The 72089-nt window shown below is 36.5% G+C and overlaps 1 pseudogene; it reads left to right on the forward strand.

The window, feature by feature from the left end:
• Nucleotides 1–3230: 3230 nt before the first annotated feature.
• LOC110586412 lies at nt 3231–54966 on the forward strand (annotated as a pseudogene).
• Nucleotides 54967–72089: the final 17123 nt, after the last annotated feature.

Genomic DNA, 72089 nt, shown 5'->3' on the forward strand with positions numbered 1-72089 from the left:
GTATGTCTTCTCTGGACAAAGTGTCTATGCATGTCCTCTGCCCATTTTTAATCAGATTATAGGGGTGTTTTGCTATTGTATGAGTTCTTGAATGTATGTTTTGTACATTAACTCCTCATTAGATACTATCATTTGCAAATATTTTCTCATATCCAGTTAATGCCATTTTTGTTTTGTTGATGGTTTCTTTCAATGTTCAAAAGCTTTGTATTTTGATGTAATCCCAATAGTTTATTTTTGCTTTTTTTTTCCCTTGCCTAGGAGATATATCTAGAAAAATGTTGCTAAGGTCAAGGTCCAAGAGATTACTGCCTATGTTTTCTATGAGGTGTTTTATGGGTTCAGGCATGTCTTTAAACCATTTTGAGTTTATGTTTGTGAATAAAGAAAGTGGTCCAGTGTCATTCTGTCCAGTTATTGAAGAGATGTCTTTTTCTCACTGTAAATTCTTGCCTCCCTTGTCATAGATCAGTTGACCATATAGGTTTATTTCTGGGCTCTCTGTTCCATTGATCTATGTATCTGTTTTTGTGTCAGTACCATACTCTTTTGATTACTATTCCCTTGTAGTAGTGTTTGAACCTGGGATTGTGATACCTCCAGCTTTATTCTTCTTAAGATTGTTTTGGCTGTTCAGGTCTTCTGTGGTTCCATACAAATTTAGGTTTATTTGTTCTAGTTCTGTGAAGAGTACTATTGCTATTTGGTAGGAATTGCATTGAATCTATAAAATGCTTTGGGTAGTATGGACATTTTAATGATACTAACTTTTCCAATCTATGAGCATGGTATATCCTTCCATTTGGTTTTTTCATCTTCAGTTTCTTTCATCAATGTCTTATAGTTTTCAGAGTATAGGTCTTTCACCTCCTTGGCTAAATTTATCCCTCGCTATTTTATTCTATTTTTATTATTATTATTCTGATGCATTTATAAATAGGATTGTTTTGATTTCTTTTTTGGCTACTTTATTATTAGTTTATGAAAATACAAGAGATTTCTGTATTTAATTTTGTATCCTGAAACTTTACTTAGTTCTTATAGTTTTTTGGTGCAGTCTTTAGGGTTTTCTCTATATAATATCTTGTCATCTGCAAATAGTGACAGTTTTACTTCTTCTGAGAAGAGAGTTTCCTTACTCTAATAGAAAGCATTAAAAACAGCAAATATCATACATCAAACATTATATGTTTAACCAAGTACAGGGAAATTTGAAATTAACAATGGGAACAAGTCAGAGCTGCCCAATATGGCCACTTCTAATTATCTTTGTTCTGGATGTGTACTGAAACAAAAACACTATAAAAATAGCAAAGCACAGTAGGTGGGAGCAATACCTCAGCAATAACTGTACCAGGTAACAATAGTAATGATGGAAAAAAGACTGCAAATTGAAAAGATACTTAATAGTAGATGTAGGCAGGCTGAACTGCTAGGGGGAAAAAACTCCCAAAATATGATAACTCAAACAGGATAGGGGTTTGTTTCTCTCTCATGTAATTGTTCAGGCAGGTTCTGCTTCTTGAGGTCATCTGGGAAGCCAGGTATCCATCATGGAAGCTCTATCACTCATTACCAGTGCTCTTAACCCAAGGCCAATGGACACCCAAATGGTCCTATAGACAGAATTTAGGAAGTCTGTAAACTTTAATGGGAAAAAATATATCTTTATGTTCACTAGCTTCTAAATGAAGTTTAGTAATCTTTTTAATTTTAAATAATGACAACAAATCATAGTAGCATTGACAGTACCTGTGGCCCAGTCACCAATTGAAATCACAGATATTTTCATATCACAGTTCAGTTATTACAGAATCTGGAAATATCACACTTAATGTCATTTTTAAATTATTATAAAATATTAGACTTGGTTGCTAAATATTATTTGGTGTGTTAGTAAAGACTTGCTATACAACTATATAACAGATTATTTAAAATGTTGATAACTGTACTTCAACAGAATTAATTTTTGTCATAATTCTATACATTTTATGTATTTAAAAACATTATCTGCAGAAGTCCAAGGGTTTCATTAGACTGCCAAAGGGGCCCATGTTACAAAGAAGTTTTAAGAACACTCCTGTTAGGATATTTTCATCTCCCCCATGGTCAAAGCCAGGCTGCTGCCCTATTCGGTTTGCATTAAGTAGGAAGAGAAAAGAGAGCATGGAGGAGCCATATCATGGTCTTAAGGGAAAGGCCAGGGTATGGCACACATCCCCTTTGTCTGTATTCCACTTCAGACAACTCAGTCCCATGGCCACACCCAAACACAGTGGAGGCTGGGAAACACAAATATTGTGCTTTTCAGGTGTCAGAGAGGAAAAAGTTTTCCTCAACCCTCCTTGGGTCACTGATTTCATGTGAAAATTAAACTGACAGAGTAACAGAACAGCATATACATTTCACTGAATTTTTATTAGTACATGGGAATCTTCACAAGAGAATGAACACCCAAAGAAGTAACCAGAAGAGAAAGCTTTGACATCTTTTAGACAATAAATTTGTGAAGACACAGGCGTTTGGGCTAGTGCTAGTTGAACTAGGGCTAGGTACTTATCTCTCTTAACTAGTTAACTTCTTTAACTTCCTAATTGAGGTAAGTAAGCGTTAGTTTAACAGGTTTGTTTGCAGATTCCTCTGGTGCCATCTCTGGGCTCTTAAGTCTATTGCCAGTAAAATAAGGGTTGGGTTAGGTTTTTTTGGTTTTTTGTTTGTGGGTTTTGTTTTGTTTTGTTTTGCATTTACTGTTTCTTAATTGCCTGCAGCTCAAAATAATTTTTATGTGAAAGAGGCAAATTTGGGGGTGACATTCTAGTTTCCTTCGTAGGCACTGTGATAGGGCACTAGGCATGCAACCCTAAGATAAACATTCCATTACTTAGCTACATTTCTGTTATTAGTGATGGAAGGGACAACTATGGTCCCTGCACATTGACTCAATCATGTCCAAGGATGACTTAGTATAAACATAAGGGAATTAAATGAGTCAAAGACAATGATCAGTTTTCTGATTAGTGATCATTCACAAAGAGAGGAAGAGGGAAAAACAGAAGAACAGAAAATATTCCATTGGACAAGTTGACTGAGATTTCTGTGAGCTGTAGTGTACTGATAAACCTGCTCTCTGAGGAGTAAGGGGTAGGAGAAACACCTGTTTACAGCATTTGCTGATTCCCATCATATGAATCTACCCATCATGGCCACTTTAAAGCTACCAAGATGATATCATGGCACAAGGAGTTGGAAAAGATGAGCACAATGAGCTCTCACAAGCCAGTATGAGCTAGTGTACCTCTGTTGGTGAGGGTGAGGACTTACAAGTGGAGACATTCTGAAGAAATTTGCATATGCAGAGCTCAGGTTTAGGAGTAGAACTGGTGAAATGTTGATTTGGGAATCAAAAAAATTATCTAGCAATAAGGTTCTTTTTAAATAACAACAAAAAAAGAGTGTCTGGGTGGTTCAGTCAGTTAAGTGTCTGACTCTTGATTTCAGCCCAGGTCTTGATTTCAGCTCAGGGTCCTGGGAATGAGCCCCACATGGGGCTCTGTGCTGGGCTGGGTGTGGAGCCTGCTTGAGATTCTCTCCCTCTCCCCTCCTCCACTCTCCTCTCTCTCCCTCCTTCCCTCCCTCCCTCCCTCTCTTTCTCTCTCTCTAAAAAACAAAAACCCTAACAACAACAACAACAAAAGACAAAGGGCCCAAAATGGAGTCGTTTATACTAAGCCCCATGTCATGAAACCAATACTTAAAGTTTCAGCTCTCCCAGAAATGAAATCTTAAATTATTCAGTTAGTACTCACCTGATCAGCACTTAGGTAATCTGCCTAATAGACCCTTGCCATCTCTGAAAGAAAAATAACCTCGCAAAAACCAACCTTCTTTTTTGCCTAGCATAGTAACTTCCTGTTCCCACTCCTTTCTGATTATAAAAGTTTTTCATTTCCTATAGCTCTTCCTGCCAGATTCAAATTAATTTTTGCTCAAATAAACTCAAATATTTAATATGTCTCAGTTTACCTTTAACAGTTTTAGTATCAGAAGAGGGAACTAAATGAGACCCCTGACAGCCCTCAGGAGCAATGAGCAACCAAGCAAACCCCTTGAACTTAGAGCTTTCTCGCCTCTGAAGGTTGTATGTAAGTCCTTTTCTCATCCTAGCTCTACAGTTTTTTGTTCTAAGCTTTCAGACTTTATTTGAGCTTTTCCTTCTCCAGACTGGTTTCAGAAACTGGCCAGAGTTGAACTGGCTCTGACTTAGAAACTGAACTGGGTCTGGGGCTGGACAGCATACAACTTAAACTAGACTGGGTCTAGCGTGAGGTCTTAGGTGAATAAAATTTTGTTTTAAGGCTGAACAAACAGGTTAACCTTATCAAAATCATTTCAAATTGCAGTGGCCACAATGGAGAACTTTTAACCTATATAAACTGGATTTAGAAGGTACCCTAGGAAAAAAGGAGTCTCAGGGAAGCACTCACCATAAAGGGTAGACAGAAAATTATTTTTCTTCTAAGTTTCTGGTAACCAGAATGAGACCTGCTGGGACACCCTACTCCCTCCAGATCCTGCAGATGGGATCCTGAGAAAACTAGCAGAATCTGACAAAGGGTAATTCTTATTAAAGGCAGCTCTCCCAGATCTCTACCTATGGTGCCATATTGAGAGTAAAGGCTAAAATTTCACATTATCTCTTCTTTTTCAGATTCAGATTTGCAGGTAAAAAACATAAGAATTAGATCTTGAGTTATGACTTATGAATTTGCTTTTCGGTACCCACTAGTTGTATATATTTTCTCTTTCAGAGAAAGCTATTGACTTCTTGTTTATCTCATTTTGTGTCCTGAGAACTTGGCTTGACAACCATTAGGTTGAGGGGCCCATAAATATGGCTGGATAGAAATGTGAGTCACACCCCACTTTCAGCTAGACATGGCTGAATAGAGATGTGGGTTGTATTCCATTTGCTGCTAGGGTCCTACCAACTATTTCAGCTCTCAGAGGAATGTCTGTCTGTCTTTTGGTTATCTTTTGGTCTTGGGAGAGTAGTACATTTTGTACCCTCTTTGGGGACATGTCTTGTGTCTATGAAGTTCTTTAATACTACCAGGAATATTTACTGTTTGTCCTTGAAGAAACCTGGCAAGATATTCAAAAGGATTTCTCTTAAGTAGCTTTTTGGTCAAAAGTTTGTCAAATTGGCAGCTAATAGAGCCTGAGAGGAACTTTTTTTAAAGACATTCTCCCCTATGCTAAGATGAAACTATATCCCCAGAGGGAAAGAAAAATATTCTGAAACTTTTGTGGGAAGACTTACTAAAACATTCCCAAGACAAACAGCTCTAAATCTAGAACATAGGAATCTTTTGATTTCCATCTTATCATTCAGGTTGCAACCCAATTCTTTGAGGAATTAAAAATAACTGTCCTAAAAATTGAGGACAACTTGTACAACTTGTCTTACAAGTTGAGTTTTTACAGAACAGAAAAAGCCTACCTATCCTTTTTACCAGTCTGCAAAACTCCCCTATTTATCTCAAAAGGCTTGTAGATATTGTAAAAACTCTGGTCTTAGGAAACAAAAGTCCTTCTTGGAGGAACTTTCATTTTTTTTATGTGCCTTTGAGATATAAATATTCTACCCTGTTTTCTCTCAGAAAGAGAGAGGGCCAACTCTTTGAAATGAAGACTTCAGATAAGTAATTGTTATCAGAAGGAAAAAAAGAAAATGAAAGGAAAGGCTTTTGGGACCTAAGCAAATAAAAAAATTCTTAAAAATCTTCAACACAAATAGTGAAAAGTTTAAGCCATCTGGGCAATTAACCTGAACTTACTCTGTCTGCCAGGAACATAATTTGGATCCAACTTTTCAGAAATAAACTAGTGAGTTTTACATTATCACACCTGTCTCATGGTTAAAATTTTAAAACAAAAGCTATAAGATCTATGTTTGTATCTTTCTGTACACTTATGTATGTCTCTTACATACACATAAGTATGTATTTATGTTATATAGATGTGTGACTTTTTTTAACCTCTGGATGATATTACCAAAATTAATTTGTGAATAACTCTATTTGATTGGCTTAAATTAAATATACTCTCGGGAACATAGAAACTACTCAAATGTTTTTCAAGTTCATGTGATCTAGAATAATCTTCAATAAATAAAGTTTGACAAACTAGTTTAAGTTTGTCAGTTTAATTAAAACAGTCATATCTTTAGAGTTATCAGCATTAAATACAATGCAGATATACTAATTCTACCTAGGTTTACTAAATGTTAAATTAGCTCATGTTATCTCTGTTACAGAATTTATCAGCAAGAAAAATAACTCAACATGATTTAGCTGTTTAATATCTCATGAAACTTGCAGTAATGCAAACATAATTGCTAAGAACAAGTAAATCGATGTAAGTAAGATATAAGTTTATAAATGAACTTTTCAACAATAATTATGTTTTATGGTATGTCTACTTAAAAATAGTTTCCAAATATTTTTAGTAACTTGAAACCCTACAGTTATATGAAGATAATTTAAATGATGGGTATTCATTAAATATCTAGATTATTTCAAAATATAATAAAATATTAAAACATCACAGAACTAATAGATTTATTCACTTTGACTTCCTTTTACAGACGAACTAAAGATATTTGGATCTGTTAGTAAACATGTTTTGTGCCACATTAAAAAATTTACTATGAGGACAGATATATTTCTAGAAAATAAAAAATGCATAAATTTGCCAGTCCACTGAATGCTAGTGTAACAGACAGTCTACAACTGCTTATTTCTTAGTTTTCACTAGGAATTAAGAATTCTAAGTGTTAAGAATGCTAATCAATATATGTAACTAAAACTACTTCAAAATAGTAAGGGTGAAAGGAAACAGCTGTGTATGAAAAATAGGTAAGGCAAGTAAAAATATTGATTGTTCCAGAATTAGAAAAAGGAAAAAAAACATAAGACAAAGTAAGAATGGATCTAAAAAATTGTGTAAGTATTGTGGAAAAAGAATCTTGGGAAATGAGTGTTATGTGTGGTCAAGCTGGCTAAGATTGGAATGGACTGAAAGTTTTTTTAATGAGTTTTTTTAAATATTTATATATTTATTTTAGAGAGAGAGTTAGAGCATGCACTCGAGCAGTGGGAGGGGGAGAGGTAAAGGGAGAAAGTTCCAGACAGACTCCCTGCTGAGCACAGAGCCTGACACAGGACTTAATCTCATGACCCTGAGATCATGACCCAAGCTGAAATCAAGAGTCAGATGCTTAACCAACTGAGTGAGTCATCGAGGTGCCCCTTTAATGAGTTTTAATATCAAAACTACACAGCAAAATTAGAATTTATTTTATTCTCTTGTTAATAACACAAAGTTTTCTTGGACTGTTGGTCTACTGTAGATAACATATTGTGAAAAGTTTTTCTTTTTAACATTTTGGATAATCTACTTGGAAAGCAATGATGTTATATCTTATCAAAATGATTTACTATGCTTCATGTTATCTTTATAGGTCTTTTACTACTTAAGAAAACCCAGTCCTTACAATATTAAGAGAGCTAAGTTTTGTTCACAACTACATAACCTTCTGTATCTGCCTTTAAAAATCTTCTATTGTCACTTGAATTAAATAGATAATTAAATATTATTTTATAATGGTCTGTGATCCTATTAGTCAAATGTTCAAACCTTTTGACATTTTGACAGCTTCCCAAAATTAAATTCTAAATGCAGTCCTTTTGACCTCACAGTAACTTTGAGATTTCCCAGAGGGTCCCTGGAAAATCTGAAAGGATTTGTATTTCACCCTCTAAAAGAGAAATTTAAACATTAGGTTTATTTGGTATGTGAAGTCACATGGGAAGCATTGCCAAACAAGTGATGATAAACCCTTTAGGTTATATTTGTATGGATGCCTATTAATGTTATTAATAAAATAGTTATAAAAATTGTATAAAAATCTAAAAATCAGATATGTCCTGGTATAATGTTATCAGCCATAATTCCAATTATTATCTTCAAATGCTTATGTCACAGAAATAATCAAATTTCCTTGTTAATTCCATTATAATGAACTCTGATCAGGTCTTTCAACAAAGTCATTTACAGGCAGTTATTGCTTTACTTAATGCTTTTGCAAAAGTGAGGTTCAGAGAAAGGACCCTACCAAGTATTCTTGACCACTGACAATGCTGCCAAATCACAATGTGTTAAATCTTGGGTGCCTATTTCACAGCCAAGGAGGATCCTCCTGATACCTGGTCCTGTGCAGATGCTGGATACCTCAAAAATCACATTGACTAGGGAGAGAAGTTACTGACACTGAAAAAGACTGCCTCCTTTCATGATATGAGATCAAACGGTTTCCTTCCATTTCTCTTTCACTCTCTGACCACCCTTTATCAAATTCTAACACCATGAAGATCTTTATGATTCTTTTGTCTACCTTTGGCCTTGCTCTGGCCTGGGAAGATAATGCCATTTAACACATCTCAGGTCATTGCAAGGGAGGTAATTTAATCTCCAAATACTGTTAGATTTGCCACAATGCAGTTGATCCTATAGTTCTACCTATCACAAACAACTCCCTAATTTCCAACACCAGAGTTTCTCTGGAACAAATTCAGCCCTCTCTACCATGTTAGATTCCCTAACCCTGGAGGTCCATTTCTCTGTCACTGCTTAACAACCCCAAACCCAGAGAAACTCGCACTAAGGCTCTGTACAAAGGGACATAAGGCAAGGGTGACTAGAATAAAACCATCTATGTAGTCTACAGACCCTAAAGTTTTACTGGCTCTGATGGCTATCACCTTCCTAGTCCCAAGCCATAGACTCAAATAGGAATTACCAGGAGGCATTTGAAATTCAAAATCTGCTTCCTTTGGCAGATACATATGCCCCTGGCTAGGAGTAAGTGCAAATGAGGCTATGACCAGGAACTTCTCCTTAACTCTTAAAGATACTGCAGAACCTGATGCTAAAGCAATAGCTGCCCAACAAAATCCATGGACTCTCTGGCCAAAGTTGCACTTGATTTTCTTTTAGCTGAGCAAGGAGGTGTTTTTTTCTATGCCAACATCATTTGCAATACATGGATTTATACAAAAGTTAGCCATAAACCATAAACTTTTCTTGCTGACAAATTTTGTAACAGAGATAACATGACTTTATTTGATTAGTAAACCCAGTTAGAATAAAAGTTGGATATCTGCATTATATTTAATGCTGATAAATCTGAAGACATGCCTATTTTAATTAAACCAACTAATTTAAACTAGCTTTTTTTACTGAAGACTATCCCAAATCATGTGAACTTGAAAAGCATTTGGGTTAGTTTCTATATTTCTGGGAGTTTTAGGAATATTTAATTTACATAAGTGCTTACATTTCTTTATGCCAGTTAAATAGAGCTTTTTTACAAATTAATTTTGGCACTACCATCCAGAGTCAGAAAAATATCACGTATACATAACACACATCCATAGATGTATATAAACATACAGACAGATACAGAGACCTTATTATAGCTTTACATTCAAAAATTTTAGCCATGAGTCAGGTAAAATAATACAAAACTCACTACTTTATAAACAACAGTTGAATCCAAATTATGTTTCTAACAGGTAGAACAAGTTAGGTTTAGTTGCTGAGATGGTTAAAGCTTTTTATTTACATTTATGGAGAAGACTTTTAAGATTTATTTTCACTCTTGACAAGTAATCTTACAGAGGCTGTGAACTAGATTTAGGGCAAAGGAACTTTCATAGGAGTTTATTTTTTATTTTTTATTTTTTTTACTTATTTTATTTTTATTCTTATGTTAATCCCCATACATTACATCATTGGTTTTAGATGAAGTGTTCCATGATTCATTGTTTGTGAATAACACCCAGTGCTCCATGCAGAATGTGCCCTCCTCAATACCCACCACCAGGCTAACCAATCCTCCCACGCCCCTCCCCTCTAGAACCCTGTTTGTTTTTCAGAGTCCATCGTCTCTCATGCTTCGTCTACCCCTCCGATTTCCCCGCTTCATTCTTCCCCTCCCGCTACCTTCTTCTTCTTCTTTTTTTTTTTTCTTAACATATATTGCATTATTTGTTTCAGAGGTACAGATCTGAGATACAACAGTCTTGCACAATTCACAGCGCTTACCAGAGCACATACCCTCCCCAGTGTCTATCACCCAGTCACCCCATCCTTCCCACCCCACCCCCCACTCCAGCAACCCTCAGTTTGTTTCCTGAGATTAAGAATTCCTCATATCAGTGAGGTCATATGATACATGTCTTTCTCTGTTTGACTTATTTCACTCAACATAATACCCTCCAGTTCCATCCACGTCGTTGCAAATGGCAAGATCTCATTCCTTTTGATGGCTGCATAATATTCCATTGTATATATATACCACTTCTTCTTTATCCATTCATCTCTCGATGGACATCTTGGCTCTTTCCACAGTTTGGCTATTGTAGACATTGCTGCTATAAACATCGGGGTGCACGTACCCCTTCGGATCCCTACTTTTGTATCTTTGGGGTAAATACCCAGTAGTGCAATTGCTGGATCATATGGTAGCTCTATTTTCAACTTTTTGAGGAACCTCCATACAGTTTTCCAGAGTGGCTGCACCAGCTTGCATTCCCACCAACAGTGTAGGAGGGTTCCCCTTTCTCCACATCCCCGCCAACATCTGTCCTTTCCTGACTTGTTAATTTTAGCCATTCTGACTGGTGTGAGGTGGTATCTCATTGAGGTTTTAATTTGGATTTCCCTGATGCCGAGCGATATTGAGCACTTTTTCATGTGTCTGTTGGCCATTTGGATGTCTTCTTTGGAAAAAATGTCTGTTCATGTCTTCTGCCCATTTCTTGATTGGATTCTTTGTTCTTTGGGTGTTGAGTTTGATGAGTTCTTTATAGATTTTGGATACTAGCCCTTTATCTGATATGTCATTTGCAAATATCTTCTCCCATTCTGTCGGTTGTCTTTTGGTTTTGTTGACTATTTCCTTTGCTTTGCAAAAGCTTTTTATCTTGATGAAGTCCCAATAGTTCATTTTTGCCCTTGCCTCCCTTGCCTTTGGCGATGTTTCTAGAAAGAAGTTGCTTCGGCTGAGGTCAAAGAGGTTGCTGCCTGTGTTCTCCTTTAGGATTTTGATGGACTCCTGTCTCACATTGAGGTCTTTCAACCATTTGGAGTCTATTTTTGTGTGTGGTGTAAGGAAATGGCCCAGTTTCATTCTTCTGCATGTGGCTATCCAATTTTCCCAACACCATTTGTTGAAGAGACTGTCTTTGTTCCATTGGACATTCTTTCCTGCTTTGTCAAAGATGAGTTGACCATAGAGTTGAGGGTCCATTTCTGGGCTCTCTATTCTGTTCCATTGATCTATGTGTCTGTTTTTGTGCCAGTACCATGCTGTCTTGATGATGACAGCTTTGTAATAGAGCTGGAAGTCCGGAATTGTGATGCCGCCGGCTTTGCTTTTCTTTTTCAACATTCCTCTGGCTATGCGGGGTCTTTTCTGGTTCCATACAAATTTTAGGATGATTTGTTCCATTTCTTTGAAAAAAGTGGATGCTATTTTGATGGGGATTGCATTGAATGTGTAGATTGCTCTAGGTAGCATTGACATCTTCACAATATTTGTTCTTCCAATCCATGAGCATGGAACGTTTTTCCATTTCTTTGCATCTTCCTCCATTTCTTTCATGAGTATTTTATAGTTTTCTGAGTACAGATCCTTTGTCTCTTTGGTTAGATTTATTCCTAGGTATCTTATGGTTTTGGGTGCAATTGTAAATGGGATCGACTCCTTAATTTCTCTTTCTTCTGTCTTGTTGTTGGTGTATAGGAATGCCACTGACTTCTGTGCATTGATTTTATATCCTGCCACTTTACTGAATTCCTGTATGAGTTCTAGCAGTTTTGGGGTGGAGTCTTTTCGGTTTTCCACATAAAGTATCATCTCATCTTCAAAGAGTGAGAGTTTGACTTCCTCTTTCCTGATTTGGATGCCTTTGATTTCTTTTTGTTGTCTGATTGCTGTGGCTAGGACTTCCAATACTATGTTGAATAGCAGTGGTGATAGTGGACATCCCTGCTGTGTTCCTGACCTTAGGGGGAAAGCTCTCAGTTTTTCCCCATTGAGAATGATATTCGCTGTGGGTTTTTCATAGATGGCTTCTATGATGTTGAGGTATGTACCCTCTATCCCTACACTCTGAAGAGTTTTGATCAAGAAAGGATGCTGTACTTTGTCAAATGCTTTTTCTGCATCTATTGAGAGGATCATATGGTTCTTGTTCTTTCTTTTATTAATGTATTGTATCACAGTGATTGATTTGAGGATGTTGAACCAACCTTGCAGCCCAGGGATCAATCCCACTTGGTCGTGGTGAATACTCCTTTTAATGTACTGTTGGATCCTATTGGCTAGTATTTTGGTGAGAATTTTTGCATCCATGTTCATCAGGGATATCGGTCTGTAATTCTCCTTCTTGATGGGGTCTTTGTCTGATTTGGGGATCAAGGTTATGCTGGCCTCATAAAATGAGTTTGGAAGTTTTCCTTCCATTTCTATGTTTTGGAACAGTTTCAGAAGAATAGGTGTTAATTCTTCTTGAAATGTTTGGTAGAATTCCCCTGGAAAGCCATCTGGCCCCGGGTTCTTGTTTGTTGGGAGATTTTTAATTACTGCTTCAATTTCCTTAGTGGTTATAGGTCTGTTCAGGTTTTCTATTTCTTCCTGGTTCAGTTTTGGTAGTTGATACATCTCTAGGAATGCATCCATTTCTTCCAGGTTATCTAATTTGCTGGCATGGAGTTGCTCATAATATGTTCTTATTATTGTTTGTATTACTATGTTGTTGGTTGTGATCTCTCCTCTTTCATTCATACTTTTATTTATTTGGGTCCTTTCTCTTTTCTTTTTGATAAGTCTGGCCAGGGGTTTATCAATCTTATTAATTCTTTCAAAGAACCAGCTCCTAGTTTCGTTGATCTGTTCTACTGTTCTTTTGGTTTCTATTTCATTGATTTCTGCTCTGATCTTTATTATTTCTCTTCTCCTGTTGGGTTTAGGCTTTCTTTGCTGTTCTTTCTCCAGCTCCTTTAGGTGTAGGGTTAGGTTGTGTATTTGAGACTTTTCTGGTTTCTTGAGAAAGGCTTGTATTGCTATATACTTTCCTCTTAGGACTGCCTTTGCTACATCCCAAAGATTTTGAATAGTTGTGTTTTCATTTCCATTGGTTTCCATGAATTTTTAAAATTCTTCTTTAATTTCCTGGTTGACCCATTCATTCTTTAGTAGGATGCTCTTTAGCCTCCATGTATTTGAGTTCTTTCCAATGTTCCTCTTGTGATTGAGTTCTAGTTTCAAAGCATTGTGGTCCGAAAATATGTAGTGAATGATCCCAATATTTTGGTACCATTTGAGACCTGATTTGTGACCTAGGATGTGATCTACTCTGGAGAATGTTCCATGGGCACTAGAGAGGAATGTGTATTCTGTTGTTTTGGGATGGAATGTTCTGAATATATCTGTGAAGTCCATTTGGCCCAGTGTGTCATTTAAAGCCTTTATTTCCTTGTTGATCTTTTGCTTAGATGATCTGTCCATTTCAGTGAGGAGGGTGTAAAAGTCCCCTACTATTATTGTATTGTTGTCAATGTGTTTCTTTGCTTTTCTTATTAATTGGCTTATATAATTGGCTGCTCCCATGTTAGGGGCATAGATATTTACAATTGTTAGATCTTCTTGTTGGATAGACCCTTTAAGTAGGATATAGTGTCCTTCCTCATCTCTTATTATAGTCTTTGTTTTAAAATCTAATTTGTCTGATATAAGGATTGCCACCCCAGCTTTCTTTTGATGTCCATTAGCATGGTAAATGGTTTTCCACCCCCTCACTTTCAATCTGGAGGTGACTTTGGGTCTAAAATGAGACTCTTGCAGACAGCATATTGATGGGTCTTGTTTTTTAATCCAGTCTGATAGCCTGTGTCTTTTGATTGGGGCATTGAGCCCATTTACATTCAGGGTAACTATTGAAAGATAGGAATTTAGTGCCATTGTATTGCCTGTAAGATGACTGTTACTGTATATTGTCTCTATTTCTTTCTGGTCTATGTTACTTTTAGGCTCTTTCTTTGCTAGAGGACCCCTTTCAATATTTCTTGTAGGGCTGGTTTGGTGTTTGCAAATTCTTTTAGTTTTTTTGTTTGTCCTGGAAGGTTTTGATCTCTCCTTGTATTTTCAATGACAGCCTAGCTGGATATAGTATTCTTGGCTGCATATTTTTCTCATTTAGTGCTCTGAATATATCATGCCAGTCCTTTCTGGCCTGCCAGGTCTCTGTGGATAGGTCTGCTGCCAATCTGATGTTTCTACCATTGTAGGTTACAGATCTCTTCTCCCGAGCTGCTTTGAGGATTTTCTCTTTGTCTCTGAGACTCGTAAGTTTTACTATTAGATGTTGGGGTGTTGACCTATTTTTAATGATTTTGAGGGGGGTTCTCTGTGCCTCCTGGATTTTGATGCCTGTTTCCTTCCCCAAATTAGGGAAGTTCTCTGCTATAATTTGCTCCAATATACCTTCTGCCCCTCTCTCTCTTTCTTCTTCTTCTGGGATCCCAATTATTCTAATACTGTTTTGTCTTATGGCGTCACTTATTTCTCACAGTCTGCCCTCATGATCCAGTAGTTGTTTATCTCTCTTTTTCTCAGCTTCTTTATTCTCCATCATTTGGTCTTCTATATCACTAATTCTCTCTTCTGCCTCATTTATCCTAGCAGTTAGAGCTTCCATTTTTGATTGCACCTCATTAATAGCCTTTTTGATTTCGACTTGATTAGATTTTAGTTCTTTTATTTCTCCAGAAAGGGTTTCTCTCATATCTTCCATGCTTTTTTTCAAGCCCAGCTAGTATCTTTATAATCATCATTCTGAACTCTGGTTCTGACATCTTACTAATGTCCATATTGGTTAGGCCCCTGGCAGTTGGTACTGCCTTTTGTTCTTTTTTTTGAGGTGAGTTTTTCCATCTTGTCATTTTGTCCAGAGGAGAATAGATGAATGAGAGAACAAAATGCTAACAGGGTAACAATGGCCCCAGAAAAATATACACTAGACAAATCAGAAGAGACCTGAAACTGGGGGGGGGGCGGGGGGTGCGGAGAAAGGTAAAGAGAAGAAAGAAAGAAAGAAAATATGATCAACTATGATCAGGCTGGTGAATAGATCAGTGCCACACACTGGATTTTGGGTGTATTTTAGTTTGTTAGAAGAAACTGCCTCCCAAAATTTTAAAGAAAGAAAAATTTATATATGTACAAAAATAAGGGTAAATACGATGAAGGGATGGAATATGACTGTAAAGATGAAAATTATAAAAGATTTTATAAAAGGAATTGATAAGATAAGAAACTGGTTGAAAAAAGAAAGAAGAGAATTTAAAAAAAAATAAAGGGAGAGAATGTGATTAGGCAGGAGACTAGAACAAAGCCATACACTGGAGATTTAGGGTATATTTTGGTCTGTTAGAAGAAACTGTATCTCAAAATTTTAAAGAGAGAACAACTTATATATATATAAAAATAAGGTTAACTACAATGAAGGGATAGAATATGACTCTAAAAATGAAAAATAAAAAGGATTTTTAAAAAAGGGATTGATAAGATGTTGGCTGAAAAAGGGAAAAAGAAAAATTTTTTAAAAATAGAAAAAGAGAAAAAGAAAGTTAAAAAATTAACTTTGAAAGACTAAAGAATCATGGGGAAAAAGCCATGAATTCTATGTGCAGTATTCCCCTAGCGCTGGAGTTCTGCCGTTCTCATTGATCGGTAAACTTGGTCTTGGCTGGCTGTTCTCGCTGATCTTCTGGGGGAGGGGCCTGTTGCCATGGTTCCCAAATGTCTTTGCCAGAGGCAGAATTGCCCCGCCCTTGCCCAGTCCCGGCTAAGTAATCTGCTCGGGTTTGCTCTCCGGAGCTTTTGTTCCCTGCAAGCTTTCCGTACAGCTTTGGAGGCAGAGAGTGAAAATGGCAGCGTCCCAATCTCTGCCCCGGAGGAGCCGAGAACTCAGGGCCCCGCTCCTCAGTGAGCCCCCAGAGAAAAGCCGTCAGTCACTCCCTTCTCCCCGGTCTCCGGCCCCACTCCGTGCTCACCCGGCCTGTGACTGAGCATTTCTATCTCTGGCACCTGACCCCGTGTGGAGTCTCCAAACCCAGCAGATCCCTGTGATGCGCTCCCACGCCACTCTTCCCGGGGGAGGAAGGTGAGTCTCCCCAGATCTGCTGCTTGTTGGGTCCCTGCTGGAGGAGCAGTGGCCCGACTGTGCCGCGGATCATGGTTTATGGCAACCCCGAGCTGAGAGCCTGTGCCTGGGCTCCATCTCTGCAGCCGGCTTCCCTGCTCCCATACCTGGTAGCTCTGCCGCACTCAGGCACCCCCGGTCTTTCTGTGACCCCGAGGGTCCTGAGACCACACTGTCCCGCGAGGGTTCCATCCCCAGCTTAGCCACCTGAGTGACGTCCCTCAGCGGAGCAGACTTCTAAAAGTTCCGATTTTGTGCTCCGTGGCTCTGTCACTTGCCAGAAGTGGCCGACGGAGCCCCCTCCCCCGCCATCTATCCTCCCGAATATCGCCTCGGATTCACTTCTCCGCACATCCTACCTTCCAGAAAGTGGTCGCTTTTCTGTTCAGAGAGTTGTTGCTATTCTTTTCTTCGATCTCCTGTTGAGTTTGTAGGTGTTCAGAATGGTTTGATCCCTATCCAGCTGAATTCCTGGGACCAGACTAAATTTAGGTCTCCTACTTCTCCGCCATCTTGCTCCCCCTCCAAAACAACATTTATTTTAAGAAAGACTTCTTTTTGTTTTATTTTTAAAGGCTTTATTTTTCATAGAAATTTTAGGTTCACAGGAAAATTGAGAGGCAGGTACAGAGATTTCCCACCTACCCCCTGACACCCACTGATGCACAGCCTCCCTCATTATCAACACCACTCACCAGAATGGTGCGTTCATTACCAAGTATAAACCTACACTGACACATCCTAATCACCTAAAATCCATAGTTTACTGGAGGGTTCATTCTTGATGTTGTCAGTTCTATGGGTTTGGACAAATTACATTATATGTAATTACATATATCCATCATTATAATATCATATATTTGCACTACCCCAAAAATCCTCTGTGCTCTACCTATTCATCCCTCCCCCTACTCCAGCAACCAGTGATCTTTTGTTGCTGTAGTTCTGCCTTTTTCAGAATGTCCTATAATTGGAATCACAGAATATGTAGCATTTTCAGATTGACTTCTTTCATTTAGTAGTGTGCATTTAAGTCCCCTGCTCCCAGGTCTTTTCATGGCTGATAGCTCATTCCATTGTCCAGATGTGCCACCCTTTATTTATCCATTCACCTACTATAGCAAAACTTGGTTGGTTCCAAGTTCCATAAATTATTAATAAAGCTGCTATAAACACCCATGTGCGGGCTTTTGTATGGACTTGTTTTCAAGGGCCGTTGGTTTTTATGCATTAATTTTATTAACTGCTATTTTGCTAAATTCTTTTATTTTTTGTAGTAACTTTTCCATCGATATTTTCGAGTTTTCATGATAAATAACCATTGCATCTGAAAAGTTGTTTTAATGCTTCCTTTCCAATTCTAATGTTTCTAGTTGCTTTCTCTTGCATAGTTGCATTAGCTATCTCTCCAACCTGATGTTAAATAGTAGTGGAATAGTGGGCATCCTTCTCTTATTCCTGGTTTTGGTGGCAAAACTGCTAGGGCTTTCCCATAAGTAAGATGCTAGCTTTTGATCTAAAGTATATTTCTATGTCCAAAGAAGATCCATCAATTTCTTTTTGTTGAGTGTTTTTAATATGAATCAGTGCTAATTTTGTCAAAGTCCTATTGTGCATTTATGGAGATAATTGCATAATTTTTCTCATTAGCTTTATTAATATGATGGATTATATTAAAGGATTTGCTAAAACTGATCCAAATTTATATTCCTGGAATAAAACTCTCTAGGTTATGATATTTTTTCTAATATTTTTTTGGATTTGTTGGCTAATATTTTATTGAAGATTTCTACGTAAACATTCATAAATCTATAGTTTTCTTTGATACACATTTTATCAAGTTTGGGGAAATACGCTATACTTACTTCATAAGATGACTTTGGGAGTGTTTGTTTGCTTGTTTTTCCAGTATGCTGAAATTGTTTAATATTGGGATTAACTGATGTTTAAACTTTGATAGAATTCCTCCAATCTATTTTTGTGCTTTTCTGTGGGAATACTCTTTTACTTTTTTCTCTATTTTTCTATGGTGAATTTATTTATTTAGGCTCTCCACTCAAACCAAGTTTAATAAGTTGCATTTTCTTAAGTATCCATTTTATCTATAGTTTTATATGTATTTGCTTAAAATTGTGAAAAAGTCTCTTGTGACTTTTAAGTTTTTATCTTCAGAGGTTTTCCTCCTAAGAGTCTAACTGTGCATATTTGTGTTTTGTTCCCCTTTGTTGTAATTAGATTAGCCAGTAGCTGGCCTCTTTCAATTATTTCATACCTTGGGTTATAATCCAACACTAAATTATTTTGCTGTTCCAATTGTTACAGCTCTGGCCATTGAGAGCTCTTGCAGTTGGCTCCTGTGTTTGTTTTTTAGTACTTATTTTCTGGCACTATAATATGCTTCAGTCTCATCTTGTATATTCCTTGCCGTGTCCTAGAATCAGCCATTTATTCAAGGAGCCCTGCTTCCTTTTATTGGAGAATGGTATTATAAATCAAGATCTGGGCACTGAGTATGTTTGTTACTATTAGAGTGTTTTTGTTTCTAGACCGTCTCAGAAGACAGAACTCAGAAATACATATGCTATTATAACCAATAATACACATATCTATAATTCATGTGTGTGTGTATATATATATAAATATATAAAATCTGAATCTATACTAAGCTAAATATGAATTCATACTAATATTTCTCTTATCCATTATCCTTTGGTTCACTCAATCCTTTCTCTCCTGCTTATCTGTAACCCTTCACTCCCACAATGAGAAATCTGGTTCCCATCAGTCATTGTCCATTTGCTTATGTGTTCACTCCCATTATACATATACAATGGCTTCTGAATTGTTAACCAATAGTACAGTGCTTATACGCAATTCCTTTTATGTTTAGCCTTAAGTCTACCACTCATTTTCAAAGTTACTAGGTCACCCCATCCCCATCCCCTTCAGTAAAGTTATGTAATGCATTTGTAATATGGTTAGATTATGTCACACTCTGCATTCCATCCTTGGGTCCCTCAATCTCCTAAATGATTTTTTAAAATTTTGCATACATTAAGATTCATTGTTGGTGCTGTAAGCTTGTATGGGCTTTTGCATAGTGCCATGCATCTATCATTACACTGTCATAAAGAATAATCAATCTTACTGACCCAAAAAATCCCCTGTGCTTAGCATTTTTAGGGCAGTGAAACTATCCTGTATGATACTATAATGATGGATATGTGTCATCATACATTTGTCCAAATCTATAGAGCATACAGCAAGAGTGAACTGTGATGTAAACTATAGACAGTGGATGACTATGTTCTATTAATGTAGGTCAAAAATTGTAACAAATGTACCACTCTGGCCAGAAGGGAAGTTTTATAATGAGGAAGGTTGTGTATGTGTGGTGGCAGGGGACATATGGGAAATATCTTTACCTTCCTTTCAAATTTGTTGTGAACCTAAAATTGCTCTTTAAAAAGTCTTAACATTTTCTAAAAAACAAAAAGCCAAAAACGCCTGTACTTCACCTATTTAACCCCTTTCTCTCCCCTAACCCTTGTCAATCACTGATTAGTTTTCCATCTTTACAGTATTTTTCAAGAATGTCTCATTAATTCAACCATTATAGTATGTAGCCTTATTTCTCTTAGCAATATGCATTTAAGTTTCATCCATGTTCTTGCATGAATTGATCCCTCTTTTTTAATTGTGGGATAATATTCCACTGTATGACTGTACTATAATTTATCCTTTCACCCACTGAAGGACTTCTTAGTCCAGTTTTTGGCAATCATGTGCAGGTATTCATGTGCACATAAATATTAATGTGCAGGTATTCTTGTGCATGTAAATTTTCAAATTAGTTAGATAAACATGTAAGTTGTGAGGTTTGTGTCTAGCTCATTATTTGCCTGTGGACATCTAATTGTTCCAGCACTACTTGTTGAAAAGCCTATCATTTTCCCATTAAATTGCCTTTGTCAAATATTAGTTGATAGTATTTGTATGTTTATTTTTTTATTATTAATTCCGGTATAGTTAACATACAGTGTTATATTACCTTCAGGTGTACAATATAACAGTTTAACAATTCCATATATTACTCAGTGCCCATCAAGGTAAGTGTACTCTTAATATCATTTACCTATTTCACCCATCTCATCACCCATCTCCCCTTTGGTACCCTCTGTTCTCTATAGTTAAGAGTCTGTTTTTTTGTTTTCTCTCCTTTTCCTTTGTTTTGTTTCTTAAATTCCACATATGAGTGAAATCATATGGTATTTGTCTTTCTCTGACTTATTTTGCTTAGTATTATACTCTCTAGTTCCATACATGTTGTTGCAAATGGCAACATTTCATTCTTTTTTTATGGCTAAATAATATTCCATTGTATATATATACACCACATCTTCTTTATCCATTCATCAGTCAATGGACACTTGGACTGCTTCCATAATATGGCTACTGTAAATAATGTTGCAACAAACATAGAGATGCATATAATCTCTTCAGACTAGTGTTTTCATATTCTTTGGATAAATACCCAGTAGTGCGATTGATGAATCATAGAATAGTTGTATTTTTAATTTTTTTTTTAAAGATTTTATTTATTTATTTGAGACAGAGAGAGTGAGAGGGAGGAGGGTCAGAGGGAGAAGCAGACTCCCTGCCGAGCAGGGAGCCCGATGCGGGACTTGATCCCGGGACTCCAGGATCATGACCTGAGCCGAAGGCAGTCGCTTAACCAACTGAGCCACCCAGGCGCCCCTATTTTTAATTTTTTAAGGAACCTCTATTCCATCTTCCACAGCAATTGCACCAGTTTGCATTCCCACCAGCAGGACACAAGGGTTCCTTTTCTCCACATCCTCACCAACATGTGTTCTTTCTTTAGTTAACAGGTTTGAGGTGATATCTTATTGTGGTTTTGATTTGCATTTCCCTGATGATGAATGATGTTAAGCATCTTTTCATGTGCCTACTGGCCATGTATGTCTTCTTTGGAGAAATATCTGTTCATGTCTTCTGCCTATTTTTTTTCTACAGAGAGCAAGCACGTGCGAGTGGGGGGAGAGAGGCAGAGAGAGAGGAGATAGAGGGAGAGAGAATCTTGAGCAGGCTCCACACTCAGCACAGAGCCTGACAAGGGGCTTGACCTCATGAGATCATGACCTGAGCAAAAATCAACCAATTGAGCCACCAGGTGCCCCTGCCCATTTTTTAATTGGAATATTTGCTTTACGGTGTTGAGTTGCATGTGAGTTATTTTCGTGTGTTTGTGTGTGTGTGTATATATATATACATATGTGTATATACATATACACTATATATGTATATTAATTTACATATACATGTATATATGATACTAACATTTTACTGGTTATGTTATTTGCAAATATCTCCTCCCACTTAATGCATTGGTTGTCTTTTACTTTTGTTGGTTTCCTTTGCTGTGAAGAACCTTTTTATTTTGATGTAGTCCCAATAGTTTATTTTGATTTTGTTTCCCTTGCCTCATGAGAGGCAAAGATATTACAGCCAATGTCAGAGAAATCACTGCTTGTGCTCTCTTCTAGGATTGTTATGGTTTCAGGTCACACATTTAGGTCTGTAACCCATTCTGAGTTAATTTTTGTGTATGGTGCAAGGAAGCAGTCGAGTTTCATTCTTTTGCATGTAGCTGTCCAGTTTTCCCAGCAGCATTTGTTGAAGAGATTTTCTTTTTCCCACTGTATATTCTTGCCTCCTTTGTTGGAGGTTAACCAGGCAATTGTAGATTTATTTCTGGGCTTTATATTCTGTTCCATTGATCGATGTGTCTATTTTTGTGCCAATACCATACTGTTTAAATCACTACAGCTTAGTAATATACTTTGAAGTCTAGAATTGTGATAATTCCAGTTTTGTTTTTCAAGATTGCTTTTGCTATATGGGGTCTTTTGTGGTTTCGTACAAATTTTAGGATTGAGGAAACTAATACTACACTGTATGTTAACTAACTGGGATTTACATAAAAACTTCAAAAAATTTTAGAATTGTTCTAGTTTTGTGGAAAATGCTGTTGGTATTTTCATAGGATTGCACTGTATCTATAGATTGCTTGGGCTAGAATGGACATTTTAACAATATTTGTTCTTCCAATCCATGAGCATAAAATGTCTTTCCCATATTTTTGGTGTAATTAATTATAAATGGGATTATTTTCCGAATTTCTCTGCTTCTTCATTATTAGTGTATAGAAATGCAACAGATTTCTGTACATGGATTTTGTATCCTGAGACCTTACTGAATTTATCAGTTCCATTAGTTTTTTGGTGGAGACTTTAGGGTTTTCTACATATAGTATCATATTGTCTGCAAATAGTGAAAGTTTTACTTCTTCCTTACCAATTTATATGCTTTTTATTTCTTGTCTGATTGCTATGGCTAGGACTTCCAGTACTATGTTGAATAAAAGTGCTGAGAGTAGACATGACTTTCTTGTTCCTGACCTTAGTGGAAAAGCTCTCACTTTCCCCATTGAGTATGATGTTAGCTGTGGGATTTCCATATAAGGTATTAATTGTGTTGAGGTATGTTCCCTCTAAACCTACTTTATTTAAGGTTTTTATCATGAATCAATGTTGTATTTTGTCAAATACTTTTTTTGCATCTATTGAAATGATCATATGGTTTCTACTCTTCCTCTTAATGATGAGATGTATCAATTGATTGATTTGCAAATATTGAACCACGCTTGCATCCTAGGAGTAAATCCCACTTGATCATGGTGAATGATTTCTTTCAATGTATTGCTGGATTGGGTTTGCTAAGATTTTGTGGAGGATTTTTGCATCTGTGTTCATCAGAGGCATTGGCCTGTAGGGTTTTTGTGGGGGGTTTTGTTTGTTTGTTTGTTTTGCTTTTTTTGTTTTGTTTGTGATGTCTTTATCTGATTTTGGAATCAGGGTAAAGCTGGCCTTATTGAATGAATTCAGAAGTTTCCCTTCCTCTTCTATTTTTTGGAAAAGTTTGAGAGGAATAGACATCAACTCTTCTTTCAGTGTTTGGTAGAATTTACCTGGGAAGGTATCTGGTCTTGGACTCGTTCATTGGCAGTTTTTTTTTTTTATTACTGATTCAATTTCATTGCTGGTAATCAGTCTGTTCAAATTTTGTATTTCTTCCTGCTTCAGTTTTGGTAAGTTGTATGTTTCTAGGAATTTATCTATTTCTTCAAGCTTGTCCTATTTGTTGGCATATAATTTTTCATAATATTCTCTTAAAATTCTTTGTATTTCTTTGTGTTGGTTGTTTCTCCTTCTTCATTTCTGATTTGTTTATTTTAGGTATACATTGTCATACTTTATATCCTTTTATATCATGAGTCCCTTGATTGATTTTTCCAGATATACTTATTTTTACTGCTTTTATGCTTCCTATTTTTCTCACTCTTATTTATGGTCTTTCCTTTCTACTCACAAACTTCCCTTTAACATTCATTCAAGGGCTGGTTCAGTGATCATGAACTCTGTTTTTTTATTTGTCTGAGAAACTCTCTATTCTGAATGATATTGCCTTTGTTGGATAGAGCATTCTTGGCTTCCCCTTTTTTCCCTTCAGCACTTTGACTTTATTATGCCACTCCCTTCTGTCCTGCAAAGTTTCTGTTGAAAAACCTGCTGGTGGCTTTCTGCTGTTTATCTTGTATGTAACTGTTTTTTTTGCTCTTGCTGTTTCTTTCTTTTCTTTTCTTTTCTTTCTTTCTTTCTTTTTTTTTTTTTTTAAGTAGGCTCCACTGGAGCCCAATGCAGGGCTTGAACTCGTGACCCTGAGATCAAGACCTGAGCTGAGATCAAGAGTCAGATACTTAACCAACTCAGCCACCCAGGCACCCCTCTCTTGCTGCTTTTAAAATTCTTTAATACAAGTTTTTGCCATTTTAATTACTGTGTGTCTTGGTATGGACCTCCTTGGGTTGATTTTGTTGGGGGATCTCTGTGCCTCCTGGATTTGAATTTCTATTTCCTTCTCCAGATGTGGGAAGTTTACAGGTATTATTTCTTCAAATAAAGTTTCTGCCCCTTTTTCTCTCTTTTTGCCTTCTGAGATCCCTATAATGCAAATGCTATTATGCTTGATGGAGTCACTGTGTTCCCTAAGTCTATTCTCATTCTGCATAACTTTTTTCCTCTCACCTGCTCATTTCCATTACTCTGTCCTCTAGATCACTGATTCATTCTTCTTCTTCTAGTCTGCTATTTATTCCATTTAGTGTGTTTTTAATTTCAATTATTGTATTCTTCATTTCTTTTTTTTAAATCTCTTTGTTAAGAATTTGTTGTCCTCCACCTCTTTCTCAAGTCCAGTGAGTACTTTTATGATTATTACTTTACATTCTCTATCAGGAATATTACATTTCTCCATTTCACTTAAGTCTCTTGCTGTAATTTTGTCCCGTTCTTTTATTTGGGACATATTCCTCTGTCTCCTCATATTGTCTAATTCTCTGTGTCTGTTTCTGTGTGTTAGGAAAATCAGTTACATCTCCTGCTCTTGAAAGTAGACGGCAGGGCATGAACTTATGATAAGGCACACATGTTCTCCACAGGCGGTGACTGGCCTCCCATATAGTGCAAAGTCAGAAGACATGGTGTTGGCAAGGTTTGCACTATTTTTCTGGGGGAGAAGACCTGCAGCCACAGGGCTGAAGCAGTCCCATGGAGGGGGCATGGCAAAATGTAAGCAAGTTAAGTAGTGAATGTCCATGTCATGCTGGTTCCTGAAGGGGGGCATGTATTTATGCTGGGGGGTAGGAGAGAGATGGCAACTGCCAGTTCCTTTGTTCCTGGTCAAGTCTCTTAGAGAACCCTGCACCCCAGGACATGCTCTGAGATTAGTAAATAACTCCCTTCCCATGTAACCCAGGCATTTTTCAAACTGCTGCTTAATGCTTTATCTCCAGAAGCTGTTTGTCATGCTGTCTCTTCCAGGGTGCGGACCCAGTCTCCTATGGCCCTCCCAGCTCTCCCAAAACTAAGCCCGCTGATTTTTCATGTTCTAGGGTTTTAGTCCTGCTGGTTTTAAGAACTCACAAAATTCGGCCCCTCTAGTTTTCAAAGCCAAATGCTATGGGGATTCATCTTCCCCATGAAAGCTCCCCAGTGTGATAGTCTTTTTCTCTTCCCTCTCCATGTCCCCAGCTCCTCCCCACTTGTGGATGGTCACCATTGGTTTAACTTCCCACCATGTCTCCACTCTTCCTACCCTCTTTGATGTGGCCTCTTCTCTACCTTTAGTAGCAGAGTTTGATCTGCCAGTCTTCAGGTCATTTTTCTGGATTATTTACACTGACGTGAGTGTTACCTAGTTGTATCCATGGGGCAAAGTGAGCTTACGGTCCTCCTATTCCACCACCTTCTCCAGAAGTCCTATATGTTTACTTTTGGGCTCTCTATTCTGTTCCCTTGATCAATGTGTTTTGTTTTTTTTACCATACTACATTGATAACAGTAGCTTTATAGTAAGACTTGAAATAGAATAATGTGAGTACTTCAACATCAGTTAATTCTCTGTATTCATATATCTGATTCTGCTTTTTTGTTTTTTAGATTCCACATGAGTGAAATCATGGTATTTGTCTTTCTCAGTCTGACTTATTTCACTTAGCATAATATCCTAGGTCCATCCATGTTGTTGGAGATGGCAAGATCTTATCCTGTTTTATGGCGACATAATAGTGCAGTGCATGTGTGTGTGTGTCTCTTCTTTATCCATTCATCTATCTATTGACACTTTGCTTCCATATTTTGGCTATTGTAAATAATGCTGCAATAAACATAGGGGTGCATATATCTTGTTGAATTAGTGTTTTCATTTTCTTTGGGTAAATACCCAGTAGTGGAATTACTGGATCATATGGTATTTCTATTCTTAATATTTTGAGGAACCTTCATACTGCTTTGCACAGTAGCTGCATCCGTTTACATTCCTACCAACAGTGCACAAGAGTTCCTCTTTCTACACATCCTTGCGAACAGTTGTTATTTCTTGTGGTTTTTATTTTAGCCATTCTGACGGGTGTAAGGTGATATCTCATTGTGATTTTGATTTGCATTTCCCTGCTGGTTAGTGATATTGAGCATCTTTTCATGTGTCTATTGGCCATCTGTATGTCTTCTTTGGAAAAATGTCTATTCAGGTCGTCTGCCCATTTTCGAATCTGTATTTGGTGTCAAGTTGTATAAGTTCTTTATATGTTTTGGATATTAACCCCTCCTTGGATATATCATTTGCAAATACTGAACAATCTGAAAATTGTTTTTAATTCGTAGAATAAATCCATTTATATTTATTGATGTGATAAATATGTTTGGTGCCATTCCAGCATTGTTTTATGTTATAAACATCTTTTATTGAATATTCTGTTACTTAATGAAGTTTATATTTTTGTTCTAATGGTTTCTAATACTTTTGTATAACCCTCTCTTTTTTTGTCTCTTGCTCGATACAAAGCAATTGGTCCCTTATCCTGAAAAATATTGAAATTAGCTAGTAACATCCTTTTGTCCCAACCCTGGCTCTTCCTCATCTCACTTAAAGTAATATCCTTTTACTCCAGTTAATGACTCTCAATCAGCGAGCTAATTCTGCTCTTTTCATCTCTCCCCTTTCTCCAACCATTTTTATAGTTTTACTGCAATTACACTGTCAGAATACACAGCCATTGTATACCATACCCTCTACCATATAAACATTATTTAGATTTATTTCTGTAAGTAAATATATATTATTTCCTAACACAAATCCTTATTTAAAACTCTCCAGTCATTTTGGTTGTTTGAAGTTCATTCTGCTTAATAGATTGCTTAGGAAGGTCTCAGGGGAAGTCGTTCCTGAATTTTAATGTGTTCATAAGAATTTGTGGTTTTTAAATTGAAGGTCAGATTGTCTTACTATAAAATTTCTGGCTCATATTTCCTTGAGTTTCTTAAACATTTTATACCATTGACTTCTGGCACAAATTGTTGATGTTCAAGAGCAAAGAAAAAGACATGAATAAGCATAAAATGAGATGCTACATAAGGAACAATCTACAAAAAAGATGTGATCCTACATTTGGATGATTCTAGCAAAAAAACAACATACAAAAGCAAAAACAGAATTACAAGCTAAAATTGATATAGGCACATAGTGCAAAATTGTATTACATCGTTCAGAAACTTTTAAATCAAACAGACCTAAAATTAATAAATGAATAAAAGGTCTGAATGCAATTGATATGCATAAGCTTGATCTAATAGATAAACATTGAGAAGTAGGGAGGCAATTTAGCAAACTGGATTAAGGGATATATTTTTATTTCAGATACTGTTTTGTTCTGTTGTAATTCTGTTTGGTTCTTTAATATTTCTCTATCTTTGCTGAGATTTCTTATTTTTCCATTCATTACTTTTTTTTTTTTTACTTCATTGAGCATAGTTATAATAGCTGTCTCAAAGTCTTTGAGGTTATACATCTAGATTATCTGAGGGTTGGCTTCCATTAATTGTCTTTTCCTTTGGGAAGGATTACATTTTTCTGGCTCCTCCAAGCTGTGTAATTTTGAATTGTATCCTGGACATTGTGACAGTTATGTTATGGAGACCTTAGATTCTGTTTTACTCCTCAGATTGTGTTGATATTTTTGTTGTGGCAGGCAATTAACTTGGTTCAACTGAAACTGCAAATTCCATCTCACCTGTGTTTGGAGTAACTCAAATCTCAGTTGAGTTTTTTTACTTTAGCTGCAAATTGCTTTGTGTCTACCCCATAGGTATGCTTCAGGGGTCAGTAGAGATTTGAGTAGTGTGTTCATACTCACAGTTTGAGTCATGCCCTCCTCTGGTTCTTACTGATCTGGGATTTCACCCTCTTTCCAGTGACTGTGGCTGCTGCAGACTCAGCTCCCAAATTGTTGAAGCCATTTTTTTAAAAGGGTAGGTTTCTATTGCATTTTAGCTACTCCAGGCTTCTCTGTAAAATGTTTTCAGGTTAAAGCTTCAAAAACCGAAAACTTACCTCTTCATGGCTCCTTCTTCCAAGTTTCATCTTTCAGAATTTACCTGTCTTTGTTCACTCTCCATAGGCTTCAAGTATTTGTTTTTAGTATTTTGTTCAGAGTTGCTTATTGTTATGTGAGGAAGAGTCAATCTGTCACAAGCTACTTGGCCATATATGAAGCAGATCTTTTTTCTTAACTTTTTTTCATTCATTCTCCACCCATACTCCATTCCCTTTTTCCTATAGTCACCCATTCCAAACTACTATTCCCCATAGGAGTCCAGCTCTTATTCGATACATATATTTAGGCATGTATGTGACCTTGAAAGGCATATGGTATTGTGTTAGTGTATTTATCTTACTTTACATAAAGGCTTTTTTATTCAAAAGTATTTTATATGTCTAATTTATATTGTTGTATGTAAATCTAATTCATAATCTCTGAGAGCTGCATGTATTCCATTTTATAAACATACAAAGTTTAACTTATCCATTCTCCTAAATTAATTGGATCCATCTCTTTCCTTATGTGTCTAATAAAGTCATAAACATTTTGTATGTTTTAATTTACATTTTTGTCTATTTTTCTATTGAGCTTACTGACATTTTCTTTTTTATTTTCAGTAGTAACTTTTATACTCTATTTCTGAATTCTTTATTCGTTTTAAATGTTCCATACATATTATTCTAGTCTGTCACCTGTTAACTTGATTATGGTGTCCTTCACTTGAATAAAACTTTTATTTTGACTAATTGAATAAACACTTTTTCTTATAGTTTCTGTTTTGAGAACTTTTTAAGAAATACGTCCTGATTTGAGGTCATAAAGAAACTATACATTTCCTTATATTGCATTTTTAGTTATAACATTCATATTGAGGTCTTTAATTCATTTGGGCTTTTCTGTGTGCAGCATGAGATAGGAATCTTTGCTTTTTAAAACTTGTCACAAGTGAGACAATTTTCCCAATACAATTTACTAAATATAATTTTCTGATTTGTGATGTTACCACTGACATATAACCAACTGCCATATATAAGCAGGTCTGTTTCTAGAGTATCTATTCAACTTGATTGGTTTATTTGATACTACAGTTGTATAATACTGTTTTATTATGATAATTTATGCCAGGTGTAGTCCTATTTTTTAAATGTTTCCCAGGTATTCACAGACTATTATGTTCCACAGAATTTTACAATCAGGTTTTCTCTCCCCAACCCAAGAAAATCTTCTCAGGAATTTAATTAGAAATAATTAAAATTAAGGGAATTTTAAAATTAAGGGAAAATTAACAATTTTATATTAGGCGATCCTACTTTTCAGTCTTAGAGCTTTTCACTCAGATCTTTTAAAAATGTCCTTAAGAGAGTTTTCAAAATGCCTCCATGAAGGTCAGAGCTTATCTTCTATTGTACTTTCTAATGATTAGATAAATGCTATTGTTCTTTTTTTCTTTTGTGCATTTTTATTGAAATTCTAGTTAACATGCTGTGTAATATTACTTTCAGGTGTACAATATAGTGATTCAACACTTCAAGACCACACTCTGTGCTCATCAATCACAAGTGCATTCCTTAATCCCCATCACCCATGACCCCACCCACCTCTCCTCTGGTAATGATCGGTTTGTTTGCTATAGCTGAGAGTTGGCCTAAGTTTACCTCTTTTTATTTTTTTAACCTTTGTTCATTTGTTTCTTAAATTACATATATGAGTGAAATCATGGTATTTGTGACTTATTTCACTTAGCATAATATTCTCTAGTTCCATCCTTGTCATTGCAAATGGCAAGATTTCTTTTTTTTCTTCTTAGCAATATTCCATTGCACATATATACTAAATTTTCTTTTATGTCTCATACCTAGGGTTGGGCTTAGGGACAAGGTAAGTGTCTGGCATAGGGTTAGAGCCAAAATGCTATTGGTTTTTACAAGTTTATTTTGTATACAGCTCCCTACTGACTCACTAATGTTCATAATTTGCTAATTGTGTTTGGTCTTCTTCGTGGACAAGCACAATATCTGCAAAAAAAAAAAAAGAAAGAAAAAAGGAAGGTTTGCTTTTTCCCTTAGAATCCTCATAACCTCTGTTTTTTGGTTGTTGTTGTTTTTTTTAATTTTATTGTTCAGGATTTCTAAAGTGGCTAACGTCTTTGTCTTCTTCCTGACTTCAAAAAGAAAGTAACTTTTTCCATTTATTGAATTTTAATGCTAAATAAATATTGAAATATATCAAATGCTTTTTTTGACAATTGTGCTCCTAATCAGATAAATTTGGGAACAGTGAAAAACCATGAAATATTTGTCTTTAAATCACTAAAATATAAATTACACTGCAAGATTTTTCTCTCTGGGGCCATTTTTTAATCCTAAATTAATACATAATCGACCATGACTAATAAATACACACATACACATAGCTACATCTATATCTATGTTGATAGATATACAAAGAAGAGAATCTTAAAGCCATGTTCAACATATTCGAAAGGGAATAGGCTTATATTTTTCTTGTATTGTGCTTATAAAATTTTAATTTAAAACATTTCTCTTAAAAATAATTGGACAGTTTTTTCCTCTTATGTAAACTAGGGATATCTGCACCCACTGATAAAACGATCTCAGCCTGTGAGATCTTTCCCCTTCTAGGAGTGGGGAAAATGGTAACATGTTTATCATTATTACATTATTATTACTATGATTATTACTTATATGTATTGAGTGGCTATTTTCTGTCCAATTTTTCTATTCCCTTTAGTGCAAATTAAGGTTTTTAAATTTTCCAGAAGTACACTCAAAGACTCTTAGAATTTTATTAATTTGCATCTCTCTATTTCTTGGTTGATGTTGTCAGAGGTTTGTCAATCTTACAAGTTTTTTTCGAAGATTCAACTTGGGTTCTTTTAATCCTTATTTCTTATTATATCTCATTTCTTTGTTTTTTGTTCCTTTTGGTTTGTTCTGCTTCGTACCATGAGGTACGAAGCAGAACAAACATTTATTGATTGATGCTGGGGTGCAGTATAGCCATTTTTGGTTAAGCTTTATATGTGTTCTAAAGTTTACAAGGTTCGACAACTACTGGGCTATAACCATTGTCCTCAATTATTCAATAGTGAGACTGCCTGGGAGGCTTTTAAAAAACATACTCTTAAGCAGGGCATTTAGTGTTTATGATTCAGTTGAGGTGGGCTGCAGGGTGGGAATCCATATTTTTAGAAAAGTTTGCAGGTACCCTATTAAGACTTGGAAATCACTGAATTTGAGTCACTGTAAAACACAGTCCACTGTTAAAAGGATGGTAAGAAGGGACCTTTAAGGTTCTAATGATTTTCAGGTTAGAAGTTAATCCCTGTTTAGGTAGTTTTGGGCAAAATGTGAACATGGTAAGCAATCCAGGAAGAGAAAAAAGGTGTAAAGAGGAAGAGCTGAAAGAAAGGAAGGTCAGCTCCTGAAAAGAAAAACTTCCTCTTATTAAAATGTGGAATGAAAGAGGAGTGGCAGAAACAAGAGAGGTGAAAAGAAGCCACAGCATAAATTTATATTAAGATTGGACTTTATCCCAAGGGTAATGACAAGCCATTGAAGGGGAGAAGACAGAAAGAGTTTTGCTTGAGAAAAAACAAAAACAAAACTCTGTTTTAGCTACAATGGAGAAAACTAATTGGAGAGAAAGCAGGAGTGAAGACATTTTCACCCTAGGAATGAGTATTGTAATCCAGGCAAGAAATGATGGTGGCTTGAACAATTGGGAAAAGAAAGACAATTTTTAAATTGAAGCATGATTGACATGCAATATTTAGTTTTAGGTATACAACATAGTGTTTCAACACTATGCAATACTCAGCACAGTAAGTGTAGTTACCATCGTCACCAAAGTTATTACCATATTACTATATTCCCTAAGCTATACTTCCCAGTGACATTTATTACTGGAAGTTTGTAACTCTTAATCTCTTTCCACTGTTTTACCCATACCTCCATGCCTTCCTCTCTGGCAACCACCAGTTTGTTCTCTGTATTTATAAGTCTATTTCTGTATTGTTTTATTTTTTGTTTTTTTAGATTCCACATATAAGTGAAATTATGTGATATTTGTTACTCTCTGATTATTTCACTTAGTGTAATACATTCTAGATCCACACATCTTGTTGCATATTGCAAGATTTCATTCCTTTTTATGGGCTAAATGTTCCATTTTATACATATACATGCACACACAGCCCACATTTTTATCCATTCATCCATAAAAAGATACTTAGGTTGCTTCCATATCTTGGCTACTACAAACAATGCTACTATAAAAATAGGGGTACATATATCTTTTCAAGTAAGTGCTTTCATTTTCTTTGGGTAAATACCCAGAAGTGGGATTACTAGATCATATGGTAGCTCTATTTTTAATTCTTTAAGACACTTCATAGTGTTTTGCATATTAGCTACACAAATTTACATTCTCACTGACCCTTTCCTCCACATCCTCACCAACACTTGTTATTTCTTGTCTTTTTGATACTAGCCATTTTGACAGATGTGAGGTGATATTTCATTATGGTTCTGACTGCATTTCCCTGATGATTAGTGATGAGTATCTTTTCATATGTCTGTTGGCTATCTGCATGTCTTCTTCAGAAAAATTACTACTCAGGTCCTCTGCCCATTATTCAGATTTGTGTGCATGTGTGTTAAGTTATATGACCTCTTTAAAGACTTTGAATATTAACCCCTTGCCAAATATATCATATGAAAATAATTTCTCCCATTCTGTAGGGTTTTTTTCACTTTGTTGATGTGTCCTTCACTATGCAAAAGCTTTTTAGTAATTTATTCCCAATTATTTATTACTGCTTTTGTTGCCCTTGCCAGAGGAGACAGATTTAAAAAAAATACATTTCTGCGGTGCCTGTGATGAGGGAGCAGAAGGTAAGCTGAGGACAAAGCACAAGCTGACACCCTGCAACCTCCCTCCCACCCCCACCTCACACTCCTGGGTGGGACATGTGTGACATTCTTCCAGGAATCTCCCAAGTGTTGTAATATTAATACCTGCTAGAGGGGGAAACAACCTTAACTTGACAAGGGCAAGGCCTCTGGTACTTGTAGATTGGTCCTCTTTAGCATATGAAAGTTCTTTTGAAACCTCCCTTTTCCTTACTTCTCCCAATTCCTGAGTATATAATCAGCCACTCCTCAAGACCCCAGTGCAGCAGCTTTCTGCTTTAATAAACCACCATTTATTTATTTGTTTGTTTGGAATATATGTTTTACTTTTGGGTGAGGATTTTTTTCTTATGATTTTATTTATTTGTCAGAGAGAGAGCACAAGCAGGGAGAGTGGCAGGCAGAGGGAGAAGCAGACTCCCCACTGAGCAAGGAGCCTGATACGGGACTCAATCCCAGGACCCTGGGATCATGACCTGAGCCGAAGGCAGACGCTTAATGACTGAGCCACCCAGGCACCCCAATAAACCACCATTTTGCACCAAAGACATCTCAAGAATTCTTTCTTGGTCATCAGCTCCGGACTTCACCCCACCAAACCTCACCTCTACTCCAAAACCACATCAACCTGGGTGGCTCAGTTGGTTAAGCATCTGCCTTTGGCTCAGGTCAAGAACCCAGGTCCTGGGACTGAGCCCTGCATGTTGGGCTCCCTGCTCAGCAGGGAGTCTACTTCTCCCTCTCCCCCCCTGCTTGTGCATGCTGTCTCGTTCTCAAATAAATAATAAATATATTTATTTGGATTATTTGGAATATATATATATATATATATATATATTTATATATATATATATATTTATATATAAGCAGTATTGCTAAGACCAATGTCCAAGAGTTTATTTTCTATTTCCTTTTGGGTCTTTAATCCTTTTTGAATTTACTTTTGTGTATGCTGTAAGAAAATGGTCCAATTTCATTCTTTACGTATAGCTGTCTTGTTTTCCCAACACCATTTATAAAAAAGACAGTCTTTCCTCATTGTATATCCTTGCCTCCTTTGTCATAGATTAATTGACCATATAAGCATCAGGTTAATTCTTGGTTCTCTATTCCCTTCCATTGATCTATGTGTCTGTTTATGTGCCAGTACTATAATGTATACAGTACACTCTGAAATCTGACTCTGTTAGTTCTACTTTTGTTCTTTTTCAAAATTGCTTTGGCTCTTTGGGGTCTTTTGTGGCTTTATACAAATTTAAGCATTATTCTAGTTCTGTGAAAAAAGAATTAGTGTTTTGATGGGGTTGCCATTGAATCTGTAGATTACTTTATGAGGTATGGATATTTTAACAATACCAATTCTTCCGATCAATGAGCATGGTATATCTTTCCATTTGTTTATGTCATCTTCAGTTCGATCAATCTTGTAGTTCTCAGAATACAAGTCTTTCACCTCCTTGGTTAAATTTATTCCTAGGTATTTTTTGATGCTATTATAAATGAGATTGTCTCATTAAATTCTCTTTCTGCTATTTCATTATTAGTGTAGAGAAATACAACAGATTTCTGTAATTTTCTATCCTGCAACTTTTATGAATTTATAAGTTCTAATAGTTTTTGGTGAACTCTTTAGTATTTTCTCTATATAGTAACATATCATCTGGAAATAGGGACAGTTGTACTTCTTCCTAATTCTTGGAATGCAGTTTCTTATTCTTGTCTAATTGCTGTGGCTAGGATCTCCAGTACTCTCTTGAATAAAACGGGTTATAATGGACATCCTTGTCTTATTCCTGATCTTAGAGCAAAAGTTTTGTTTTTCACCACTGAGTATGATGTTAAGTGTGGATGTGTCATATTTGGCCTTTCTTATGTTGAGGTATGTTCCTTCTATACCTACTTTATTCAGACTTTTTATCATGAACAGATGTTGAATTTTGTCAAATGCTTTTTCTGCATCTATTGAGATGATCATATGGTATTTACTCATTGTATTAATGTGGTGTATCACTTTGTGGCTATTGAGTCATTCTTGCATCCATGGAACAAATCCCAGTTGATCATGGTGAATGATGCTTTTAATGTACTGCTGAATATAGTCTGCACATATTTTGTTGATGATTTTTACATCTATGTCATTAGGGATATTGGCCTGTAATGTTCTTCACTTATACTGTTTGTCTGGTTTCATATCAGAAGAAGTCTTACCTTATAGGATGATGTAGAAGCATTTCTTCCTCTTCTATTTTTTAAGCTGTGAGAAAGATAGTTACTATTTTTTTAATGTTAGGTAGAATTCACCTGTGAATCTATCTGGTCAAACTTTTGGGGAGAGTTTTATATTACTGATTCACTTTCATTGCTGGTAATTAGTCTGTTCAGATTTTCTATTTCTTCCTGATTAATCTTGGAAGATTGTGTTTCTAGTAATTTATCCATTTATTGTACTTTGTCCAATTTGTTGGTGTATAATTTTTCACAGTAGTCTCTTATAATCCTTGTGTTTCTGTGGTTGTGTTGTAACTGTTCTTTCACTTCTAATTTTATTTAAGTCCATTCTGTCCCTCCCTCCCTCTCTCTCTCTCTTCTGGGAAAGTTTTATTTAGTTACACCAATTACTAAAATCATTGAGTTATTGTAGTACTAATTACAATCTATTAAAATACCATTTTAATATTGCTTATCATAATTACAATCCTTATAGCACTGCCTTTTAAAAAATGTTTGAGTATAGTTGATACACAATGTTACATTAGTTTTAGATGTACAACTTCTCTATACATTATGCTATATTCAACACATGCGTCTGGCTAATGGTTTAAAAATTTTGTTTCTTTTCTAAGGGCCAGCTTTTGGTTTCTTTTTTTTTTTTCCTATCTATTTATTTCTGCTGTAATCATTTCCTTCCTTCTTCTAACTTCAGGCTTTGTTTCTTGTCTTCTAGTTTCTTTAGGTCTAAGTTTAGATTAAGATTTTTGTTTCTTAGGGTGCCTGGGTGGCTCAGTCATTAAGCGTCTGCCTTCAGCTCAGGTCATGGTCCTGGGGTCCTGGGATCGAATCCCACATTGGGCTCCCAGCTCAGCGGGAAGCCTGCTTCTCCTTCTCCCACTCCCCCTGCTTGTGTCCCCTCTCTCGCTGTGTCTCTCTGTCGAATAAATGAATAAAATCTTTAAAAAAAAAAAAGATTTTTGTTTCTTGTGGTAGGTTTGTATTGTTATAAAACTTCCACTTAGAACTACTTTTGCTGCATCCCAAAGATTTTGGAACACTGTGCCTCCCTTTTCATTTGTCTCCAAGTTTTGGTTTTTTGGTTTTTGTTATTTTTTTTTTCATTTTCTCTTTTGATCTCTTCCTTGACCCATTAGTTGTTTAGTAGCATGTTGTTTAGCCTCCAGGTGTTCTGATTCCTCCCAGGTTTTTTTCTTGTAATTGATTTCTAGTTTCACAGCACTCTGTTGGGAACAGATGTTTGATATGATTTCAATCATCTTGAATTTATTTGTTTCAAGATTTTATTTATTTAAGAGAGAGCATGAGCACAAGTGGTGGGGAAGAAGGGGGTGGAGGGGTAGAAGAAGATCCCTGCTGAGCAGGGAGCCTGACTTGGGGCTCAATCCCAGGACCCTGAGATCATGACCTGAGCCAAAGGTAAATGTTTAACTGACTGAGCCACCTAGGCACCCCTTTATTTAGACTTGTTTTGTAGCCTAACATATGATCTGTCTTGGAGAATGCCCCACGTGCCCTTGAACAGGATGTTGTTTGGATGGAATGTTCTATAAATCCAAATCTATAAATCTATAAAGCTTAAATCTTAAGTTCATCTGGTCTAACATGTCATTTAAACCCATTGTTTCCTTAATGACTTTCTGAGTGATCTATCCATTGATGTAATTGGGGTATTAAATTAACCCACTAGTACTGTATTACTGTGTTTCTCCCTTTATGATTATTAATAGTGCTTTACATATTTAGGCACTCCTATGTATGTAGATGTTTATAATTGTTATATCCTCTTCTTAGAATGATCACTCATCATTATGTTATTCTCCTGTCTTTTGTTACATTCTTTGTTTTAAAGTTTATTTGGTCTAGGGGCACTTGCGTAGCTCAGTCAGTTGAGCATCTGACTCTTGATTTTGTCTCAGGTCATTATCTCAGGATCCTGGGATTGAGCCCCTCTATCAGCTCCACATTTAGTGGGGAGTTTTCTTGACGATTCTCTCTCCCTCTGCCCCCCCCCCCACCTTGTGCATGCTCGCTTGCTCTCAAATAATCTTTAAATTCTATTTTGTCTAAGTATTCCTACCTCAGCTTCCCCCCCCACCCCTGCCACACACACACACACTCGTTTGCATTGAAAATCTTTTTCTATCCCTCTACTTTCAGTCTGTGTGTCTTTAAATATGAAGTGGGTCTCTTTTAGGCAGCATATAGAGGTTTCTTATTTTTTATACATTCAGTAACCCTATGTTTTTTGATTGGAGCATTTAGCCCATTTGCATTTCATGTAATTATTGATAAGTATGTACTTATTGCCAAATGTTTGTTTTTTGGTTGTTTTTGTAGTTCTTCACTGTTTCATTTCTCCTCTTGCTCTCTTCCCTTGTGATTTGATGAATTTCTTTAGTGTTATGCATGGATAACTTTCTCTTTTTTATTATAGTTATTTTGCTTTATTGTACTATGTGGTTCATATATAACCCCTATGTATATAGTAATCTATTTTAGGTCGTGCTTGCTTAACTTCCAACACGTTCTACAAACACCATTTTTACTCTTACCCATGTTTATGTATAAAACGTATTTTACATCTTCTTTATCCTCATTCTGTTTTCTTAATTATTGAAATATAGTTGACATAAAATGTTATATTACTATCAGATGTACCACCTAGTGATCAATAATTCTATACATGATGCAGTGCTTCCCATGATAAGAATAGTTACCATCTATTACCATGCAACATTACATTATTGAGTATATTCCCTATACAACAATTTTCTTCATGTAACTTATTTTATAATAGGAAGTTTGTAAATTTTAATCTGCTTCACCTATTTTGCCCATCCACACAGCCCCCACCTCTTTGGCAACCATCAATTTGTTCTCTGTACTTATGAATCCGTTTCTGGTTTTGTTTTGTTGTTTAATTCATTGTAAAGTGAAATCATGTGGTATTTTTGTTTATTTTACTCAACATGGGCTGGATCTAGAGTGTATTCTATCATGAATAGCAAGATTTCATTATATTTTATGGCTGAGTTATACTCCATTGTATATACATTTAACACATCTTCCTTATACATTCATCTATTGATGGACACCTGGGTTGCTTCCATACCTTGGTTTATGTAAATAATGTTTCAGTGAACATAGGAGTGCATATATCTATACAAAATATGTAATTTTTTTTCCTTTGGGTAAATACCCCACAATGAGTTTACAGGATCATATGGTATTTAATTATTTGAGGCACTTCTGTATTGTTTTGTACAGTGGTGGCTGCAACAATTTACATTTCTACCAACAGTGCACAAGGATTCCTTTTTTTTTGCATTCTCACCACTTGTTATTTCTTGTCTTTTTGATGACCATCTAACAGGTGTAAATTGATATCCGACTGTGGTTTTAATTTGCATTTCCCTGATTAGCAATGTTGAGCATTTTTTCATGTGTCTGTTGGCCATCTATATGTCTTTTTCAGAAAAAATGTCTATTCAGGTCCTCTGCCCATTTTTTAATCTTTGTGGGGTTGGAGTGTATGAGTTCTTTAAATATTTTAGAAATTGACCCCTTATCAGATAGATCCTTTACAAATAACTTCTCCAAGTCAGTAGGTTGCTTTGTCTTTTTTCTTGATGATTTCCTTCACTGTGAAAAATCTTTCTGCTTGGTGTAATGGCAATATTTTGCTTTTGTTTCTCTTGCCTGAGGAGACATAATTAGAAAATTGTTGCTAATGCTAACATTCAAGAGAATACTGCCTATGTATTCTTCTAGAAGTTTATGGTTCCAGGCCTCAAATGTCGGTTTTAATATGTTTTATTTTTGTGTATGATGTAAGAAAGTGGTCCTGTTTCATTATTTTGCATGTAGCTGTCCAGTTTTCCAACACCATTTACGGAGGAGACTGTCTTTTCTCCACTGTACATCTTGTCTCCTGTGTTGTAGACTAACCATGAGTTTATTTCTATGTTCACTATCTTGTTGCATTCATATATGTGACTATTTTTGTGCCAGTACCATACTGTTTCAATTACTATATGTTTTCATTATATCTTGAAATTTAGGATTATGATACCTCCAGCTTTGTTTCTCAAGATTGCTTTGGCAATTCAGAGGCTTTTGTGCTTCCAAAGTACTATTGGTACTTTTGTTGGGATGCCACTGAATCTGTAAATTATTTTGGGTAGTAGGACTATTTTAACAATATCAGTTCTTCTGATCCATGAGCATGGTATGTCTTTCCATTTGTTTGTGTTGTTTTCAATTTCTTACATAAGTATCTTATAGTTTTCAAAGTATGGATCTTTTTGCCTGCTTGATTCTATTCATTCATAGATACTTTATTCTTTTTTAGGCAGTTGTAAATGGGATTGTCTTAAAATTTTTTCTCATACTTTGTTATTAGGGTATAGAAATGAAACAGATTCTGAATTTTCTATCCTTCAACTTTAATGAATTCATTTATTCTAATGTTGGTTTTTTCCCCCCAGTGTCTTACTATTTCCTCTATATAATTATATGTCATCTGGAATTAGTTATGGTTTTACTTCTTCCTTACCAGTTTGGATGGATTTTCTTTTTCTTTTCTGATTGATGTGAGGACTTCCAATATTCTTTTGAATGTAAGTGGTGAGAATGGACATTTGTGTCTTCTTCCTGATCTTGGAGGTTGAGTATGATGTTAGATGTGGGTGTGTCACATATGACCTTTATTATGTTGAGGTATGGTCCCTCTATACCCGCTTTGTTGAGAATTTTTATTGTGAACAAATGTTGAACTTTGTCAAATGCTTTTTCTGTATCTATTGAGATGATCATATAATTTGTAATGGGTTTTTGTTGTTGTTAATGTGTTGTATCACATGGATTAATTGTGGATATTAACTCATCTTTGCATCCCTGGAATAAATCCAACTTGTTCATGGTGAATGATACTTTTTTTTTTTTAAGATTTTATTTATTTAGTAGAGAAAGAGAATGAGAGAGAGAGAGCATGAGAGGGGGGAGGGTCAGAGGGAGAAGCAGACTCCCCGCTGAGCAGGGAGCCCGATGCGGGACTCAATCCCGGGACTCCAGGATCATGACCTGAGCTGAAGGCAGTTGCTTAACCAACTGAGCCACCCAGGCGCCCGGTGAATGATACTTTTAATGTATTACTGACTTCAGCTCATATTTTTTTGAGAATTTTGGCATCCAGGTTTATTAGGGATATTATGTAGATTTGGGTTTTTGTAATGTCTTTGGTTTTGGTATCAGAGTAATGCTGGCATCATAGAATAAATTTGGAAGCATTCCTTCCTCTTTTATTTTTTGGAATATTTTGTAAAGGAAGTATTAACCCTTCTTTAACTATTTGATAGAATTAGCCTGTGAAGCCATCTGGTTTTAGACTTTTGTTTTTGGGGAGATTTTTTAAATTACCATTTCAATTTTTCTACTAGTAACCAATCTGCTCTGATTGCCTATTTTTTCCTGAGTCTTGGAAGATAAAATTTTCCATTCTAGTTTCTCCAATTTTTTTGGCATGTAGTTTCTCATAGTAGTCCCTTACACTCCTTTATATTGCTGTAGTGTTGGCTGCTCCTTCTCTTTATGATTTCATTTATTAAAGTCCTCTCTCTTTTTTCCTGATGAGTCTGGCCAAGGGTTTGTCAATTTTGTTTATCTTTTTCCAAAGAACCAGCCCTTAGTTTCATTTATCTTTTGTTTTCTTTTTCAGTCTCTATTTCATTTATTTCCACTGGATTCTTATTTTCTTCTAACTTTGGGTTTCTTTTTTTTCTTTTTCTAATTCCTTTAGGTACAAGGATAGATTGCGATTTTTCTTGTTTCTTGCAACAGCCCTGTATTGCTGTAACTAGGAACTGTTCAATGACTAAAACATTTTGTTTTCATTTCGTCTTTGATTTCTTTCTTTACCTATTGGTTATTTAGTAGCATGTTGTTTAGCCTCCGAGTTTTTTTCCTTATGTTTCATCAATGTTGTGGTCTGGAAAGATAGTTTATATGATCTTATTCTTTTTTAATTTGTTGAGAATTACTTTGTAGCCTAACATGTGATCTATCCTGGAGAATGTTCCATATGCATTTAAAAAGAAAGTGTACTCTGCTGGTTTGGGATGGAACATTCTGTATATATCTCTTAAGTCCATCTGGTCTAATTTGTCAGACAAAGCCACTGTTTTTGTTTTTTTTTTTAATTAATTGACTTCTTGTCTTGATCTATCCATTGATGCTGGGGTGTTATAGTACCCCACTATTATTGTATTACTTTATTTAGGTGATTCTACATTTGGTGCATAAATATTTACAACTATTATATACTCTTGTTGGCTTGATCATTTTATCATGTAATTTTCTTTTACCTCTTGTTACAGTCTTTGTTTTTAAAGTCTATTTTGTCTGACATAAATATTGCTACCCTTTTTGTTGTTCCATTTGCATGGAATATATTTTTCCATTCATTTTCAGTCTGTAGGTGTCTTTAAGTCTGAAATTAGTCTCTTGTAGGCAACATAATGATGGGTTGTTTTTTGTCTTTTGACTGGGGCATTTCGTTCATTTAAAGTAATTATTGATAGGTATGTATTTATTGCCATTTTGTTAGTTATCTTCTGATTGTTTTTGTAGTTCTGCTCTGTTCCTTCATTTCTTGCTTTCTTTCCTTGAAGACTTTTTTTTTTTTGCTGTTATGTATGGATTCCTTATTTCTTCTATACCAATTATAGGTTTTTGTGTTTGGTTATCATAGAGTTCATATATAACCCCCAAGTATACAGCATTCTATTTTAAGTGGATGGTGACTTAAGTTTGAACGCATTTAAAAGCACTGTATTTTTCTACTTCTCTCCAATTTTTATGTATATGATACCATATCCCTTAATTATTGTAGATATATAATTGATTTTGCCATTCTTGCTTTTGACCTTTATAGCTCTTTATTTTCCCCTTTAAAAAGTCTCGAACATTTCTTGTAAGGTCAGCATAGTGGTAATAAACTAGGTATCCAATTCTGAATGATGTTTATTTTTTTTGTAGGTGTTTCCCTTTTAGCACACTGAATATAACATGTCACTCCATTCTGGTCTGCAACATTTCTGCTGAAGAATCAGCCGATACCCTCTGGGAGTTCTTTGTGACTAGTTGCTTTTCTCTTGCTCTTTTTAAGACACCCCCCCCCTTTTTTTGACATTTTAAATATATGTGTGTTTGTGTGGACACCTTTCTATTCATCTTGTTGAGATATGTTTCATTCCCCAGTTTGACATTTTCAACTATCATTTTTTTTTAGTACACTTTATGCCCCTTTTTCTCTTTTCCAGGGAGCTAGAATATGAATGTTACTATGCTTGATACATTGTCCAAGAGATCCCTTAACCTATTCTTTTTTCTTTTTGTTATTCAGCTTGGGTGCTTTCCATTACCTATCTTCCAGATCACTGATTCATTCTTTATCCTCTAATCTGTTGATTCCTTCTGCTGTATTTTTCATTTCAGTTATTATATTCTACAGCTCAGATTGGTTGGGGTTTAATTTTCTATCATCTCTTTAGTAAATTTCTGAGATCATCCACCCTTTCTTGAGTCCTGTGAGCATCTTTTTGACTATTATTTTGAACTCTTTTTATCTTGATTATTTATTTGGAACAATGGAATTTGACTGTATTAGGTTAGGTCAGCTACATCTCCTGGTCTTAAAAGCAGCAGCCTTCTGTAGAAAGTGTCCTGGGGGGCCCAGTATATAATACTTTTTGGTCACCAGGGGTGACTCCTGGATGGGCTGGGCTGGCCACCAATAGGGGGGGGTTAGCTCCCAGCACAGCTGGCTGTAGCTGCAGCTGGGTGGGAGGGGCCAGCCTCTAGTAGAACAGCTGGCTGTAGCTGCAGCTGGGTGGGAGGGGCCAGCCTCTAGTAGAGCTGGCTGAGAGGCCTTACCACAACTGCTGTGGACATGCTGTAGGCAGAGCTGGCTGCCCTCCCCGACCCCTAAGGTAGATGGAAAGTGCCTGAACTGGCTCCTGCCAGGCTAGGGTGAGAAAAATGGCATCCCCCCCCGCCCCATTACTGTCAAAGAAAGTGCCTATAGATTTCTGCCCCTCCAGCACATGCCCTAAAATTAGTATAATTTTACATTTATGTATAATCTAGATTATAGAATCTAGATATGCTTTAAACTGCTGCTGCTTGGACCATGTGATATAGTGTTTGTTTGTCCTTCAAGAGAGGAGTCTATTTCCTATAGCTCCCTCAGGCTCTCCCAGTGTTAAGCCCTAATGATTTGCAAACCCAGCTTTTTAGTGAAAGGTTCCAGGGCTTTGGGCACCCAATGTGGGGCTTGATCCCCTTGCTCCTCAGGGAGTAACTCAACACCTGTGATGTGGATCACCACATTGGGAGTTTAGTTCACAGTATTCTTGTCAATGTGACTTTCTCTTCATGTTTTTAGTTGTGGAGATCTATTCTGCCAGTTACAGGTTATTTTCAGAGTGAGTTCCAATATATGTAGTTGTTGCTTCAAAGTATCCATGGGAGGAAGTGAGCTCAGGATCCTCTTTTTCTACTATTTTCCACACCTATAAACATTTTTTAGAAGGCCTGAACAGTTGTGGGCAAATATATTGAATCCAATTATGAATAATTAATTGATTCAGGTGCATTTACTCTTCCTTTAGTGATACACCTCAAATCTAGTATCACACTCACTGTTGAAAAACTAAAGCCTTTCCTCTAAAATCAGGAACAATACAAGGATGTCCAGTCTCATCTCTTTTATTCAACATACTACTGGAAGTACTAGCTGCAGCAATTAGAGAAGAAATAACTGTTATCTAAATTGGTAAGGAAGAAGCAAAACTGCCACTATTTCTAGGTGACATGATACCATATATAGAAACCCTAAAGATTTCAACTACTAAAATAAGTGAATTCATCAAAATTGAGGATACAAAATTAATATAGAAATCTGCATATCTATACACTAATAACAAACTAGCAGAAAATTTAAGAATATAATCCCACTTATAATTGCATTAAAAAGAATAAAATACCTAGGAATAAATTTAACCAAGTGAAAGACCTATACTTGAAAACTATAAGAAAGACACTGAGGAAGTAATTAAAGGTGACACAAACATGAAAAGATAAACCATGTTAATGGATTGGAAGAATATTTTTAAACCGTGCATTCTACGCAAAGCAATCTATAGGTTCCATGCAATCCTGATCAAAATACCAATAGTTTTTTTCATAGAATGAGAACATACAATCTTAAAACTTGCATGGAACCACAAAAGTCCCCAAACTGCAAAAGCAATTTTGAGAAAGAACCAAGCTAGAGGTACCAGAATTCCAGATTTCAAGATATACTACAAAGCTACAGTAGTCAAAACAGTACAGTACTGACACAAATATAAATACATATATCAAAGGAAGAGGATCTAGACCCCAGAAATAAATCTACACTTTTATGGTAAATTAATCTATGAGAAAAGAGGCAAGAGTATACAATGGGGAAAACATAGTCTCTTCAATAAATGGTATTGGGAGAACTGGACCACTTTCTTACACCATACACAAAAATAAACTCAAAATGGATTAAAGACCTAACTGTAAGATCTGAAACCATAAAACATCTAAAACAAAACAAGCAGCATTTTATGGATATGTCTCCTCAGGTAAGGGAAACAGCAAAAATAAACCACTGAGACTATGTCAAGCCAGAAAGATTTTGCCCAGTGATGGAAACTATCAACAAAATGAAAAGCAACCAGTTTAATGGGAGAAGATATTAGCAAATGATATATCCTACAAAGTGTTAATATTCAAAATATATAAAGAACTCACACAATACCAAATATGATAATCTAATTAAAAATGGGCAGAGAGGGGTGCTCACATGGCTCAGTCCATTAAGTGTCTGCCTTCAGCTCAGGTCATGACCCCAGGGTCCTGGGCATAGGGTTCCCTGCTCGTGCACATGCACACACACATGTTCTAATAAAAAAAAATCTTTTAAAAAATTTTAAATTTAAATTTAAAAAAAATGGCCAAAGAACCTGAATAGACATTTTTCAAAGAAGACATATGGATGGCCAATGGACACAGGAAAAGACGCTCAACATCACTAATTATCAGGGAAATGCAAACCAAAACCACAATAAGATATCACCTCACACCTATCAGAATAGCTAGTATCAAAAAGACAAGAAATAACAGCGTTGGCAGAGATGTGGAGAAAAAGTACTTTAGTGCACTGTTGGTGAGAATGTAAATTGGGTCCATCCACTATGCAAAACAGTAGGGAGATTCCTTGAAAGTTAAAAATAGAAATACTATTCGTAATTCCACTTCCGGGTATTTACCTGTAGAAAATGAAAACCTTAATTCAAAAAGATATATGGACCCCTATGTTTATTAAAGCATTATTTACATGACCCAAGATATGGGAGCAACCTAAGTGTCCACTGATTGATGAATGGATAAAGGACATATGATGTACATACAAAAGAGAGTATTACTCAGTCATGAAAAAGAATGAAATCTTGCCATTTGCATCAACATGGATGGAACTAGAGGGTATTACACTAAATGAATTAAGCCAAACAGAGAAAGACAAATATCATATAATTTCGTAAACAAATGAGCAAACTATTGCCTTGAGGAGAGGGCAGAGTAGGGATAAGGGAAACAGATAAAGGGGATTAAGAAGTACAATCTTCCAGTTATAAATAAGTCATGGGGATGAAAACTACGGCTTAGGGAAGATGGTCGATAACACTGTAATAACTTCATACGTTGACACATGATTATACTGATTTTGGTGAACATTTTGTAATGTAAAGAATGGGTAAATCACTATGTTATATACCTGACAGTAATATAATATTGTATATCAACAATTTAAAAAATAATTTTTAATTTACAAAATGTTTACATGTCATTCAACATTATCAGAGTTTAAATAATATGATGATAGGTAAATAAACATTCAAATTCATAAGTAAAATGACTTGGTTCATTTCATTATGTCACATACCTTGTAATTTCAGTTTTGGTCTGGTATAAACTTACCTATCTCCTTCCATCACTGGAATACCTCCATGAAGTCCTCATACCCTAAAATATCACTGAGCCCATTAAAGCCACCAATAGAGACTGAGCAAAGAATAAAGGGAATCGTGGGGAAACTAAACCAGCTGATCCCACCCAGACCTTTCACCCACATGAACACCACTACCAGTGCCGCACCCAGCACAGCCAACATCCTCCAGCCTTGAGACACCTACTGCAGGGGGAGATCAGCTAGACATCCGACTAGAGGGGAGGGACCACTTGGGATGCAGGAAGGAAAGTAGGTGGTATTTCCTGAGGGCCAGGATGTCATCCCCATCTCTAAAAGCAGGCACTGCAGGAAAGGTGACAGACTTCCACAATGGCACCTACCTTGTCAGTGTCACTCTGTTCTGGGAAGGCCAAGTCTCTGTCCTCCTGATCATCCACCCCAGTGAAGGAGTATCTGCTCTCTTGAGGGCAAAGAACCAAGGCCATGACAGGGTTATTTTCAGAGGTAAATTTGTTAATGGCACCATTCATGTCTTCGCTGAATATGGCCTGACCCTAAACTCAAGTGCTGAGCTGCGTGAGACCTCAGCACACACCCTGTGAGGCCCTGATTCACATGACCACTCAGAATGGAGAGATTCTTATCTTACTGTCAAGGAATAAAGCCTTTTTCACACATAAATATACTTTTAAACACTCTGAGAAGTTCCCATGGGCAGAGCTATATTGCCCATCTCAATTAATATTGAACATGACATTTTCAGATGCCTCTTCGACTCAAGGTCTGGTGAGACATGTGGTGTGTTTGTGAGATCCCTTTTTATGACTCCCACTGCCAAGATCGGCATTCTCACCAAAATGTTCACTAACAGAGGGCTGTCCAAAGTAGAACTCTGTGTTATATGTACTTTTACTTTCCCATGATGATCAGTATTCTCAGATTCAATCATGTCTTTTACTGTAGACCTAGGTTTACAAAATATGTTCAGTGTAAAAGTATTCTGTGTTTAAAATGTTACACCAAAAAAGGATTCTTTGATAAAATGAACATCCATGTGCCTTCATCCCCCATATCCTATTATGTAGATTCCACCTCTTAAATATCTTTTGCATTCATCCATTTCTCTCCATGCCTAGTGCTGCTGAGTTCAGATCATTATCACCTCATTTAGACTACTTGTCATAGCTTCCCTCCCAACAATCCTACCATCTCTAATCCACTGTCCACACTGCATCCTGAGTAATCTTTCCCCAGAGCCAACTCCTACTGGTCATCTCCAGTTGATCTCAAGATCAGACTCTCCTCAGCATGTGCTGCTCAGGTTGAAGGAGTCCATATTCACCAAATTGTGATGTAGTGATTCTTAAAAGCCACCAGTTAACAGGCCTCCACAAAATGGGATATAAGCATATTTCTCTCATCAATCATGGCTGCATCAATTCTATATCTTTCTTCCCTTGCTCACAATAGATGCTCACTCCTTGGTCTACCAGTTCTCCATTAAGCTGGAAAACTTCATTGCTTAGAATGAACTATCATGATCTCTTCATGAGCCATTCTGCAAAGGGTAACTCTGTACCACCACAAATACAGAACCTGTGGGCCAAGCCCTGAGACAACTTATCAGTTCCAGATTCTTTTGCTCCTTTGCTAACTTTAAGTTTCAGAAGCTCAGTCCGATTCCTCTTCCTTTCCATTCTGCTACTATCCATTTTGATACTGAGGAATAATTTTCCCTAAGCCTAACGACAGAGTGGAATGCTACCTTCTTCCCTCAAGCTTTCAAAAAATATGCTAAGAGGAAGTAAAATATGGATAGCAAATACGGAAAAAATAACATGCATTCCAGATTTCGTGTAGCTATCCAAGTGTTGATCTGTAGTCCCTGACTCCCTTCTGAAATAAGTAAAAGCTCAGTTGGGTTTCTGTTCTTTCTCTTTGATCTCTGATGGTGCATCACACCAAATCTTTTCCTACCCACTAACCATTCTTATGCCTAAAGTCACAGTAAGGATGAAAATGTGATCTCTTCCCTTTTTTCTGAATTGAACCTGAGAGTCATGTACAGCAGAGAATTAAGTACCACTTATATTTGTTATACCTGGCACCTGGATCCCCATTCCTCCTGTATTCCCTTTTACATATACACATACACAGGTTTGAAACAAAGAGTGAGTGAAAAGGAGGATAAGAGCTTTGAAGCAGGAAGAGTCATCAGCTGGAGGAAAAGAAATGCAATGTATATTTATTCATGCATCAGACTAAACATGACTTTCTGCCAGCCTCTTTGAAGATACTAGGGAGATAGCCGTGAATCAGGCAAATGCACTACCTTCCTTGATATAGTTCACAATCATCAGAAGGTGAGTTTCTAGGAAAAATGGAAGGTAAGCATAGCAAGAAATGTAGATAAAGAAGCAGGAACCCTGTGAAAAAATGTCTGCATACCATGCTAAGGAGCCTGAAGTCCTTAAGTAAGTCATTGGGATTTTAAATAGTAATGAATGCAGTTGCATTTGCAACTAGAAAGGGTGTTCTGGCAGTTGTATTGAAGAATATAGGTGGGATAAAACTGAGGCAGCTTGGTTAATTAGAAGCTCACAGTAATCCAAGAAAACTATTACATGAACTTTAATAAGTGATGCAGAAACAATGAAAGAAGAGAACTTGCTTATTAGATAAATATTTTGAATTGAAAATCCCAGGACACACTGATTGCATGGGGCAGATAAGCAGAGTGGCCCTGGACTTCAGGTGCTCTCAGAAAGGTAGACAGTTTTCCAAAATGCTAATCCATATACAATGCCCAATACACACAAAATTCACAACAATAATTTTCAGTTGTAGAAAATTTTAAATTATTTTTTACTCACAAACAAAAGACTTCTATTACCTGTATTGTATGGACAGACAGCAGGCTAATTTGTTATCTTATTTTCTGAAGGTTCAATGCGGGAGTTGAAATGGTGAAACCTCTTAAACTCATGGACATCTCCAATGTAATAGTAAGTTTGTTCTGTCCTGTGGTGGGTGGTGCTTGGCGTGGGTCTTCCAAGAGACATTCTTATGCAGGGGTAAGTTTATCAATATGAATCCTAGTAATCATGGATTTCCTGGAGCACAATTCCTAGCCGGTGTTTGTGATGTCAGTCACCTTGGATTTTAAAGAGAGAAATCAGATCAAGGAAATTATTTCAAATTTTTTTTATAACAGATTTTTATAGTTGTTTATCCAAAAGGGGAAAGTGTTAGTATTCTACATTCATATTTAAACATGGTAGTGCATCTCCTAGAGTCAGTGATCTGTCTGGGGCACTGTGCAAATGTCTTTGATGGTTACCCACAGCTTCAGAATAGGAACATTTTGGTTTGGTTATCCTAATTCTCTGTTGGCATAACTTCCTAACCTTTAGTTTATGCACTTAGCAATTTTATATGGAGTGTCCTTTTTATTAAATGTGTTTTAGTGGCAAATGCAAAGCCATGTTACTTATAAAAGAATAATGTTTATACTTGGCTTTAAAATAACTTTCTATAAAGCCTATCTGAGTTTACCAATAACATTCATTTTGAGATTTATTTCAACTAATGATTTATTGCCTAATATTTATTCATGTATTCTGCAAATGTTTATTAAGGTTCTAATAGATATGAGGAATTATGGGCAAATGGAGAAAAATAAATGTTCAGCAAGGTTGCAATCCAAAAGACATTCAACCTACCAATTCTATGAAGAAAGTAAAAAGGCAAGGGCTTATGTTAAAGTTGATATTTGACTTAGCCCTGAAGGATATCTGTAGACAGAGAATGAGGTGAAAGAGAAAACTCATAAAGATCATGAGTAGGGTTGCCAGGTTTAGCAAATAATCATCTAGGGTATAAGTTAAATTTGAGTAATTTCTAAGTGTTTATGCATATTACATAAGATAAAGAGTAAATACGGCACAGAAAATACACTAAGTTATTCCTTATTAGAAATAATTCAAATTTAATTTGGCATCCTGTATTTTTTTTTATCTGATAACTCTACTTGTAAGCAAAATCACCATGAACTTTGTTCAATAGGCCAATGGAGTGAGAGTATTTAGTGGACCATAGCAAAGGAAGAGGCTAGAAAGAAAGGAAGAAACCAAATGACCATGCTGAGAATTTTAGGGTTCATTCAGTAAGATTTTGAAAGCTACAAAAATCAACTAAGGAAGAGAGTGATATGATCCACTTTGTGCTCTGAAAAGCTATTTCACAAATTTAACAAAATGTGCATGATCTAGGGGCGCCCGGGTGGCTCAGTCCATTAAGTGTCTACCTTCGGCTCAGGTCATGATCTTGAGGTCCTGGGATCAAGCCCTGCACTGGGCTCCCTGCTCAGCCAGGAGCCTGCTTCTCCCTCTGCCCCTCCGCCCTGCCTGTGCTCTCTCTCACTCTATCTCAAATAAATAAATAAAATCTTTTTTTAAAAATTTTAAAATGTGCATGATCTACAGAAAGAGACGTTTCATGTTACTAAGTGATAAACTAAGGGGCTTTTTTTCTTCTATTTCTATAAATGTTGTTGGATGGGATGACTTGATGTTGAAAGGTGTCAAAGTGGCTTAAAACAATAAAAATATATCATCTTGCAGTTCCGTGGTTTAGTAGTCAAACATCTGTCTCACTGAGCTAAAATAAAGGTATTGGCAGCATTCTTTTCTGGAGGCTCTAGGGCAGAATCTGCTTCCTTGCCTTTTCCAGCTTCTAGAGGTGCCCTTGTTCCTCCTCACAGCCCCCTCCACCATTTCACAAAGCTACAACAATAGGTCAAGTCCCCACATCACATCCTTCTGACCCACTCTTCTGCCTCCCTCTCCCCCTTTTGAGGACACATGAGATCTAGATTGGCCCCACCTGGATCATCCAGGAAAATCTCCCATCTCAAAATCCATACCTATAATCATATCTGGAAAGTCCCTTTTGCCAGGGAAGGTAACATATTCACAGGTCCCAGGGATTAGAATGCAGGTATCTTTGGGGAGACATTAGTCTCTCTACCGTAATCTTTAAACTAATCAATAAATATAATGGAATCTTATTATTAACATACTGTTAAGTAAATGTTAATACTAATCATAAGGAAATTTGTTATATATCTGATATATATATATTAGCTTGACACTTAGCAAAATGAATACCTTGACACATAAATATTGTACAAGATATGGTTTACAATAATAAGCTTAAAGGCTCTCTTCTCACCAAAGCATGCCACTACATTATTAGGATGGGTGTATGGATCTTAAGATTCCAGGGTAACGATATTCAGTCATCCAGGGTGCAATGCTATCAAACCTCACAGAAACCCAACCATGTCACACTAAAATTTTAATATAATTATAGGATTATGGAAACTCTCTTTAGCAAACCAAATCACCAGGACTTAGCTATTCCAGGATTACCTGAAAAATTCTTATTTCAGAATTTTCCAATTCTTCCACCATCACTATTTTTCCACTTTGTCCACAGGTTACAAACACAGTACAACCATGCTTATGACTATTCTGTGGATCTAGACAACCAGGGAATGCAAGGTCTATGGGGGACTAAGCATGGGGAGTAAAGCAAAGACTGGGCGTGGTCTCCCAGTATCCCTTCTCCCTTCCCTCTTTGGTAACAAAACACCATTATTTATCTGGGCCCATGGTCACCCACCTAAAGGCTATAGTCTTCCTTGCAGCTAGTGGTGACCATAACTATATTTTGGCCAGGATTTTGAGTGGAAGTGCTATGGGAAACATCTAGGTCATGCCTTAAGAGTAAAACAACTTGCCCTCCCCTTCCTATTGATTAAACTCTAGATATAATGCTGAGAGATCAAAGAGCCATGTTAGACCATGAGATTGCTGTCATATGTTAAAAATAGCACCATGGGGTGCCTGGGTGGCTCAGTCGATTGGGCGTCTGCCTTCGGCTCAGGTCATGGTCCTGGGATTGAGCCCCACGTCAGGCTCCCTGCTCAGCGGGGAGCCTGCTTCTCTCTATCCCTCCACCTCTCCTACCCACCCTCCCACTCGTGCACACTCTCTATCTCAAATAAATAAATAAAATCTTAAAAAAAAAAAAAGAATAGCACCTTGATTGTGATGATGGTATCATGGGTATAAGCATATGTTCAAATTCACCCAACTGCATACATTAAATACATGTAGTTATTTGTTGTCAGTTATACCTCAGTAAAGCTATAAGAAACTAATAAAGTTAAGATTATCATACCTTCTCCAAAAAAAGAGTGGCAGAATAAGGCAGAAGGAACTGGAGCCCTTGAAACCATGGAACATCATATTGGCCTTGGCCTGCTTACTTTAGGACTGTTATGTGAGGGATAAATAAATTTATATTTTTAAGTCATTATTATTTGCTTCCTGTCTAATACAGAATATGGTATCAGTACAGAAATGCTATGTAACAAATCTAAAATAGAAGGCATTCACTCAGTGGGGATGGGGAGGGGCATAGTGAGTTAAAAGGAAACTTGACAGGTGAGAAATCTGATGATTTTCATTATGCCATAGCAAAACTTTTGGTGCATTGCTACATACAATGCCTTGGAAGGCAGACATGTGCTAACAGAGCCTGTAATTCTAATGGAACTTGCTGGAAAATCTCAGAATATTAGTTTGTGTTGTCTGCTGTATGTTACTTTTTATGAAATCCTATTTTTAAAATATCAATTCAAACTAGGTATTTTACTATTTGGATTTTTTTAAATGTGGGTGTATTATATTTTTAAGCTAGTTTTTAACAAAAATATTCCTATGGAAAAAAAATTTCATAGAGAAAATAAAACTACTGCTTCATTAATGGAACAAAGGTAAGTAGTTTGGTGCAAGGACACCAATTTTTAGACCACTAATATTCAAGTTAGAGACAAAGAGCTAACTATGGGAGAAAATGAACAAGAAGGAGTCGAGATGACTCAAATGAATGAGTAGAAGTGGCTAAAACAAAGCTGGTGATCAAAAAATAGTAAGAGGAAGGGAAGGGATTAGGAAATAGGAGTGTGAGGAAGAGAGAAAGAAATCAACAAAGGGAAGGACAAAGAAAGAAGGTTAGATATTTAATTTATGCCAATAAAATCACTTACCACAAGTGTTTCTGTTACTAGAGAGTGAAAAAATAAAAGACAAATACCAAGTCAGAATGAAGATTCCTGTCCCTGGTAGTTATACTTCAGAAGGAAGGTAGATTACAATATTTTATAACCAGATTCAGATAAATACAATTGAAATAAATGACTGTTTGAAAGGAAAATTCTTTTATCTCCTGGGAGACTCTACACTGCACCAGTGGATCGAACACTTACCCAAACTTGCAAAAAGTATGTAATTATTTTACATTCTTCAGAAATTCAGGCTGATATTAAAGGACTTTTAATGAGATCTCTATTCTCTCATTTCGGTTATTTTATTTTCAACTTCATTTAGATTTCTAGATTTGAGCCTTTTAATTTAAAATATGTTTTATTCCCTTTTTCACAAGAAATGTTGTTCCTTTTTATAAATTCCAATGAAAACTTTACATTTTGATTGATATTTCATACATATGAACAGATAACCTACCCTAAAGTGTAGGATGTTCCAATCAAAAATAATCTAGATAGATGAGTATTTTAAATGATAGAATATTCTTTTTAAAAATATTAATCATTGTCTTTGAGTTAAAAAAATTTTTTATTAGCACTAAACTTTTTTGATCTTCATGGAACTGGAATTTTTTTGAGTATTTATTTATTTGAGAGACAGAGAGCATGAGTGAGGGGGGAAAGGGAGAAGCAGACTCCCCGCTGAGCACAGACCCTGATCCCAGGACCTTGAGATCATGACCTGGGCCAAAGGTGGACCCTTAACTGACTGAGCCACCCAGGCACCCCATGCAACTGAAATTTTTAAGAAACATTTGCTTTTGGATGCAGACAGACACATTTAGATTGGGTGGAAAAAACATAGCTACTCTTTTGTCACTCTTTCAGCTCTAATCTGTGATAGATGAGGGTTATATCCCTCAGGAAATTGACTGGATATCAGGTGACAAAAATGAAAAGATTATCACACTTGGCCAGCACTTCAGGTCCTTCCTCACTGACATTTTCATTCACAAGGCCATTGGTGCCTAAAAAGCTTCTCAAGTACTGTTCCTAAAAAGCCCAGCCACTAAAGTGATCTTTAAGACAGAAAACATCAGGGATACACAGAAATGTTTGGAAAGTTTCATGGTTATATTAAATATCTTGCCATAAGGACATTTTCAAAGATCTCAGTGTGTGTGTCATTGCATATGTGACATGATCATTTGCATATGGCATGAAGTGTCCACCCACATGATCATGTAATTGGAAATCAGATTAACGTGTTCTTTTAAAAAAAAAAAGAATTTATTTATTTGAGAGAGAGAGAGAGCAAGAGCATGAGTGGGAGAGGGGCAGAGGGAGAAGCAGACCCCCCACAGAGCTGGGAGCCTGATGTGGGACTTGATCCCAGGACCCTGGGATCATGACCTGAGCCAAAGGCAGATGCTTAACCGACTAAGCCACCCAGGCGCCCAGATTAACATGTTCTTAAACTAAATTTGCTGAAGCATAAATATACAAAATCCCTAGAAACCAATCTCTACAAATAATTCTACTTGTATTGTCAGAGAAATTTTATTTTAGAGACAAAGAAAATCAAAATCAAAAGAATCTGTCTGGGCAGGGAGGACATTTAAGAACAAAGACAAACAACACTGGATGCAAAGCCAGGAGAATAAGACATGAAGAATGACTATACCATCCCTGGAGACTGTCTACATGTGATAATAAATGTTCACATTCCTTAAACAAGTTTGGGTCATAATTTCTGTTACTTGCGGCTGAAAGCATCCTACCTGATACTTTAGTAGGGTAAAAGAGAATAAACATGTGATCATCATGATGTGTCATCCAGCATTTTCTGTAAAGGGCTAGATAGTAAATGTTTTACACTTTGCAGATCATTCAACTCTGTTACAACTGCTCTGCCATTGTAGGGTGAAAGCAGCCATAGACAACATGTAAATGAATTCGTATGGCTATGTTCCAATAAAACTTTATGACACTGAAATTCCAATTTCATATAATTTATTCTTTTGATTTCCTCCCAGATTTTTAAAAATACAAAAACTAATCTTAAACTTCCAGGGAATATGGCAGAGGAGGAAGGTCCTAGGCTCACCTTGTCCTATGGATACACCCAGATAACACCCACATCAATATAAATATAAACTCAGAAAATGACCCAAAGCCTGGCAGAACAGACTCTCCACAGCTAACTGTAGAGAAGAGGGTAGGAAGGGTGGAAACAGAGTCAGGAGCCAAACTGACCCATGGGAGAATAGGACACCATGGGCATGGAGAGGGGAGAGGAACAGAGCACATACCGGTACCTCAGACCCGGGGAACTACACTGGGAAGATGACTCTTCATAACATTTGGCTTTAAAAACCAGAAGGGCCTAACTTTGTGTGTTCTTACAATCAGCGGGGTTAACACCTGGAACTTTAAAAATCAGCAGACTCAGCTCTGGGAGAGTCAGAGGGTGATAGGAAACTGTATCCCTGCTCTTAAAGAGACAGCATAACAAACAGTCCTTTTTAGATACAGCAGAGAAGCAGCAGTTTGGAAAATGTCTGGGGTGTACAGGAGAGAGATTTATTTACTAATCTCAGAGTGTGTGCTGAAGGGACAGAGAAGTCTTTGGGAGACTTCTCCAAGAAAAAAAGAACTCACATGATGCTTCTCTCTCCCACTTTCAACCTAGATACAGAGACATCTGCCAGAACCAGCACAGTTCAAACAGTCTCCACCCAGCTTGCTACCAGTATGCCCTATCCTGCATGCTCTCCTGTAGATTCACCCCCTCCAACCCAGCATCAGTGGGATTTTTTCCCAGGCAGCTGCAGACCCCTCCTGCACCTTGTTGGTACCAGGCACCCTGCCCCTATGTTCTCCTGTGGACCCATCCCCCTCCAATGTGCCCTTCGCAGTCCATCCAAAGCAAAGCTACAAATAAGGCAGTGTGCAAGTAGCCCCAAAAGGAGCCAGGACCACACCAAAGTGACTCCTGCCCCAAGGAGAGGGGAAGAGAACCATACACACCTCTCCAACTATGGACCCAGCAGTGGGCTGGGGGCAGACATCTGGTCTGACAGCAGGCCCCACCCATCAAAAAAACCTTCTTAGGAGGATGACACGGGAACCTCACACTGCAGTTTGGTGCTACCGCAACTCTGGCAAATGCCTAGTTTGACTCAACTCAAGCCCAAGGCAGCCCCAGACTGGCCCATTAACAACACAGGGACCAAACCCTGCTCCAAACAAGCAAAGAGAGCCATTGCAGATAACTGAACTAAAGGCAAATGCAGCTCAGCCACAACTGTAAGGTGCACAAAACACACACAAGAGACACGACTGAAGTGCCAGGTTCTAGTGAACAGGGGTCGTTGCACTGAAGGGCACTACAGAACCTCTTCTTCATGAGGCTGCTACTTTCAAGAGGAGATGTAGCTGACTTTCCTAACACTTAGAAACAGTGAGTTAGAAAAAATGAGGAGATGGCAAATATGTCCCAAATGGAAGAACAGAACAAAATCACAGCAAGAAGCTAAATGAAACAGAGATAAGCAATATGCCTGATAGAGAATTTAAAGTCATGGTCATAAAGATACCCACTGGACTTGAGAAAAGTGAGAACTTCAACAGAGAGAAAAGAAATATAAAAAAGAACCAACCAGAGATGAAGAATTCGATAGCTGAAATTTAAAATACACTAGAGGTAATAAATAGTAGACTAGAGGAAACAGATCAGTTAGGTGGAAGACTGAGTAATGGAAAGTAACTAAGCTGAACAGGAAAAAGGAAAAAGAATAATAAAAAATGAGAATAAGTTAAGGAAACTCAGAAACACCATCAAGTGTAATAACATTTGCATTATAGGGATCCCAGAAGAAGGAGGAGAGAGAGAGAAGGGGGCAAAAATTTATTTAAAGTAATAATAGCTCAACACTTCCCTAAACTGGAAAAAGAAACAGACATCCAGATCCAGGAAGCACAGAGAGACCCTAACAAAATCAACCCAAGGAGGTCCACACCAAAACATATAGTAATTAAAATGGGAAAAAGTAGTGAAAAACAGAGAATTTTAAAAGCAGCAAGAGAGGGGTGCCTGGGTGGCTCAGTCAGTTAAGCATCTGCCTTCTGCTCAAGTCATGATCCCAGGGTCCTGGGATGGAGCCCAGCATCAGGCTCCCTGCCGAGCAGAGAGCCTGCTTCTCCCTCTCCTCCCCACTCATGCTCTCTGGCTATCTCTGTCTCTCTCTCTCTCAAATAAACAAAATCTTAAAAAAAAAAAAGCAGCAAGAGCAAAGAAAATAGTTACATACAAGGGAAAACCCATAAGGCCATCAGCTGATCTTTCAGCAGAACTTTGCAGGCCAAAAGGGAGTGGTGTGATACAAAGTGCTAAAAGGGAAAAACTTACAACCAAGAACACTCCATCCAATAAGGCTATCATTCAGAATAGAAGTAGAGATAAAAAGGTTCCCAGACAAACAAAGTTAAAGGAATTCATCACCACTAAACCAGCCTTATAAGAAATGTTAAAGGGGATTCTTTGAGTAGAAACAATTCCATAAGCAGGAGTAAGAAAAGTAGGAAAGGAAAAAAAAAATTCACAGGTATGCATAGCACAAAAGGTAGTAGATTAATCACTTATAAAACCAGTATGGAGGTTAAAGCACAAAGGCAGTACAATCAAGTATATCTATAAAAATCAGTCATTGGATTCACAAAATAAAAGGATGTAAGGTATGATACCATATACGTAAAACATGGTGGGGGGGAGAGTAAAAATTCAGTTCTTTTAGAATGGGTTCAAACATAAGTGACCATCATCCTAATATAGACTGCTATATGCACAAGATATCATCTATAAACCTATTGATAACCACAAATCAAAAACCTGTAACAGGCAAAAAATAAAAAGGAAACCAAGCATATTACTAAAGAAAGCCATCAAAACACAAGAGAAGAGATCAAGAGAAGAAAGGGGTAGAGAAAAAGAAAAAAAAGCCATAAAACAAGTAACAAAATGGCAATAAATATATAACTAACAACAATTATTTTGAATGTAAATGGATTGAATGCCTCAATCAAAAGACACAGGGTGACTTCATCAATAATAAAAAAAAAACTAGACCAATCTATATGCTGCCTACAAGGGCCTCATTTCAGACCTAAAGACACATGCAGATTGAAAGGGAAGGGATGAAAAAATATATATCATGCAAGTGGAACTGAAAAGAAAGCTGGGGTAGGAATACTTATATTGGACAAAATGGACTTTAAAATCAAAAACTAATGATGTATGGTGACTAACATAACATAATAAAATTAAATTAAAAAAATAAAAAGTAAATAAAAATAAATAAATAAAACAAAGACTGTACCAAGAGGCAAAGAAGGACACTACATAATCATAAGAGAACAAGCCAACAAGAAGATATAACAATTATAAATATTTATGCACTCAACATGGGAGCACCTAAATATATAAAGCAGCTGTTAACAAACATAAAGAAACTGGTAATAATACAATAATAGTAGGGGAATTTAACACCCCACCTATATCAGTGGATAGATCATCCAAACAGAAAATCAACAAGGAAACACTGACTTTGAATGACACATTGGACAGATGGATCTAATGAATATATTCAGAGCATTCCATCCAAAACAGAAGAATACACATTCTTTTCAAGTACACATGGAACATTCTCCAGAATACATCACATGCTGGCAACAAAACAAGTCTCAACAAATTTAAAAAGACTGAAATCTTATCATGCATATTTTCCGACTGCAATGGTATGAACCTAGAAATCAACTGCAAGGAAAAATCCAGAAATAACACATGGAGGAAATAATACATGGAGGTTAAATAACATGCTACTAAACAATCAATAGGTCAAAGATAAAAAAAAGATTAAAAATACTGTTTTCAAAGGAATACATGCACCCTGATGTTATAGCAGCATTATCAACAATAACCAAATTATGGAAAGAGCCCAGATGTGCATCAACTGATGAACAGATAAAGAACATGTGGGATGGATATATACATATACATATACATACATATACATATATATATATATATATATATATATATATATATATATCATTGGTTATTACTCAGCCATAAAAAAAGTATGAAATCTTGCCCTTTGCAACAACATGGACGGAGCTAGAGAGTATTACACTAAGTGAAATTAGTCAAAGAAAGATAAATGCCATATGATTTCACTCATATATGGAATTTAAGAAACAAAACAAATGAACATAGGAAGGAAAAAAGAGGAATACCAAGAAACAGACTCTTAACTATAGAGAACTGATGGTTACTAAAGGGGAGGTGGGTGGAGGGGTTGGGTTAAATAGGTGATGGGGATTAAGGAGGGTACTTGTTGTGATAAGCACCAAGTGTTGTATGTAGGTGTTGAATCACTAAATTCTACACCTAAAACTAATATTGCACTGTATGTTAACTAACTGGAATTTAAATAAAAGTGTGGAAGAAAAAACTAAAAAAAAAATTTTTAAATGGGTCAACCAAGAAATCAAAGAGGAAATTAGAAAATACATGGAGATAAATGAACATAAAAAGACAATGGTGCAACATCTTTGAGATGCAGCAAGTTGTTCTGAGTGAAGATTATAGCAATACAGGCCTACCTTCAGAAGAAAAATCTCAAATAAAGAACCTATTCTTATACCTAAAGAAGCTAGAAAGAGAAGAAGAAACAAAACCAGGAGAAAGAAGGAAATAATATTAGAGCAGAAATAAATGAAATAGAAACTTTTTTGAAAAGATAAAATGAATAAACCTTTAGTCAGACTTATCAAAAAGACAGAGAGAAAGGGAGAAAAGAGAAAGAGAGAAAGGGAGAGAGGACTCAAACAAAATCACAAATCAAAGAGTAATAACCAATACCACAGAAATACAAAGGATTATCAGAGATTATGAAAAATCATATGCCAACAAATTGGATGACCTAGAGGAAATGGAAAAATTCCTAGAAACATATAACCTCCCAAAACTGAATCACAAAGAAATAGAAAACTTGAACACACCAATTACTAGCAATGAAATTGAGTCACTAATCAAAAAACTCCCAACAGACAGAAGTCCAGGAACAGATACCTTCATAGGTGAATTCTACCAAACATGTAAAGAAGAGTTAACACCTATTCTTCTCAAACTATTCCAAAAAAGAGAAGAGGAAGGAAAGCTTCCAAATTCATTCCATGAGGCCAGCATTACCCCAATACTAAAACCAGATAAAGATACTACAAAAAAAAAAAAAAGAATTACAGGCCGATATCTCTGATGAACACTCATTTGGCACAATCAAGTAGGATTTATTGCTGGGTTGAAAGGGTGGTTCGATATGCACAAATCAAGGTGATAAATCACAAGAACAAAAAAATGATAAGGATCATATGAGCAATCATCTTAATAGATGCAGAAAAGATATCTGACAAAATTCAACATCCTTTCATGATAAAAACTCTCAACAAAGTAGATTGAGGGAATATATCTCAACATAACAAAAACCATATATGAAAAACATGCAGCTAACATCCTCTATAGTGAAAAACAGCTTTTTCTCTAAGGTCAGGAATAAGATAAAGATGTCTACTTGTACCACTTTTATTCAACATAGTACTGGACGTCCTAGACACAGCAATCAGACAAGAAAAGGAAATAAAAGCATCCAAATTGGTAAGGAAAAAGTAAAACTTTATCATGGCAAGATGCTATATATAGAAAACCCTAAAGACTCCATCAAAAAAGAAAAACCTAATAGAACTGATAAATGAACTCAGTAAAGTCACAGGACACAAAATCAATATACAGAAATATGTTGCATTTTTGTACACTAATAATTAAGTAGCAGAAAATTTATTTTTTTAAAGATTTTATTTATTTTTGCAAGTGGGGGAGAGAGAGTGAGCGTACGAATGAACAGGGGGTAGGGGCAGAGGAAGAAGCAGACTCTCGGGGCGCCTGGGTGGCTCAGTCGGTTAAGCAACTGCCTTCGGCTCAGGTCATGATCCTGGAGTCCTGGGATCAAGTCCCGCATCGGGCTCCCTGCTCAGCAGGGAGTCTGCTTCTCCCTCTGACCCTCCCCCTCTCGTGCTCTCTATCTCATTCTCTCAAATAAATAAATAAAATCTTAAAAAAAAAAAAAAGAAGCAGCAGCAGACTCTCAGCTGAGCAGGGAGCCCAATGTGGGACTCGGTCCCAGGACCTTGGGATCATGACCTGAGCCAAAGGCAGACGCTTACCCGACTGAACCACCCAGGTGCCCCAGAAAGAGAAATTAACAAAAACAATCCCATTTACAATTGTGCCAAAAAAAATAAAATATCTAGAAATAAACTTAACCAAGGAGGTGGAAGACCTATACTCTAAAAACTATAAAACAATGATGAAAGAAATTTAAGATGACACAACAAATGGAAAGACATACCATGCTCATGGATTGGGAGAATTTTGTTAAAACATCTCTACTACCCAAAGCACCTACAGATTTAATGCAATCCCTAAAAAATATCAATGGCGTTTTTCACAGAATTAGAACAAATAATCCTAAAATTTGTATTGGAACCAGAAAATACCCCAAAGAGCCAAAGCAATCTTGAAAAATAAGAACAAAACTGGAGGTATCACAATTCCAGGCTTCATAGCCATATTACAAAGCTGTAGTAATCAAAACAGTATGGTACTGGCACAAAAACAGACACATGTATCAATGGAACAAAATAGAGAGCCCAGAAATAAACCTGTGATTATATGGTCAATTAATCTATGACAAAGGAGGTAAGAATGTGCAATGGGAAAAAGACAACCTCTTCAATAAATGGTGCTGGGAAAATCAGACAGCTACATGGAAATAAATAAAACTGGACCACTTTCTTACACTATACAGAAAAATAAACTGAAAATTGATTAAAGACTTAAATGTGAGACTTGAAACCATAAAAATCCTAGAAGATAGCACAGGCAAGTAATTTCTCTGACATTGGCCATAGCAACGTTTTTCTAGATACGTCTTCTGAGGCAAGGGAAACAAAAGTAAAAATTAGCTATTGGGATTATATCAAAATGAAAAGTTTTTGCGCAGCAAAGGAAACCATCAACAAAATGAAAAGGTAGCCTATTGTATGGGAGAAGTTATTTGCAAATGATATATCCAATACAGGGTTAATATCCAAAATGTATTAAGAACTTACACAACTCAACACCAAAAATTAAAAAAATAAAAGATTTCAACAGATTTTTCTTTGAAGAAGACACACAAATGGCCAAAAGATATGTGAAAAGATGTTTAATTAACATCATTAATCATCAGGGAAATGAAAGTCAAAATCAAAATGAGATACTACCTCACACCAGTCAGAACTGGCTAAAATCAAAACCACAAGAAACAATAGGTGTTGACAAGGATGTGGAGAAAAAGGAACCCTCATGCACTCTTGGTGGGAATGCAAACTGGTACAGCCAATATGGAAGTTCCTTAAAAAATTAAAAATAGAATTATCTTATGATCCAGTAATTCCACTACTGGGTCTTTACCCAAAGAAAATAAAAACACTAATCCAAAAAGATATATGTACCCCGATATTTATTGTAGCATTATTTACAATAGCCAACATATGGAAGCAGCCCAGGTGTCCATCCATGGATGAATGGATAGAAAAGATATATAGATATATAGATATAGATATAGATATAGATATAGATATAGATATAGAGATATATATCTATATAAAGATATATATATATCTATATATATGTATATGTATATATATATGTATGTATATATATGTATATATATATATGTATATATGTGTATATATATATACATACACACAATAGAATGTCACTCAGCCATAAAGAATGAGATTATGCCATTTGCAACAAAATAGATGGACCTAGGGGCGCCTGGGTGGCTCAGTCATTAAGCGTCTGTCTTCGGCTCAGGTCATGATCCCAGGGTCCTGGGATGGAGCCCCGCATCGGGCTCACTGCTCAGCAGGAAGCCTGCTTCTCCCTCTCGCACTCCCCCTGCTTGTGTTCCCTCTCTCGCTGTGTCTCTCTCTGTCAAATAAATAAATAAAATCTTTAAAAAAAAAAAATAGATGGACCTAGAGAGTATAATGCTAAGTGAAATAAGTCAGGGAAAGACAAATACCATATGATTTCACTCATATGTGGAATTTAAGAAACAAAACAAATGAACAAAGAAAAAAGAGACAAATGAAAGGAATAGATTCTTCAATACAAAGAACAAACTGGTGGTCATCAGAGGGGAGGTGGGTTGGCGGGATGCATGAAAGAGGTGAAGGGGATTAAGCGCACACTTATTTTGATGAGCACCGAGTCATGTATAGAATTGCTGAATCATTATATTGTATACCTGAAACTAATAGAACACTGTATGTTAATTATATTTCAATTAAAAAAAGAAAGAAAAAGTTTGGTAAAAATAAACACAAATTCCTTAGAGGTTGAGGGGAAAACTAGGGAAATAGAAGAAAACTCGCATAACTTGAGAAAGTTTATCTGCTAGAAAACTGCAATAAATATCACTTAATGAATGAAATATAACAATATTTCTTATTAATGTCAGGAAGAAAACATGAATGACTTCTACTCAACAATGCATAGGTGGTACTTGTCAGAAAGGAACAGAAGTAAAAAAATAATAATAAATAAAAATAATAAAAATTTTAAAAAAGAAAGGAAAAAAGTAACTATTTCTGGTTATTTGCTCACTCACCAAAAAAAAAAGAACAAAAAACAAAAAACAAAAAAAACCCCCAAGAGGCTAAATCTAAAAATTTAGAAGGTAACATGACAACTAGCTCAACATACGAAAATTCATAGTTTTTATCAGAGCAGCAATAGATAATTAGACAATATAATCAAAATTGCATGGTATCTCTGCATAGAGAATGTGAACATGTTTTATTATATTTAATCCCAGGAACTTGGTAGTTTTTGACCTATTATAAATGTATCTTTAAAAATCTTTCGTATTACAAAACATACAATATATTTAGAAACGTGCACTCAGTGAACCATCAAAAACATTGGGTAACCCAGTGGTCAGGAATAAATACAGCAATGGGCAAAAACACACATGCACACAATCTAACCACATATTGAAAGGCTAAACAGACCTATAGATTCAACACAATTCCAAACAAAATTCGAGCAGGTTGTGTATGTGGCAGGGGGCAGGGTGTAATTTCATAATATAATTCTAAAATTTCTAAGGAAATTAAAAAGGCCAAAAATAAAACACTTCTAAAATAGAAGGCTGCAGAACTTACTTTTCCAGATATCAAGACTTATTTTAAAGTTATATATAGAATTTATGATAGTGTGGTACTGACGCAGAGAGAAACAAAAGACCAATGAAATGGAATATAGAGAACAAAACTCTTGGTTCATGACAAATAAATCACTGCAGAGCAGTGAGAGAAGCACAGCCCATTCAATAAATAATTCTGGGAAAACAGGATATCCATAGGGAGAAAAATGAAATTGGAACCCTGTATTACACCACACACAGGCGCACACACACGTGCACACACACACACACACACCAGTCCTGGGAAATCATAGACTTAAATATGAAAAGCAAAGCAATAAAGCTTCTCAAAGCATACATCTCACACCATCTACATTGAAAAGCCACTTTTTAAAAAAAACATCTAAACTTTCAAAGATCCACGCTTGGTCCTACTGCGCATGACTAGAACACAGCTTATGAAACCTTACTCATCACATGGGTTTGAAAACGCTAGAACCCTCAAAAGATGAATCTGCTAGTCAGTCACACCCTTGCATGCCATGATAACATCACATTCCCACAAAAGTTTCTGAATGCTTACTCTCGATTTCTACACTTACCGTGAGTCACTAAAAACAGTTTAGAGCTAGCACAGGTTCTCAGACTAAAGTTTGATTGGCACAATAATAAGTAGCTCTTGAACTGTTGGAGATAATATAAGAAAGTATCTTAGTGACTTCAGGGTCGAATATGTTTTCTTTTTTTTTAAAGATTTTATTTTTATTTATTTGACAGAGAGAGACACAGCGAGAGAGGGAACACAAGCAGGGGGAGTGGGAGAGGGAGAAGCAGGCTTCCCACGGAGCAGGGAGCCGGATGCCGGGCTCGATCCCAGGACCCTGGGAGCGTGACCTGAGCCGAAGGCAGACGCTTAACGACTGAGCCACCCAGGTGCCCCTAGAATATGTTTTCTTAGACTGAATTCTAAAGGCACTAATTGTAAGGAAAAATACTGGTAAATTTTAGCACATTAAAATCAGGAACTGCTTATCAAAAGCTACCATTAAGAGAGTGAAAAAATAGGGCGCCTGGGTGGCTCAGTACGTTAAGCGTGTGCCTTCGGCTCAGGTCATGATCCCGGGGTCGTGGGATTGAGCCCCGCATTGGGCTCCCTGCTCAGCGGGAAGCCTGCTTCTCCCTCTCCCAGTCCCCCTGCTGTATTCCCTCTCTCGCTGTCTCTCTATCAAAACAAATAAATAAAATCTTTAAAAAAAAAAAACTGAAAAAATAAACTAAAAACTGTGAAAAAGACATTTGTAACACACTGAATATAGGATTAGGATTCTCTTTTCTCTCTGTCCAGACTGATAACTTAAAATCCAGATTTATAAGACAGACAATGTGAAAAATAAAACATGTCCCCTCAAAAACCATAAGGCAAAAAGATAAATTACAGAGAAAAAACACTTGCAATTTTCACCCTAAACAATAAATTAATATGCCTATTATATAGAGAGCTCTTAAAAATTGAAAAGAAAAAGGCCCAGAAAGAAAAATTAGCCAAAGTTGTGAGTAGGCAATTTAGTAGAAAAAACAAAAATGGGCCTTAAATACAGAAAAAGAAATACATATTTGAATACTGAGAGACCATTTCTTGTGTATCAAGTTAGCAAAAATCCCAAAGATTGAAAACATACAATATTGATGAGACTCTGGAAAAATGGACATTCTCAAACACTGCTGCTAGGAATCCAAAATGGCACAGCCCCTGTGGAGAGAAATTTGACAATATTTAGAAAAATTATATATGTATTTACCTTTTGACCTGGCATTCTCAAAGACACCAGAAAAAATATAAAATTACTATGCACAAGATTATTCATTGGCACATTCATTTCATACAAATTCATTGCTATTTGTAATAGCAAAAGATTGGAAAACAAACCAACTCTGCACCAATAAAGGACAAATGAAACAAATTATGATACAGCTTCTCAAGAAAATACAATACAGCCATATAAAGGAACGGGAGGGCACCTAGAAACTGGGATGCTATAGTTTCCAGGATATGTTAAAGGAGAAAAGCAAGTTCCAATATACAATATGCCACCTCCCAGGTTAAAAAAAAAAGGAAAGAAGGACATATATGAATGTATTTCCTTATACTTGCAACAACAATTAAAAAAAAAACCCACTGGAATACAAATGAAAGACAAATAGCTATCTATAAAGGCATGTAAAATTCAGAGTAGAAGGGACATGGATAGAAACAAGACTTCTCTTATGCCTTTTTACACCATTTTGGAACCACATATATGATTTACATACTAAAAATTTAAATCAAAAAGAAAACAGTAGTTCCTAAAAATGAAAAAAATGAATCTAACTGTAAATCAAATTGGTGAGCATTACCTTGATCCCCAAATCAAAGACCCCCACCAAAAAGGAGAGTTACAGACCAATATCCCTGATGACCATGGTTGCCAAAATTCTAAGATACTAGCCAATAGGATCCAACAGTACCTTTAAAATTTTTTTTTTTTTTTTTTTAAGATTTTATTTATTTGCGAGAGAGCATGAGAGGGAGGAAGGTCAGAGGGAGAAGCAGACTCCCTGCCGAGCAGGGAGCCCGATGCGGGACTCGATCCCGCGACTCCAGGATCATGACCTGAGCCGAAGGCAGTCGCTTAACCAACTGAGCCACCCAGGCGCCCCGGATCCAACAGTACCTTAAAAGGATTATTCACCATGACCAAGTGGGATTTATTTATGGACTGCAAGGGTGGTTCAACATTCACAAATCAATCAATGTGATACACCACATTAATAAAACTAAGATTAAAAACCATATGATCCTCTCAATAGATGCAGAAAAAGCATTTGACAAAATACAGCATCCATTTCATTCTATTTCCAACAATTAAGATTTTAACTTCAAAATATACCCACGAGACCTTCCAAAAAAAATACAAAAATCCCACTTACAAAAACAATTACCTTTACATGCAGTAAAAACATTCCTTTTTTGTCAAGGTTTATTTTTTCAATCCTCATCTAAGGCTGGTAGCTGGCAGCATCTTCTTTAAAGATAGGGGTTTTCTTCATTGTTTTACAGCCTAAATGTATAAAACTTCGAGCGAGGGCTCCATTGCAATAGGGCTGAACATGCGGAGTTAAGTCTTAAGGTTTTCTGTACCTCTCAGCAGACTTTGGAGAGGCAAGACTGATGTTGTGGAGCACAGTTATTCTTGCTGTTTGCTCCTGGTCATGTTGCTTGTGGCACTTGGTAGGGAAGAGGTACCAATTCGAAGATGAACACCAAATAGCTGAGAACTACATTCACCCTGAAGGCTTATAACTACAATGTAGGAAAGCTTGAGTTCCATCACTGCATACTAGCAGAGCTCATGTGGCCTCTCAGAAGGTCCAAAGCTTTCAGGTACCTATACACCTGTGAACTCCATCCCCAGTATTCTTAAGGGTCACTCCTTAATCCACAATCCGTGTGTCCCCCTGGCACCTGTGTGGCTGTGACAATGAAGAGGACTAGCAGAGCCAAAGTTGCAGGAGCAGAGCCACCAGGAGTGCAGCTGAGAACTTTGTCAGGACATGATATTCGAAGTCTCCTAAGTGGCCCTGCATGCCACTTTGGTACCAACTCCTTTCTTGCCCAAGACTCCTTTTCCTCTACTTCCCACTCCCCAACGCCTGGTTTCTCTGTTCTCCTCCATCTCTGCAGAGCACAGAAGACACCTCCACAGAGATGCTCCCCAGAGCTATCCTTGGAATGGTTTTATTCATCTCTAGTTCTTTAAATAGGGCCATGCACACCATAGCATCCAATCAATATTTGCCAAATAAATGATGCTACATCTCTATAGCTCCAGAACATGTTGTAAAGCAGAATATAAGTGGGTATACACAGAAAAGAGACACAGCACATTTTAAAAATCAAATTAATATAATCTTCTGTAAGATGAGAGGAAGAGAAACAAGATAAAAGAGTAAGCAGCACAATCATCCATGAAGAAGGGTGATGGGCCAAAACTCTGTGTTTACAATTAGTATCACTGTTGACACTTCTTTACACCTGCTGTTCACTGGGTGAGGGTGGAGTGATTTGGAGCAGACATTATAATGTAGGGAATGGATAAATAATCTAAGCATGAGGAAGTCTGGGTCTTAAAAAAATTTCACATGCAGTCACAAATCACCTTGTTTTTTATTTCCCTCCTTTTTGATTATGCTAATGATACATACTGAGAACCTAAAAGATCCCAACAAAGATATTGAAGCCATTGTAGGAAGAACAAGGCTCCATTCTGAGTATCATTCATTCAATGCACACATTTTTTTTACTCAACTATTTTATGGCAGACCTTAGCTGGGGATAAAGCATTAAACAACTCTGGTCCCAGTCCTCACATAAGGGACTGTCTAGAATGAAGAGTAGGATTCAGGGATGCAAAAGAGGAGCTGTAAGGAGAGCAACCTAGAGGGAAAGCATTCCAGAAGGAACAGCATGAATAAAAGGGCTCAGCTTTCATGTGACTTAGTATGCAGTCCCTCTCATTTGCTTTCTTGTTTTCAAATAAGATGATTCATAAAACATCACTGGTACTTATGTTAGGGCTAAATGTATAGATCATTTTTACAATTGAAAGGATTCCATAAAGACTGGAAAAAAAAAAAAAAGGTTTCATTTCTCCACTTATTCAATATAACCTCTCTCAGGATTCAATCTATCCTGGGTCAGACCAAGAACATAGCATTAAATGGCCTCATGATGTACTGTGGGCTTTTTAAATTAGGAAATACTTAATATTCCCTCAGTTTACCATGATTTGATAGCCTGGAAGACCAAAGTAAAGGAGGTAGATAGAGTTAAACCAACTCTGCCTTAACTTGGGTCCCCAACTAAATTTTAAATTACTTTTTTAAGATTTTATTTATTTATTTGACAGAGAGAGAGAGCTCACAAGCAGGGGGAGCAGCAGAGGGAGAGAGAGGAGCATGCTTCCTGCTGAGCAGGGAGCCTGATGCCAGGCTCAATCCCAGGACCCTAGGATCACAACCCCAGCTGAAGGTAGACGCTTAAGGGACTGAGCCACCCAGGCGCCTCTAAATTACTCTTGAGTATGGAACTTGCCTTGAATCCCCTGTACTATATACCTAGTACAAGACAGATTTTAGAATGTTTGTTAAACAAAAGGATATATTGTTCAATACATTTTAAAGAGATACCATGGTTTCTGAAATGCCTAAGAGTTTCTGTAAATGTGAGTCTCTCCCCTTTGTGGCCCAGCTGTGAGAGGGTAACTATGGAATGAAAAAGTCTCTTTCTAAACTATAGATACAAAATAGAGCTCAAGAGCTCTCCTAGCTGCCCCATAGGACAGTTCTGGTGGATGTGACAAAATCTAGGAGTTTCATGCTGCTCAGTTTCTGCACCAACCTCTAGGGTTGTATTCACATTAAGTAGTAACACCTGCACCACCACCCACACACACACACACACACACACACGAGGGGCTGTACAATGGTTAGATCACAGGCTTGAGAGCCAGATTGCCTATATTTGAATCATCATTTTGGTAGTTACTAATTTTATGGCCATAGGCAAATTACCTAACATCTTCCTGCTTCATTTCTAATACATAAAATGAATATAAGATAGGACCTACCTCAGAGTTGACTGTTTCCCCATATTTACTGAATAAGTAGGCAGCTGGCTGTCTGTATTTTCTCCCAAAAATCCTTCCACTGCCCTGAAAGACCTGAGATCTCACATCCAAACCAGTTCAAACCTTGAGCCTTCTGGTGATTTGTCTCTCTAAATACCAGTGACCTTTACACTTCACATATTTTTGACAACCCACTTTAATGGCCACACCTTGAACCTTGTCATCTCCCAAATGACACCTCATACTTCACACTTTCAAACCACAGATTCTTACTCTTCTATATTTCTTATTTTCTCACTCTCATTACACTTCCCAGAAACCTTGAATTGACTCACTAATTCACTAAACAAAAATGTACTGAATACCTTTTATGTTCCCATCATTGTTTCCTGGATTCTCCCATTGCCTTTCAACTTATAAGACCCCTGCTAGCCCATTTCCTTTTCTTCCCAACATAGGTTCTGTGGTTAATTACTTGAATTGTTTTTTCCCCTTAACCCTCAAATTCATGGGACACATGTTTTTTTTTTTTTCCGTTTGAAGTCTGTTTCCTCAAAGGAAAGCATATATTATTAATTTGTTAATTCTTAAGTCTCAGTTTCATCTTCCTAAAGGTTAAAGGAGTAAAATCAAAATTGTTTCACTAGATATTACACATTCCTGGAGGTTACAAGTTAATTTATTCTCACCTTATACCACATATCAAATAAATCTCAGATTATTTATAGATTCCACTGTTTTTAAAAATCCAATTTTTTTTAATTTTAGAGAAAGTGAGAGAGAGAGCACAAGAGGGGGTAGGGTCAGAGGGAGAAGCAGACTCCCCACTGAGCAGGGAGCCCGATGTGGGACTCGATCCCTGGAGTCCGGGATCATGACCTGAGCCGAAGGCAGTCACTTAACCAACCAACTGAGCCACCCAGGCACCCTAAAAATCCAATTATTATAACAAACGCACGGGATATAGCCTCTATGAGCCCTTCTTTTAAAACTGTAGAAGACCAACTTCAGATAAACAAGAGATAAATTATAAGAACTCTTACAAACAAAATGATAATAATTATCAAATCCACATAACTATACTACTAGCCAAAAACAAAACAAAACTGTGGAGATTATGGTTGGAAAACAAAATGTAAATATTTTAAACTGAAATAACACAGCAATATCATAAATGATATTATACACATATATTAAAATATTCATATATGCACATATATTAAACATTTTATACCTACATAAAATGTATGTTTTAATAATTAAGTTATATATGTAACTAACATATACTTATTGGGACTTCACCAAAATATTGTAACTTATACTATTGTATAAGCTATATTTATTAGATATAGTATTTATGTTATATATAATAAATATAGTACATACTATATACTATAATATCTAGTATATACTATATAT

This window comes from Neomonachus schauinslandi, chromosome 11 (genome assembly GCF_002201575.2).
Source record: "Neomonachus schauinslandi chromosome 11, ASM220157v2, whole genome shotgun sequence".
NCBI lineage: Eukaryota > Metazoa > Chordata > Mammalia > Carnivora > Phocidae > Neomonachus > Neomonachus schauinslandi.